Below are 72089 nucleotides of genomic sequence, written 5' to 3'. Positions count from 1 at the left end.
CTACTGTTAACTAAAAACTCATAAAAAACATGGAACAAAGGTTGAGTACCATATCCATCCAATGCCATTTGGAGGCATTGCTTAAAAGGTCCACCCGAGGATTATTTAAAGGCATATACTTTGTTCAGCCACTGTTTACCATTAAATAAAGACCAAGATGTAAAGAAGTGGCTGGTGTTCTCAGATGGTAAAGAATCCACATGCAATGTGGGAGACCTGGGTTCAATTCCTGCGTTGGGAAGATCCCCTGGAAGAGAACATGGCAACCCACTCCAGTATTCTTGCCTGGAGAATCCCATGAACAGAGGAGCCTGGGGGCTACGGTCTGTGGGGTCTCAAAGAGTTGCACATGACTGACCACTGACACAATTTAACACGTATGTTGACATCCAGATTTTTGTCTAGCAGGAAAGATAGCCCAGTGTTACAGTTTACTGTCTTACAGAACATTATCTAGTTTTGTCTCTAACCCAGAAATCATATCCTAACTTTCCTGCATTGAATTTCTGAGGATACCCAGCACCTCGGATGCTCTTGGAAGCAGTCACTCCATTACACTGAATTCTTCAGTATATGGATTAATGAGATGAATAATATCTTTGGCATGTGTTCATTTTAAATTTGTAAAACAGCTGTTTTTAACTTTTTGAAAAGTGTCCCTTATCACTAATCTCTTTTTGAAAACTGCAGGCTCATGGGGAACAGAAGAGGGAGAGCTGCAATGTCACTCACGCGTGACGCTGAGGGAAAGCACATTCACAGCCTTGAAAGTTCGCAACTTGAAGGTTTGTGTGTAGGGGACTTGCTGTAATTGTTACCTTGGTATCTCATAAAATATTACAGAGTGCTTTAGAAAAGAAGAAAAAAGTTGAATGAGGAGACATTCAACATCAAAAACATATTAACACTTTTACTACTTTCCTAGGTCAGCTTAGACAAGATCTGGGAAACGCTCTAAATAAAGTCTTTGCAAAGTGAAAAGGAACCAGCATAGATAGAAAGAAGGTGCCAGACACAGCGATGGAGTCAGCCTTCTGTGGGAAACTCACTTTTAGAGAAGCACTTGTAAATTTATGTAGCGCCCGAAACACTGTCATTTCAGAAAGAAACCCACTGGGAAGCTCCCGGGGTGGGAGTGTGAGGCTTCTTGCACTCACTCAGCGGTGGACCAAGGCCCTCCTGTGTATTTGTTTAAGGTCTTCTCCCTCAGCAGGTAGATATTGGAACAACTATACTTGGGCACAAAACAATGGGAAAATTCAATTCTGAGCTTCAGTTACAGTTTCATGGAAAATTCTTTTTATTATTAGCTAGTTGTTTCAGCTGGGAACACCATTTAAAGACACTACCCACATAAAATTGAAATTCTACATTTTTAAAGCCGATCTAGAAGGAAAAGAAGATGTCCTCACTATTAGCCCATTAACCAAGTTTCTCTTTCTGGAGAGCTCCTGGGAGGCCAGGCTGATGGGTAGATGAAGAGCAATATTAAACAGGCTTCACGAACCAGAAAGTTTGCCTGACTCTCATCTCCAGGGCCACTCCACCTTCCTGATAAGGCCATTCTAAGAAACCTTCAGTAGCCACACACTGGCCCCTAAAGAAACTCCCAGCTTCTCATGCTGTCACTCAAGACTCTCACCCTCTGATCCCAAACTACCTCTTCTAAGGTGTGGGAGGTCTATAGGCTATGCTACAATATTGCTTATATTTCTTCACATCCATATCTTGGTCCTATTCTTTTCTCATTTAAAAAGACCCTGATGCTGGGAAAGATTGAAGGCAGGAGGAGAAGGGGATGACAGAGGATGAGATGGTTGGATGGCATCACCGACTCAGTGGACATGAGTTTGAGTAAGCTCTGAGAGATGGTGAAGGACAGAGGTGCCTGGCGTGCTGCAGTCCATGGAGTCCCAAAAAGGTCAGACAGGACTCAGCAAGTGAACAATTCTTTTCTCTGCTTACCACATCCTTTCCCAATCATCTCTGCTTAGTCTTCTAGGTTTTATTCAAATACTGTGTAATCCCTGAAACATTTCCCAGTCACCACAATTCAAAGTTATTTGTTTTTCTAAATTCCTGTATCTTTTTGTTTTGTATTCAGTTGACCAAAAACTTTGTTCAGATTTTTCCGTAAGATCTTATGGAAAAACTTGAACAAACTTTTTGGCCAACCAAATATTATTTTGTTTTGTTAATCATATAATAGGCACATGTATTTCCTCCCTTATACAATGAAGAGAACAGCAATCCATATCTTATACTACTCTCTCTCTCTCTCCCATAACATAATAGACCCTCAACAATTTCTTGTTGAGTGAGTGAACTGAAAAGAAATGATAATAATGCTTTATGCTGGTTTTAAAAATTCAACTTTTTAGAATTCAATCACTTGACAATTTTTGTGTTGGGTTGATCATTTGACCATTTTTCTGTTTTCTCCTCATCCGTGCTTACAGGCGTTCACGCTAAGTTGCTTCAGTCATGTCCAACTCTTTGCCACCCTTTGGACTATATAGACCACCAGGCTCCACTGTCCATCGGATTCTCCAGGCAAGAATACTGGAGTGGGTTTCCATGCCCTCCTCCAGGGGACCTTCCTGACCCAGGGATCGAACCTGCATCTCTTATGTCTCCGGCATTGGCAGGTGGGTTCTTTACCACTAGCACCACCTGGGAAGCCCATTCTCTCCATAATCAGGCAATGAAAACGTCTTTCATGACCTGAAGGTTGACAAGCCTATAAAATTCTAGTTTATTTAAATCAACCTCTTGGTTTGACCTTAGCATAACTTTCTGACAATATGGTACAGAATATGTAGGACACTAAGTTTCCCTTCCAAGAAAATTGTTTAACAGTTTTAATCATTATTATTACATGTGAAACAGATCGCCAGTCCAGGTTGGATGCATGAGACAGGGTGCTCGGGGCTGGTGCACTGGGATGACCCTGAGGGATGGGATGGGGAGGGAGGGGGCAGAGGGGATCAGGATGGTGAACACATGTACACCCGTGGCTGATTCATGTCAATGTATGGCAAAACCACTAAAATATTGTAAAGTAATTAGCCTCCAATTAAAATAAATAAATCCTTTAAAAAAGCTAATTGCAGTTGCCAGAAGAACCCTCAGGAAAATCTGAGGTTGGGGTTCGGGATTAAACAGTTCTTAGAGTTTATCAAGTGCTTTCACATACATTGTTGAGAGCCCCTGGTGCAAGATGGGTTCGGGAATTTTGTGCAGGATGTTTGTTGGAAACGTAGGGCATTTCCAGGAGGAGAGCCTGGCAGGGGAGAAGTTGGGTTGCAGTGCAGTTATGACCAAGCCCTGATCCCAGGAGGATCCCTGGGGCTGGCATCACCCTGTTCACGCCAGAAGGGACCCAGATCTTTGTATCCCTGGACTGATAGGTGATATGCTGCCCTGGGAAGCAGGCACCTCGGGCAAGGTGGCACTCTTCAGTAGAGGCAATTCTCAAAGAGGGGTGAGGCGATCTCTCAGTGGACAACCTCTGCATTGGGAGGAATAAATCCTTCATTCCCTAAGGAGAGATTTTGGGCAATGAAGTCCAGTATCCACAACTAGCTCTAAATACCAATGCATCTCATGTTCTTTCCATTAAGTACTAAAGTTTGGTGTGGTTTGCTAAGCACACCTTTATTCTAGATGGCAAGGAAGTGTTTATACTCCCACATTTCTCTCGTACATTATTCCTGTCTGAATTCTTGATACGAGTCCAAAACATGTGTCATAGTGCTTTCCCCTAACTCCAACGATTTTTGATTCTTGAAGCAAATGAAATGTGTGTTTGTATCTCTTCCTTTATGCCCATGGTCTTACTGCAACAAGAAAGATAAATGAAAAGACATATTTGGAAAGTAATGAGATCTATAATTATTTTTTTATTCTCTAATACTTCCATAAAATTAACCACTGGTTTTTCTGTCAAGTTTGTCCCTTAGAACATGCATATATTTAGTGTTTTTATTCCTAAATATTTACAGCTGCATTGTTTACATACATTTGTGTACAAATTTGTGTTATGAAGATGATCTTACTGTGCATACTCTGCAGCCAGGAGATGCTGCCTCTTCGTGAACTCACTACTTGGAAGACTTCTGGAGAGGCAGCGCATGAGAGGCCAAGAGCATAGGTTTGGGATTAAACAGGACTTCCAAGATGAATGGAATGCAGAATTTAAAAGCATGGATCCTAGAGTCAGACTGCCTAGGTTCAGCTCTACCAACTATGTGCTGTGTGATCTTGCATATTTCTCTTAATCTGTTTATGTCTTGGTTTCCTTAAATACAAAGGGGAAATTAATCATGGAATTCTTGTGAAAAATAAAAAGCACACAATGCCTTTAGAGCAAGGTCTCACCGCACTTAAACTGTAATCAATTGTTGCTTGTTGTTGCAACTGTTATTAAAATCTTCACATTCCCAGCTTTAAAAAAAAAAAAGAAGGTGAGATATTTCCAGAATCACACTGTAGAGCCTTCATTTTATTCTACTTAGGGATGCATCTAAGGCAATATTATATTCATAAAATATTCTGAAAAGCCCACAAATACTTGGCAAAACTGAACAAACAGGATAACTGAGGGTCTGCATGGGCTTATTTGCCCCTTGGGACTAACTCACTAGTTTTGCTCTCTTTGCTTTAGAGTGCTTTCACATACATTGATTAGACATTTTATCAATGATTCTGCAAAGCAGCCTAAGATGATGACTGTCTCTAAATTTAAATATACAAAGTATAATCCAGAGAAGTTAAGTGGTCTTTTCAACATCACACAGTTAAGCAATGAGAAGCGTGACTCCTTAGCTTCCCTGTTCTCAGCACACAGACAGGTCTGACATCACAGCTGCAGATGTCAACTGTGACATTGCCACCCACTGCAAGACCCTCACAGGTCATCTGTGGCTGGAAACAACACGTGAGGCTTGCAAATGATGGAACTTGCAACCCTTCCTTTTATATTTAAGGAAGGGTTTTCTGCATAAATATTTATCTCTTGCTCATATTTGTGTTCAGAAATGCTTTCTCTAGTAGAAATGGCTCCAGTGGGAAGAAAAATGTTTAGGGCTTTGATAAGCCTAAGGGGGTGTGTCTGGCATGTGAATGTTATTTATCTGGTGAGTCTTGGTGGCAAGCTGCACTGCATCACCCTGCCTCTAAGATCTAGGACCATGCTTCCCCCTTTACATTTGCCTCTACAGACAACACTTGAATTTTGACATCACCTCTAGAACTCTTTTTAAAGACAGAGTTAACCACACATCAATTCCCTAAAATGACTAACTAGCTGCTTACAGGCTAATCAAACCCAGACTCTTTTCTCCTTTCCTCCATCTACCATACCTAGTCACTTTTCTTCTTTTGTGCCTAATTCTGTGTCAGGACAGCATTTCATCAATAAGGCCTTTGTAAAGCATAGAGGACTAAAGTCAGAACAACAACGTGAATATTGATGTTGGGGGAGTTTGTAATTTCCTCGGTTCTGTCTAATTGCAACCAAAATTTGAAGCGGTGGAACAGCATTATAGCCCTTGAATGGAGTTTTATTTAGAAAGAAAGGGAAAATACATCCTCGAGGCATGAGAGCAGGCCAACCCAAAAAGACAGAAAAGAAGAGAGGCCCCCCACCCAATTTTGGCCCCTCTTTTTCTATGTTTTTTTCTCCTCCCCTGGGCCTGCCCTATGTAAACTGGGCCAGCCAGGAGGGCTGTTTGTTTCACCTGAGGTCCTCACTCCGGTCCTCAGACCTTCCTTTGTTCTATTTTCACAGGCTTTTCCCTTCCTTGTCTTTTAGCCACCGCCATTCTGGACTGCTTTTTCCTATTCTGACTACCTAACATTTACTTATTAGCGATTGCAGAATTGGGCCTACATACAGAGACCTGCATTTCAACATGCTAGATGACCAGGTATTAGGAAAGACTGGTAGAGCATCCGCCCCCAATGGCACTGCACCATCACTAAAAATACGTTGATATTTTGGTCCTATTCTGCACACAACAGGACTTTTAAGGAACAATAAGATGGAAAAGGAAAACCAACGTCAAGCCAACAAACTTCTATTTGTCACAAAAAGCCATGAAACATACAGTATACGTTAGGGTAATGGGAAGATCTCAAATCTTTCTAAAGATTCTTCTTTTAGCAGGGGATACCCACTTCTTGCTTACATAAGACTGAAAATAAGTCATATAGGACCACAGTGTTGCTAGAACAGAAAGAAGCTGATTTTTCAACAAGCTGATTCCAGAATATAATCAAATGAATCAGAGGAGTCACCTAGAAAGGTAAACAATGGATGAACAATAGTTTCACTCATACTTAGTGAAACTTATTTCAAAAACTACACATAAAAAATGAATCTCTCCAATGGGTAAATAAGTAAAGAAAATATGGTATATATAAGCCATGCATATATACAATGGAATACTATCCAGCCAAAAAAGCAAGGAAACCTGTCATTTGTGACAATATGGATGGGCCTTGAGGACGTTACCCTAGGAAAATAAGCCAGACAGACAAAGATAAATACTGGCTGCTCTCACCCATTTGTGGAATCTAAAAAAAAAGGAAAGAAAAAACACTTGAAGCAGGAGATAGATGGGCCCCAGGCTAGGCATTTACAACTGGTTTCCCATTTACATTTCTCAGGGCAAGAAAAAGGTGGGCTTCACGCTGGACACTTACAACTAGCCTCCTGTTTGCATTTCCTAAAACAGGAGATAGGTGGCTTCAGGTTAGATATATGCAGCCAACCCACTATTTGCTCTCCGAAACGGAAGTCACAGCTGAAACAGGGCAACCAGTCAGGCTTTGTCTGCTGTGGACCCCTGAAGATGACAGTCATGGCAGGGACAGAGAAGACTGAGCCCTGTCTGACTAGAGGACCAGGAGGTCACTCACTTCCCGTCCTTGGGACAGAGGAGACATTGCACACACAGGCTCCCTGGTGGTGAAAAACGAGGGGCACCACCCTAGAGCAGGTGATGCCCCCCATAGACCTCCGGGCTGGAATCCATCTTGGGGAAAAAAAATGGGCCTGCATGTCAGGGAGGGTCCTAGCGTAGGTCAGGTCTGGAAAAAGAAACCAGGTAATTGCCTGAGGGTAAACAAAGACCCAGACGAAGTGCCCCATATAAATGACGGAACCGCCTCTTTCCCGCACCCCTCCTCTCCAGGAGGGACGCCCACACCCTTTCCCTCTGTGTGTGCATCGCCGCCCTACTTCTGCCCTAAGTAAGCAAGCCGTTTCTCTGTATGCTCCCCCACTTGTGGTTCTGCTGTGTCTCTAATAAAAACCTCACATCTGCATTTACAGCTTTTAACTCTGCGAGAGATACATTTCTCACTGAGGGCAAAGGTCCAGGGAAAAATAGCTTCTAGCCTCTAGCCCCGTCTGGTCTGGTGACTAGGATTCCTGCTTCTCATCCAGGCGCCCCAGGTTCAATTCCAGGGCAGGGATTTAAGGTCTTGCTTCATGCCACTGCGCACTGCTGCCTCTCTGGGGAACAAACTGAACTCATACAGAGAACAGACCGGTGGTTGCCAGAGGCGGGTGAAACGGGAGAAGGGAGTCTAAAGGTACAAATTTTCAGTTGTAAAATAGGGAGGCAGACAGAAAGATGGGGCTGTGGGCAGGGCAGAGTAAGGAGACGGTGGGATGCGTGGTCCCAGTGGGAGGAGAGAGTGAGAAGAGGGAGCTTAGCGCTGATACTTGCAGTACCCCGGGGAAATCAGAAAGCTGGCGGAAACGCGCCGCCGGGCCCGGGAGCTCAGCCCAGGGCTCATGATGACCTGGGGGGTGGGGTGCGGAGCGGGAGGGAGGCTCAGCAGGGAGGGATAGACACACCCTTCCCACTGAGTCATGGTCGCATCGCAGAGACCAACAATTATCCTCCAATTTAACATTTTAAAATAATTTTTTGAAGATCTCATTACAAGGAAACAATTGTAGCTATGTATGGTGATGGATGCTAAATACACTTACTGTGGTGATTATTTCTCAGTATATACACCTATAGAAGTGTTACTCTGTACCCCTGAAACTAATAAATGGTTTGACATATATGTCACTTGTATCCCACTAAAAAAGAATGAGTCTTGCCTGATCCGTCTTCTCTACTGCAGGGATACCTGCCCAGGACATTTTATAACTCCTGTCTGTGACTCTCTTCAAAGCAAGTCATAGTAACTGCCAATTACCGAGCTCTTGGAATATTGCATGAACCATACAAATCATTTAAGACGTTTCATCTGACATGATCCTTCACAACAGCAGCATGAGGTGGTCCAGATGGGAAAAATCCCAGAGATTACGAAACCTAAAATGCCGAGTGGTCCCAAGTCAGGGGCTGGCAGGTAAGGAAGCGGGTATTTGACCTTCCTCCTTCCGAGTCACTTCACTGTGCAGTCACACAGGTCCGTCACAGCCGGTCAGATCCATGACTTTGCACTGTGACGGTGAGAGACGGAATAGTCCTCCCTCCTGCCACATCAGAGGATGCCACGCAGCCAGCAATCGCAGCCCTTCAACACGAGCCGATCAGCCCCGAGGAAACGCAGGGCTGAAAAGAAAACCTGTAATCCAGCAGCTGGCAGGGGCTCCCCGGTGCCTCAGCGGGTAGAGAATCCGCCTGCGATGCAGGAGACCCTGGTCCCACCCCTGGGTCGGGAAGATCCCCTGGAGAAGGAACAGCCACCCACTCCAGTGTTCTTTGGCCTCCCTGAGGGCGCGGATGGTACAGAGTCCGCCCGCGATGCGGAAGACCTGGGTGTGATCCCCGGGTCAGGAAGACCCCCTGGAGGAGGGAACAGCCACCCACTCCAGCATTCCCGCCTGAGAATCCCACGGACAGAGGGGCCTGGGGGCTCAGTCCACAGGGTCACCAAGGGTCTGACAGGACTGAGGTGCTAGGCACAGCAGCTTGTCAGCCTGCGGCCACGCCCTGAGGAAACTCAGGGTGTGGAGATGCAGGATCCTGGCTCCGGTTAGCTGAGGTGCACAACCAAGGAATGGTCTCAGTGAGTCCAGACTCGGAATCTTCCCTTACAGAGAAAAAGGCTGAATTCCTTAACTTGGGAAACCTGGCTTATTCAACATCAGCAGTCTTGTGGTGCTCCCAACTACCCGTCCTTCTTGCAAGACTTCTATATACCCTACCTCTTCGGAGCAGTTTCTCTAGCTATCTGAAATGCTATCTCCAGGATTTAGTCTTCCTTTTGCCCCAAACAGAACTGCAGTTGTACAGGCTTGCGGACACAGCGGGGGAAGGAGAGGGTAGAATGAATTGAGAGAGTAGCATTGAAACATAACTCGCACGTGTAAAATAGCTAGCTAGTGGGAAGCTGCTGTTAGCACAGGCTGCTCAACCCGGTGCTCTGTGAAAACCTAGAGGGGTGGAAGGGGCAGGGGTGGGAGGGAGGTTCAAGAGAGAGAAGACACACGTATGCTTACGACTGATGTACGCTGCCGTGTGGCGGAAAGCAACACAATATTACAAAGCAATTATGCTTCAATTAAAACATAAATAAATAAACCTGAGCTTGCAACTCCCATGTTGTGCACGTTTCAAAATCAGCAACAGTTTTTACAAGCTTGTGTAGACAGCCAATGATTTCCCAGGTTCCATTCCAAGGCTATCAGAATAAAAGAGAGAAGTCACCAGAAAATAAGACATAGGTCCTCAAGGGGCTTCGAGGTTGCTCTTGATTAGCACCAGACTCTTAGCATAAGATAAATCCACCTGCAAAGGATGAAGCTTTGCCACACTGGAGATGGTTTTTGAAACGAGGGGACAGGGAGGTTGCAGACGGGAGGCGTACTCAGACGACAGAGCCTCGGGGATCAGCCCCAGACGAGGCGGAGCTGCAAGAGCAGTGCCGCGATTACAGGGGTTACGCTCAGAGCAAACGCGGAGGAGGATGACGGCACCTGAAGCTCTGCTGTCTGCACAGGTCCTATCGCTTGGTGATCGCTATTTTTAGTGTCTGACAGAGATTTTGGAGGCACTTCTGAACTCATGAACATACCCTTTCTTTGTACTTATTTGTTTATTTTTGGCTGCCCTGCGTCTTTGTTGCTGCGAGTAGCGGCTCCCCCCTAGTTGCGGCCCCTCCCCTGCGGGCCGAGCGCGGGCTCTGGGGCGGGGCTCAGTCGCTGCGGCTCCTCGGCTTACTTGCTCCTCAGCAGGTGGGATCTTCCCGGACCAGATGGAACCTGTGTCCCCTGCCTTGGCAGGCAGCTTCTTAACCCCTGGACCACCAGGGTACCCACCATTGGAAGTATCCTTTATTAACCTAATTCACAAACTGTTCACAAAACCAGATTTCCTTACGATTTTATTTACCTTGAGTACTAACTGCAAGCTGGACCCACTTACTCAAGTTATATTTACCCTTAGCTGATTTTTAATTATGGAATTTTTATTTCAAATGCTTATTAAAATACTAAATGTGTGTGTGTATATATATATATGCTCCAAAAGGAAGTAATTGCATACTATCAATATGATAGAAGTTGTAAAATTACATAAACTATTGTTAGACTTCCCTTCCAAACACATTATAACACAGATAAACAGTATTTTTAAATTTATTTGGCTGCACCAAATCGTAGTCGTGGCATATGGGATCTAGCTCCCCAGCCAAGGATTGAACCCAGAGCTGCTGCATTGAAGGCATGGAGTCCCAGCCAGTAGACCACCAGGAGATAAACAGAATTTAATATAATAAAATTGGTTCATTTTATAAACAAATTTATTGATCTAGCAATTATTTTCAAATTTGCAGCACTTACCTTTGATATTAGAATCCAGCTAGGTATAAAGAACATACCAAAAAATAACCAAAAGCTGACGTGAGTATAATTTAAGTTTATGGCTACATCTTCTCATATCCTTAAGAAACAGCAATCATCACTTTTCAGTGAAGAGAAGCTTTTGATTTTTACAAAATCAACATCGCTTTCTAGAACTGTCACAAGTGATCACAAAATTCTGCCTCTTCTGGAATTAGAAAAATTCTAAGAACTTAGGATTTTGGTATAGATTCTTGATGACTTACAAAAAAGTTGAGAGGTAAGACAAATAAATTTATAAAAGTGATAAGCAAAAAGGTGAGGCAGGTAAACATAACTCCAATAATAAGTGACAGGCACATTTCATTCTTCGATGCTTGTGGGTTTGTCTGAGATTTTAAGATTAATCGGTTCTACTGTCACAGACAAGAGAATGGTTTTCCAATTTCACTTTTAATTTTCCCTACAAAGTCCACCTTTTCAATAAGGGTAAGTGTAGTCTCTACTGCTGAGAAATCAGTTATATTAATGTATCCCCTAATGGCACTTAAAAGTGTTGTTGTTCAGCCGCTAAGTCGTGTCTGACTCTGCAACCCCATGCACTGCAGCACACCGGGCTTCCCTGCCCCGCACTTTCTCACAGAGCTTGTTCAAACTCATGTCTGCTGAGTCGGTGATGCCATCCAACCATCTCATCCTCTGCCACCTCCTTCTCCTTTGCCTTCAATCTAACCCAGCATCGGGGTCTTTTCCAGTGAGTCAGCTCTTCGCATTAGGTGGCCAAAGTATTGGAACTTTAGCTTCAGCATCAGTCCTTCCAATGAATATTCAGGACTGATTTCCTTTAGGATTGACTGGTTTGATCTCCTTGCTGCCCAAGGGACTCTCAAGAGTTTCCTCCTACACCACAATTCAAAAGCATCAATTCTTTGGTATTCAGCCTTCTTTACGGTCCAACTTTCATATCCATCATGACTATTGGAAAACCATAGCTTTGACTATATGGACCTTTGTCAGCAAAGTGATAGCTCTGCTTTTTAATATGCTGTCTAAGTTTGTCATGGCTTTCCTTCCAAGGATCAAGCATCTTTTAATTTTATGGCTGCAGTCACCATCTGCAGTGATTTTGGAGCCCAGGAAAATAAAATCTGCTTTCCTAGGGCAGCTATTTCATCCCATTTTATGGATGATACAGAAATAAGATTATGACTTGTCCAAGTTTATGCAGTCTCAAAGTGCATCAAGAACTGAAAATTAAATAACTGGAACAGAGTTGGAATGGCTAAAGAATTATTCAAAGTAGAGACATTTAAATCTCTAGGTCCAAAGAAATTATATTCTTGGGCAAATAAATAACCATTCAAAATTTTCAGATAATCAATAGCTGTCATTTTAAGCATCTCTTAAAATTGAGACATTACCAGGAAACTAGAATATTCAAAAATATTTCACACCAATAACTGAGAATGAACTTTTCCATTAATTATAAATTTTTCTTTATTTTCTATTCCTTGAAAATGATGGATTGTGAAAAACTTTAGTCAATGAGGCATTTTTTTCAAAAAGCCTGGGAACTTGGTAAAAAATAAACTTCTTTGTAAGAGGTTAGTTCAGTTCAGTCTAATTTACTTGTTATCAAAATAGGAATAAGGAAATGCAAATGGAAATATACCTTTACTTTGTTAGTTTTTCTTATTGTTATTTTATCCTAAATGAAGAAACACATGTGGAAATTATCATTCAAATTAAACCACTATGTGATATTCTAAATACTGGAGGATTTCTTGATGAGGGAGAAAATATAAAATGATGGTCTCAATGCATCGTTACATAGTTTTCATTTTTTAATTACTAGTATCATTTTTCTAAAGAACTATGCATCTGATTACTCATGTGAGTCATAGATTCATGTATTTGGAACAAGGGAAGAGTGCTCTTTAGGTAGAATGGGTCTGAACACAGGAAAAGTAAATTCAGTTTGTCTACCTTCTATTAGAAACACCACACTCCAGTGGTGAATACTACAAAAGGTTCTTAATTAATCTCAGATCCATCAGTCTTGACAATTACCATATCTTGATTCAAACCAAATGCTTTGATCTTAGAATCGTGAATATCAGAAATAGGTTTTTATTGGTAAAATTTGAGACTTGTTAAATGCCATAATGTTGTTCTCATTGGTGAAATAACTAAATGTTAAAGACTTGGGAATTGGACAAAGTTGAGAGATACTCTGTGCCTTTCCATGAGAGGAAACAAGACTGTACAAAGGCTCTAGCCTGCTGACACCCACGTCTTGCTCCCCAAGAGATTCTGTTTCAACCAGAGATTCTGTTTCAACCTTTGATGAAGAGCGTTTCTCATCATGTAGCTCCCACTATAAGGATACAGTGCTCTTCTCTGGAATGTCGTCATGTCTACTCTAAGCAAAATTTTATGCCAGGTGATGGCTGTTGTATATTCATGCAGAGCAGCAGAGACTTCCTTAGGTTTACACAATAGCTGTAGGAACATATTACATCTAGTTCCCAATTAGAGTTCATTTAATCACTGAGAATGCAGAAGCCAGCACCCCAGAATGGCATTAAAGACAAGAATTCCCTTACAGTCGAGCTCCTTCAATCTTCCATGGGTAGAAAAGCTTAAAATTACTTCCAAACCCCATTTTCCAGGGAAGAGAGACCTGTGCTAAGCTTCCATTGTGCCTGAGACGGTAGATGGCAGCCTGTCGGTGGTTCATTCATTTGGTCAACAAATGTGTATTAAACATCTGGTGGCCCAGCTGGTAAAGAATCTGCCTGCAAGGCAGGAGACCCCAGTTCGATTCCTGGGTTGGGGAGATTCCCTGGAAGAGGGCATGGCAACCCACTCCAATATTCTTGCCTGGAGAATCCCATGGACAGAGGAGCCTAGCAGGCTATAGTCGCATGTAGGGGTTAACATGAGGTTTCAAAGAATCAGAAACACAATGGGTTAGACAGACATGGTGTGTTAGGGGCTCAGGCGGTCACCTAAGCTGGGATCAGGATGGGGCAGTGACAGCCCACACCTCCATAAAGACCACTCACTGAGAAAAAAATGGAAAATACCAGAAGGAAAATGCGACCCTCTTTTATGCACGAGGAATCAATTATCAAAGAAACCAAAGATAAGAAAGGAGCGGACTCCTGGTTCCCAGGGGCCTCAGTTCTAGCTGCAGTAACACCTGGCAATGGGGGCCCTGCTCTCAGCATCACGGGGACCGCGACGCGACTCGTGAGCACTCACCTGAGCCCGGCCACCACTGCTGCGTCCGCCAACAGACGGCACTGGGTTTACTGCGGTCACTTGGGAATTTGGATTCCTTCTTCAAAATATTCGTGACATTATACTGTTTTCTCTACTTTGGCATATATTTGAAAGTTTTCCATAGCAAAGTATTTTTAAACCCCTGGCATACAAGGGGTGTTGAAGCTTCACTTGAGCTTTTCCAGCGGTGAGATCCTACCGCTTCCCAAAGTTTATATTCAGCTGAAACGTAACTTCTTATCATGTCTACCAGTTGATCAAAGTTCTCTCCTGTGAATGACATAAAAGTAATTCTTTGCACAGAAGTAATTCTCTCAACAAGAGAATCCTCCAAACAGCAAGAAGTTTATCAGGTATACAATTTACTATCCAAGGTGGGGACAAACTTTGAATGTAAAAAATGGTCCTAAAACAACAAATGTATTATAATTGTTAAAATTTATATTAATTAACTGACTACTAGTTAATATAGTGGGAGACCTATTAAAAGATTCTAATCCAAAAGCATTTTCAGGAACTTCCCTGGCGGTTCAGTGGTTAAGACTCTGTGCTCCCAGTGCAGGGGACATAAGTTCATTCCCTGGATGGGAAACTAGGATCCCACACGCCCCACGGTGCAGCCAAAAAAGCAAACAGAAAAAAAAAAAAATCATTAAAAAAAAATAAATTGCTTTCCAAAATGTAAAAATAACGTATCTGGGACAGATGCTGAATCAGATGGGATACTAAGAAAACATGCATGAGCCGTCAATGACCCGGGTGAACCCAGCCATATCGTCACCCTAGTTAACACGTCATCACCGTTTCCCTTGCTCAGGATGAACATCCCCGAGTCTCTGAACTCTGGGCTGCTTCAGCATCCAGTTTCCTTCATTTGACAATATCCACTTAAAATATGGTACCAAAAATAATGCAATAATCCTGATGAGTTCTGACCAGGGCCCATTACAATGAGCCATCATTGCCATTGATCCAAACAGTATATCATCCCGACACTCCCTTCAGATTGCTTTAGCCTGCCCAGCAGCTGCAACTGTGCTGTTGGCTCCTATTCAGCTTGTAATCAACTGAAGTTTTCTGCACATAAAGCCCCACTAAACTCAGTCTTCCTCTGTGTAGACATTCACAAAGGATCTTAATTTTCAGCCCTCGATTTAGGAATTATATCCTGTTAGTTCCAGGTCATCATGATAGATTATTAGCAAAACTTTTGATGAACAGCTTGTCATCTAATACAGTGACTGTTCTTCCAATGTTTTGTGACATCCAAAGTTTATTGAGCAATTTCTATATGTCTTTCATCCCAATTGCAATATAAATGTTTAACAGAACAGGGCCCAACCTCATCTGGTTGACCCAATTAGCCAACATTTTTTTCAGCCAGGTAAGAATTTACCTCACTATTCTGACACTGGGTCTATAATTTTTTCTATTTAATCCAAAAGCATATCATGAGAGGTATCAAACATGCCAGACACTTCCCTCTGAACGTAAGCTGATAGAATCTTCAGAGTAACTTTTTACATTTTTCATGAGGGAAGAGGGTTCATGATGACAGTGTAGGAAGGTCCTGAACTCAGCTCCGCTCATGAACATGTCAAATGCACAGCTGTGTGTAGGACAGTTCACCACACCCCAGCTGTAACATTGCATCAGGAGGCGGGATCACAGAGGTGTGACTCCTCCATGAGGAGCAGGGAATTCAAGCCCCACACGAGGCACACCAGCCCCTTGGTGCTGCACAGGAGACAGAAGCCTCCAAAAGACTCCACTTTAAAAACCGCCTGGGAATGCACACAGCGAGACTGCAGAACGGCAGAGAACAGCAAACCCACGCTCAAGAAACACAGTCACAGACTCACTTGACCCAAAAGGCTATCAGAAGATTTTCCAGCAGAAACATCATGGGCCAGAAGGGAGTAGCAGATGTACTCAGGGTTCTGAAAAGTAAAAAATTCCAAATAAGAATTTTCTATCCAGCAAGGTTATTATTCAGAAACGAAGGAGAGATTTTAAGAATTTCCTAGATAAACAAAAGCTACCAGAGTTCATCACCACTAAACTGGCCCTACAAGAAATACTTCAGGAAAAGTTTTAAACTGAAAAGAAGTGGCAATAAAAAATAATAAGAAAACATGCAAAAGTGAAAGTCTCTCTAGAAAAGGTAGATACAAAATAAAGGTAGTGTATTAATCACTTATAAGGTGAGCATGAAGGTTAAAAGACAAAAGGGGTCAAAGAAACTAAAATTATAATTATTTAAGAGATGCATGAAATAAAAAATTTTAAATGTAAAAGAGGATATAACATTTATAATGTTATAACATTTATAAATGTATATGCATCCAACATGGGCTTCCCGGGTAGTTCAGTGGTTAAGAATCTGCCTGCCAATGCAGGAGACATGGGTTTGATCCCTGGGCTGGGAAGATCCCCTGGAGTAGGAAATTGCAACCCACTCCAGTATTCTTGCCTGGAAAACTTCATGGACAGTGGAGCTTCATAGGCTACAGTCCATGGGGTTGCAAAGAATCAGATACGACTGAGCATGCACGCACACATACACCTAACATCAGTTCAGTTCAGTTCAGTCACTCAGTCGTGTCCGACTCTTTGCAACCCCATGAATCGCAGCACGCCAGGCCTCCTTGTCCATCACAAACTCCCAGAGTTTACTCAAACTCATGCCCACCAAGTCGGTGATGCCATCCAGCCATCTCATCCTCTGTCATCCCCTTCTCCTCTTGCCCCCAATCCCTCTCAGCATCAAGGTCTTTTCCAATGAGTCAACTCTTCGCATCAGGTGGCCAAAGTATTGGAGTTTCAGCTTCAGCATCAGTCTTTCCAATGAACACCCAGGACTGATCTCCTTTAGGATGGACTGGTTGGATCTCCTTGCAGTCCAAGGGACCCTCAAGAGTCTTCTCCGACACCACAGTTCAAAAGCATCAATTCTTTGGCGCTCAGCTTTCACACAGTCCAACTCTCACATCCATACATGACTACTGGAAAAACCATAACCTTGACCAGACGGACCTTTGTTGGCAAAGTAATGTCTCTGCTTTTTAATATGCTATCTAGGTTGGTCATAACTTTCCTTCCAAGGAGTAAGCGTCTTTTAATATCATGGCTGCAGTCACCATCTGCAGTGATTTTGGAGCCCACACCTAACATAGAAGTATCTAAATATTTAAAGGAAATACTAAAAGACTTGAAGGGAGAAATTAAAAGCAAAACAATAATAGCAGAGGACATTTAACACCAAACTTGCATCAATGGATATATCATTTAGACAGAAAATCAGTGAGCAAACCATGGGCCTTAAAAGACATATCAGTCCAGATGAATTTAATAGATGTGTTTTATATATATATATATATATATATATATATATATATATATATATATATATAAAGCATTCAATACAAAAGCAGTAGAATATACTTTCCTCTCAAGTGCAATAAATAAATCACGTTAGGTTACAAAATAAGTATCAGTAAATTCAGGAGGATTGAAATCATACAAGCATTTTTTGTGACAGCAGTATATGAAACCAGATGTTAGTTACAAAAAGAAAACTGAAAAAAACATCAAAGCATGGAAATTAAACAACATGCTACTGAATAATCAGTTCAATGGTTCATCAGGTAAATCAAAGGAAAAGTAAAATACCTAGAGACAAATGATAGCAAAAATATGATAGTCTGTAGGACAGAGCAAAAGCAATTCTAAGAGGCAAGTTCATAGCAATACAGACTTACGTCAAGAAGCAAGAAAAATATCACATGAACAATTTAACTTTACCCCTAAAGGAACTAGAAGAAAATAACAAAAAATTTCAAAATGAGTAGAAGAAAGAAAATAATAAAGGTCAGAGCAGAAATAAACAAAACAGAACCATAACAAATAGTAAAAACCAATGAAACTAAGAGCTAGTTCTTTGAAAAGATGAGCAACATCAGTAGACCTGATTTATTGATGAGCCGGCACACACACATGCACAAAACTTCAGCTAGACTAACCAAGAACAAAAAGAGAGGAGTTCAAATAAACGAGAGCAAAAGTGAAAGAAGAGAATTTACAACTGATACCAAAGAAATACAAAGGATCGTAAGAGCCTACTACAATTACAGGCCAACAAATTGGACAACCTGGAAGAAAGGAATAAATTCTTTAGAAAACATAATCTAAGCACAAATCCTGAAGAAATAGAAAATCTGAGTAGACCAATTACTAGTGCTTATGAGAGGGCGTGGGCAAAACGAAAGGAGGGGGTCGATGGTGTGGTGATAGATGGTAACTAGGTGTGTGGTAGTGATCACTTTGTAGTCTATAAAGATGTCAAATTACAACACTGCACAGCAGAAAAATACGTAATTTAATAAAACATTAAATAAACCGTTTGCCTAACAGTCTACTCATAAGTGTTTGTCTGGTGAGACAACCTGAAACTTTTTTAACCATGAAAGATATGAGTTGTACAGAGCTTACCACACAATCCAGGTCACTGAACAACTGTTAAATGTCGCCTGGTTAGGGCAGAACCCAGAAAGAAAGGTAGAAGCCATGTGGAGTGCATTTGGCAACTAATTGCTTCGATTCAGTGCAGATGTTCCATCCTTCTACGCTCTTCGTCCAGCATCTGAAGCTCACTGGCAGGCCCCTCTGAGTTGTTCTCTATCCAAGGGTCACACCTAAGCTAGGTTGAAAAGTGGTGGCAAAGAATCACCATGATACAATGCTTGAGTGTGCGCTCAGTCGCTCAGTCGTGTCCGGCTCTCTGCGACCGCACGGAATGCAGCCTGCCAGGCTCCTCTGCCCGTGGGATTTTCCAGGCAAGAAGACTGGAGTGGGTTGCTATTTCCTCCAGGGGATCTTCCCAACCCAAGGATCGAACTCATGTCTCCTGCATTGGTAGGCGGATTCTTTGCTACAGAGCTACCTAGGAACAATAGGATCGGTCAATTTGAGCCAAGAATGATCATACGAAGAACCAAGACCAAGAGAAATCTCTGAGGAAGAGTTGCAGAGTACGTGACTTCACCTGCAAAAACAGAAGAGAGAGAACACTGGAGATCTCGATTATATATTAACAACAACAACAACAGCAAATTACTAAGTCAAACTCAAAATGTCTGGAATGTGAAGTATCCTAGAGACACAACAGTCATCTCCATAAAAAACATCCAAGCCAAATTATAACTGGTTTTAATGTAATCTAGAGAAAATGGGCATCTGGTCTGAAATCAAGCTCCAATTTCCTCACTTCCTTGTTATGTGATTTACTGTCTTGTCCTGTATACTTCCCAAGCCACAGTTTTATTACCTCTAACTGGAGCCCTTTTTTCAAGTTGTGCCATGTTATAAGAAAGATGGCTGTCAAACTCACAGATTTGTTGCGGAGATCAAATGTGAAGACCTAAATAAAAGCTTCATACAAATATATTTTCGTACAATAATTAACCATAGTATTTTTAGTGGACTTGGGCATTTTTGGTGAATTTGAATACGCGTGTCCTTTCTTTAATTTTCACTGGTGTATAGTTTTACGACGTTGTGTTAGTTCCCGCCGTAGAGCAAGTCGAATCAGCCGTCCACACGCCCATGTCCCCTCCCCTTGAACTTCTCTCCACTCAGGTCACCGCAGAGCGTTTGAGTCCCCTGTGCTCTGGGTACGTCCTCATCAGCTGTCTGTCTCATACGCAGCATCAATGGTGAACGTGCATCAGTCTCCACCTCCCATTGCCTCCCACCCCCTCTTCCCCGCCGGGGCCCATATATATGTTCTCTATGTCTGCGTCTCTATTTCTGCTTTGCAAATAAGATCATCTATACCATTTTTCTAGATTCCACATATATGCATTAATATACAATATTTGTTTTTTCTTTCTGACTCACTTGACTCTGTATGACAATCTCTAGTTCCATCCATTTCTTTACAAATGACCCAATTTCATTTATTTTTATGGCTGAGTAATATTTCCAGTGTATATATGCATATACACTGGATATATTACTCATATATATATACATATATATACCACCTCTTCTTTATCCATTATTCTGCTGATAGACATTTAGGTTGCTTCCATGTCCTGGCTATTATAAATAGCACTGTTTTGAATATTGGAGTGCATGCATCTTTCTGAGTCATGGTTTTCCCTGGGTATAAATGTGCTTCTTAAAGTTTAAATTATGTAGATAGATGATAGTGAAAGTGAAGTCGCTCAGTCGTGTCTGACTCTTTGCAGCCTACCAGGCTCCACTGTACATGGAGTTTTCCAGGCGAGAATACTGGAGAATACCATTTCCTTCTCCGGGGGATCTTCCCAACCCAGGGATCAAACCCAGGTCTCCCGCATTGCAGGCGGATTCTTTACTGTCTGAGCCATCAGGGAAGCCCTTCCACCCCTGACATATATTGGAAAGATACTGAAATGAGAAACGGCAAACTCCAATTCTTGAAACTGCTAGTCATGTCACACAAGGCAAGCAAGATAAGGGTATTTCCTCATCTGCAAAGTGAGGCACTGAACTTCCCAGTTCCAATATCTTCTACCTCTATGACTAATGTCTAAGCCAGCTTAAGTTAAATGCTAGAAAAATAAGATCATGACTGTTGCAGATAAAAGTGGATGAGAAAAAAGTATCTCCTTTGTGATTTATGACATTTTCTTATTTTCAAATCAGATAATTACCAGTATAATAACTAATAGGGCTTAACCAAAACAGAATGGACTGGCACAAAAACACAGACACATAGATCAATAAAGCCGAATAGACAGCCCAGAAATAAACTTACCAACATACAGTCAATTAATCTAAGACAAAGACTATCCAATGGAGAAAAGATAGTCTCTTCAATAAGTGGTGCTGGGAAAACTGGACAGCTACATGTGAAAGAATGAAACTAGAACATGTCCTCACACCATATTCAAAAATAAGCTCAAAATGGTTTAGAGACAAATATGAGATCTGAAACCATAAATCTCCTAGAATGGAACATAGGCAGATTACTTTTGACATAAATCATAAAAATATTATCTGACTCTGTCTCCTAAGGCACAAGAAATAAATAGCCACATGGGACCTCCTTAAACTTAAATTTTTGCACAGCACAGGAAACCACTAAGAAAACAAAAAGACAACCTAAAACACAGGAGAAAATATTTGCAAAGGATATAGTAACAGCTACAGATTACTATCCAAAATATATAAACAGCTCATTTAACTCAACATCAAAAAAGCAAACAACACCCTCCCCCCCACCAAAAGAATGGGCAGAAGACCTGAATAGACATTTCTTCAAAGAAAATACATAGATCCATGGAACTCTCCAGGCCAGAATACTGGAGTGGGTAGCCTTTCCCTTCTCCGGTGTATCTTCCCAACCCAGAGAATGAACCCAGGTCTCCCACATTGCAGGCGGATTCTTTACCAGCTGATCCCACCAGGGAAGCACAGATGGTTAACAGGTACTTGAAAAGATGTTCCTCATCTCTGATTATCAGATAAATGCAAATCAAAACAGCAATGAGTTATCACCTCCCACCTATCAGAATGGCTATCATGGAAGAGTCTACAAATAACAAATATTGGAGAGAAGGGGATAAAATAGAACCCTTGAACACTGTTGGTGGGAATGTAAATTTGTGAAGAAACTATGAAGTAGCAGGCAGGCTTCTAAAAACTGAAAACACAGCTACCAAGCGAACCAGAAAACCCACTCACAGGTGTGTATCTGAAAAAACAAAGCCACTAATTGAAAAGACACATGCACAGTTTGTCGCAGCATTATTTTCAACAGCCAATACACGCAAGAAAGCTAAATGTCGTCCAACAACAGATGAATGGATAAATAAGATGTGATACTATACAGAGTGGAATATTGTGTTGTATTAGCCACTCAGTCGTGTCTGACTCTTTGCAACCTATGGACTGTAGCCCACCAGGCTCCTCTGTCCATGGGATTCTCCAGGCAAGAATACTGGAGTGGGTTGCCATTTCCTTCTCCAGGGGATCTTCCCAACCCAGGGATTGAACTCAGGTCTCCTGCATGGCAGGCAGATTCTTTACTGTCTGAGCCACTAGGGAAGCAATGGAATATAACTCGCCATGAAAAAAGATGAGATTTTGTAATTTGCAACAACATAGTTAGTCCTGGAGGTTATCACACTTAGTGAAAGAAGTCAGATAGGGAAGGACAAACGCTCCATATCATGATTTACATGTAGAATCTAAAAAACAAAGCAAGTGAATGTTTACAACAAAACAGGAACAAACTTGCAGATATGCAACTAATATCAGATTGAAAATGTACTATGCTTCAGGAGAAAAGAATAACTAATAGAATTTACATTAGCTAGGGTAGGCCACGGAGAAGGCAATGGCAACCCACTCCAGTACTCTTGCCTGGAGAATCCCAGGGACGGGGGAGCCTGGTGGGCTGCCGTCTACGGGGTCGCACAGAGTCGGACGCGACTGAAGCGACTTAGCAGCAGCAGCAGCAGCGGCAGCAGGGTAGGCCAAGCGTTTATAACAAAGAAACCTCAAAATACAACAGCCGAAACACATAAAAGTCTAATTCTCTCTCAAAGAACAGCCCAAGTATCACATTTCTCTTTGACATGGGCTTTCAGGGACACAGGCTGACGGAAGCTCCACATCTATTCGAATCAGTCTCGTCGTTGCCTTTCCAGCCCACTGGAAGGGAAGAGTATGTGTAGACATCACATCCACCAACCTAAAGCAACTGACTCCAAATTGCTTACGTATGAGCAAGAGAGAGAAGCCCTTTGAGTCCCTCCTTATAAATCTCCTGAACTCCACAGAGACCTGGCAATCGGAGATCTACTCAATTGGATCCAAGGAGGCAGGCTTCCTGCTTTTGATTTATGACAGCGATTTGTAGGAAGCAGTTTTCTTTGAGCCATAAATGGAAGCCACAGCTCTGGAGAGATGTTTTCCCTGGCCATGGAGGCAGAGCAGTGAGCAATCTGACTGGCTAAGATGGAGCGACACTCCACAGAAGCGCGTTCATCTGTTACACTTGGCACGTTGCTAACGCACAGGGATGCTGTTTGTATCTCTTCTTTAGCTCCTAAGTTTAAAAAGAAAAAAGAAAAAGAAGAAGACATGGGGTAAAACAGAGCCTCCACCACCTCGTTCCAGCAGATCTCTCGTCACGGAGCTCTTCTACTTGTAAAACACAGCAGATGGAATGCTAAATCTAAACTAGAAAGTCTCTTGCATTCCTCGCTGTCAAAACAAACCATGTGCCTCCTGCTTCTCAACTAAAATCCACCAAAAGCAATGAGACTATTTCAGAGTGAGACAGAGCACATTCATCCAAGCTGATCTCAGGGAGATTTTTTTTTAAGCACTGGTGTTGGAAGATGAATGAGTGAACTCAAGTAAGAAATAAGTGCTCTGAATTAATGAGAATTTATTGGCATTTTAATTGCAATTGTTGTATGACAAATATCAAAACCACTAAATGCCAATATTCCTCAGTTGTGATCTGTGCTAAACATTAATATGTATTAAGATTGTAACAGTCTTTATTAATTGTTTAGCATGATGTTGGCCAATATTAATATAATACATATCACAAATAGAAGCCACATATGAAGTTAAAATTTTCTAACAGTCACATTTAAAAAGAGGAAAAGAAATAAGTGGTTAATCTTAATAATATATTTTATTCATCCCAGTGTATCCAAAATACTACTGTTTTAATATGTAGCCAACTCTCTTTTTCATATTAAGTCTTTGAAATCTGCTGTATATTTTACATTTACAGTACATCTTTCCACTAATTTGGACAAGCTATGGTGCAAATGTCATTAGCTACATGTTAGTAGCTATCATAATGGTCAGTACAGGTTTAAAATCTCTTAGAGGTTTTTTTTTTTTTTTTTCCAGAACTTGGGGCTTATGTAAAAGCTAGAGAGATAAGGAAGTGTGCTAAGTATTACAAAGTAAATAACTGCCTGTCTCTTGAACTCTAACCCTTCCCCCAGGCCTACCGTGATTAAAAATGCATGTGTCTATTCAGAAGTTATATAATATTTCAAGTAGTATCCATGGCCAAGCATACCACAGACAGTAAACCCTTAGCCCACACTTTCAGCCCAAATCTTGATTGTTACTAACAGGTTCTAAATGGACCAGCTATTTCCTCAATCCTGTCGCATGTTGGTTATAAAAGTGTGTGTGTGTGTGTGTGTGTGTGTGCGCACGCGTGCGTGCGTGCACATCTGTGTGCTCAGTCAGTAATGTCAGTCTCTCTGCAACCCCACGGACTGCAGCCTGCCAGGCACCTCAGTCCATGGGATTCTCTAGGCAAGAATACTGCAACAGTTTGCCATTTCCTACTCCAGGGGATCTTCCTGACCCAGGAATCCCAGGAAGGAAAATAAGACTGGATGGTAGCCAGATGTGACTGAGTTTTGAGAAATCCCAAAATGTGAGCAGTTGATGACCTGGCCCAAAAGGCAACCGTATTTTGAAAAAGAGAAATTCAGGGAGGCAACTTCTAGACACAGAAGAGACTGCAGGATGCCCTCCAGGGCCCAGGGGCCTCATGGAAATGTAAGTGTCGGGTCACACAAAACAGGGTAGGGTCACAGGAATGCCCCATCGGAAGGTCTTCACAATGAAATTCATCTGCCACTGTGTAAATTCTTGGGTCTTACGGGGCCAGAGGGTTGAGCCTCCTCTTCATGATCCCTTATAGCCCATTACCGGCAGGAAGAAAATTTCCCATGGTATACGAAAACAGGGAAGATCAGCCAGGATTTAAGAGGAAACATAAAACTGCAGAAGAACCAATTTCTGTTTTAGCCCTCCATAGTTGAACAAGCTGAGAAGTAACTCAGCCCTCCTTAAGATTCCTCCTAGGTAAATAGCAGTTAATGTATTTGACAAGGGCTAGATTGTGTTACTGACTAAATAAACTCAAAGATGATTTATTAAGAGAGCTACTTCCCACAGCAATCTCACCTAAGTTGAACAGTGCCAATAAATGCAAGCTGAAAACGAGCACTTTGCACAGAAGATGTACAAATGGTCCAGTCCCACGTGAGTCATGAGCAGCCTCTTCAGCAGCACGTAATTCTGGTAATAAAAGCAAAACGTTCACTTTAGGTAAGTATTCAAAAATGTCATCCAAAGAGTACAATGGGTCTTCAGCCAAGAAACATATTTATTCAGCCTATTATTTCCTTGAAAACAGTATCACTGAGATGCCGAGAATCACAGGAAGCGTCTTGAGTGCTTGTAAAGATATATGCCCCTGAAGCCAGACAGCATTCAATTATTCTTCCTGCAAAACCAACTTGGAAACAGGGTGCGTGTGCAGGCTCAGTCGCTCAGATGTTCGACTCTCTGCAAACCCCAGGCTCCTCTATCCATGGGATTCTCCAGGCAAGAACACTGGAATAAGTAGCCATTCCCTTCTCCAGGGGAGCTTCCCAACCCGGGAATCAAACCCAAAACTTCTGTGTCTCCTGCACTGACAGGTGGATTCTTTACCACTGAGCCACCCAGGAAGCCTTAGGAAACAAGGTAAGGAAAGCCAAATTCATCGCCGAGTCTTTACTAGAGAAAAAGAAACAAAAACCTTCTCCAAACATTTACAAGTGAAAACAAGAGAGACCCACCCAATTCCCTGAAAATCATCTGATTTGATGGCCCTGAAATCTATACAGTTTCTAACACTATTTAACCTCTCTGTCTCTCAATTTTCCCATCTAAAATAAGAATAGTAGTACCGACATCACAGGTTTCTTGTTACGATCACAACAATCAGGGTAAAGCGCTTAGAAGGCAGCCCAGCACACAGAAGGCGTTCAGTAAATATCAGCTATTACTTTCACAACTAAAGACAGAACAACAGAGACGGGACAGAGCAGCACAGTCAGGGGTTATGCAAATATATAGGTTTTATATATATATATGTTCTTCTTTAGGTTCTTTCCACTACAGGTTATTACAAGATATTGAGTACGGTTCCCTGTGCTATAGAGCTGATCCTTGCTGTGACCTGTTTTATACGTAGCAGTCGGCAATGTTAATCCCAGTCTCCTAATTTATCCCTCCTTCCATTTTCTCCTTTGGTAACCACAAGCTTGTCTTTCACATTTGTGAGTCTATTTCTGCTTTAAGAATAAGTTCATATATATATATCACTTTTTTAGATTCCACATATAAGTCATATTGTCTGATATCTGTCTCTCTGTCTGACTTAACTTCACTCAGAATGATAATCTCTAGTTGCATCTGTGTTGCTGCAGATGTCATTATTTCATTCTTTTTAACGGCTGAATAATATTCCATTGTATACTTGTTCCACATCTTCTTTATCCATTCATCTGTTGATGGACATTTAGGTTATTTCCATGTCCTGGCTATTGTGATAGACGGCACAAGTTTTGACTGCTCTAAGTAGTCCCTCAATCCAGCAGTTAACTCCTCTATCTTATAAAACACTTTGTTTTTACAGAGCTGACCTCAGGAAACAAAATAAGACTGTGCCTTTGCCAGGTATGTCTGGATATAGAGAAACCCCAAACAGGTATTCAACTAATGAAGAGGCCAAAAGGAAGCACGGTCTTTTAAAAAAAGAAAACAGATAAAGTTTCAACTTTTACCAACTGAATAATAATAGATTGATGTAGGTAGACTGCAGTTCAACAAACACCACCAAAAAACAAAACAAAAACCTTCCCACCCTTGAGGCACACTGATGTCACAGAGAGAGAGTCAGTGGTTTCATTAGTTGAAGAGAAAGAAGGAAGCGCCCCAGCCTCATCTCGAACAGTCCACTCAAGCCAGCAGTGTAAGGCGGAGCCTGACCTCCGGAGCAGAGATGCCGAGCCCGCACCGGACCTTGGTTTCCCCAGTCCCTGCAGTGCGGTGTGTTTATGTGGCCGGGTCCTGACTAGTGAAACGTGGAACAGATCTGAGATAAGCCAGTTGGAGCCCAGCTTAAACACAGGCACATAACCGTCCACACCATCGCTGTCTGAGGATGCTTGGAACCCTGAGATGACAGAGACCAACCTTGCAAGTCCGTGCATGAGAACTGAAAGGAGAAACTTCTGTTATCGAAAGCCACTAAGACTTGGAGATTGTTGTAGCAGCTAGTGCTATGTTTTTTCACTTGCTGACATCAGTGGTGATTTAAACCTACTTGAATTCCTATCTGCAACTTCTTTTGCTGATATGACCAACACTGCTTTTATCTCCTTCACATGCTTGCAGCCCTGAGAAAGAAATGACAGATGTGAACTCGCGTCCCACTTGACTGAAGCTTATTTAATTTGCTTTCTAATGGTATTCAGACTGGTACAATCCCATTGCAAGGGGCTCCTTGCCTGGGAGAGTGTTAAGATCTTGACGGAATCCTCTGTCCTTCTCCCCACCTCCCATTTGGACCACGAAAATGAGTTTCTGATTGGGATCCCCTTCTCCACACGGTAGTGAGAATCAGTCCCTGCTTCAGACCTTCAGGTGACTCCCCACTGGCATATCATAATCCGGGTCCTGGAGCATGGCCTTCAAGACTCTCCACGATCAGGCTGTAAAAGCATCTCTCTCTACCCTCCCAGTGGGTTTCTGTACCCCAGCCACTCTGCTCTTCATCCAGCCTCTTGAACATAACACACTTGTCCCTGTCTCAAGAAACTAATACTTTTCTTCTTCTATTTTCGTCCTTCAAATGTCACCTCCTAGAGAATTCTTTGGATCCGCCCCCCCCACCCCCAGCTAAATTAGTGGCCCCTTAGAGATCTAAGGCTCTTCCTCTCTCCACCGTGGTTTCAGCTTCCCAACAGGCTAAATCCCTCAACACGAGGTAGCTGTCTGTTCGTTAATTCAGGAATCCATTCAGCTCCTTCCTCCATGAGGTCAGCTGTACGGAAGGACCAGCTGCTGTCAGCATGGAGTCACAGGGTCTGAGCAAGAGCTTTCACATCTCTGGAAGCCTGGAGGAGTACAAAGGTGCACAGTGCACAGATTCAAGTTCATTTCTGAGTGTGTGTGTGTGTGTGTGTGTGTGAATATATATATATGTATAGGTTTATCAGGGTTCCCCATAGCTCAGCTGGTAAAGAATCCGCCTGCAATGGAGGAGATCCTGGTTTGATCCCTGGGTTGGGAAGATCTGCTGGAGAAGGGAAAGGCTACCCACTCCAGTCTTCTTGGGCTTCCCTTGTGGTTCAGCTGGTAAAGAATCATCCTGCAATGCGGGAGACCTGGGTTCGATCCCTGGGTTGAAAAGATCCCCTGGAGAAGGGAAAGGCTACCCACTTCAGTATTCTGGCCTGGAGAATTCCATGGACTGGATAGTCCGTGGGGTCGCAAAGAGTCGGACACAACTGAGTGACTTTCACGTTCATGAGCATCTCAGGTGGTGCTAGTGGTAAAGAACCCGCCTGCCAGTGCAGGAGGCATAAGAGACGAGGTTGGATCCCTGGGTGGGGAAGATCCCATGGAGGAGGGCATGGCAACCCACTCCAGTATTCTTGCCTGGAGCATCCCATGGACGGAGGAGCCTGGTGGGCTACAGTTCACAGGGTCACACAGAGTCGGACACAACTGAAGCGACTTAGCACACATGCACATATATTCATCTGTTTAAAATACTGTATCAAAATCAGTATGCACACTTATTGTCATATCATATTGATATGTCATATCAAATTGAAATGTTCTAGAGACCACATTAATTGTAAAGCAACAAAAAATTGAATTTTATACCAATCCTGGGATAAAAATTCTATCATTTCTGTGTTCAAGTAGACTTCCGGTAATGATGTCAATGATGACAGAGGTGGTAACCCAGCGGTGGTCTATTTTTTTCACTCCAGCCTATACGTGTCCACAGTAGACACAATTATGAAACTGACTAGATAGTTACTAATTACGTGTGAGCTGGGATTGTCTTGTGTTCATCCAAAAGAAAACAGAGAAACAAATTGAATGCAGTCATTGTTATTCATAACCTCCAACTTCATATATTCTTTTTTTTAATGTGTAAGTTGATTTTTATTTTTTTATTTTTTGGCTGTGCCTCACGGTACGCAGGATCTTAGTTTCCTGACCAGTGATTGAACCCCTGCCCCCTGTGATGGAAGCGGAGGTTCTTAAACATTGAGCCACTAGGGAATTCCCAATTTTATATATTCTTTAGAACAGTATGGTGATTTTCCATTTATTAATTTTTATTGTACTTATGAATTTAGAAGATAAAATTATTCCAACAAAATAGGGCCTCCTCATACCCAACATCTAATTTCGCCTTTGTTTTGACAGAGCTCGGCGTTTTCAGCCTTCTACCTCCGATGTGAGCTGGGGGCTGGGGCTGGGGGCTGTTAACCTTCGGAGTCATAGCAGTTCCCCGATCTTAGTAATGTAAAGCATCTCACAGTTTATCGTCTCAGACTCCCTGCAGGTCAGAAGTCTGGACACAGAGTAACTGAGTTCCCTGCTCAAATCTCCCAGGCTGAATCAAGGTATCGGCTAGGATTGACCTGCTTCTTCCAACCCCACTCAAGCCACTGTAAAATTCAGTTCCTTATTATTTGTATCAGTTTTCTATTGCTGAGTAATGAATTATACATGTTAGTGGCCAAAACAAGCCCATCTATTAGCTCTCAGAAATGCAGGCGTGGTGTGCTGGGTTCTTTGCTCAGGGATTCCAGGTGTAAAATCTGAGTCAGCCGTGCTACATGCCTTTCGAGAGGTTCTGGGGAAACAGCTGCTCCACACCCGCCCGGACGGATGGAAAGAGGAAGGTCTCTGTGGGCGCGGGCATCCGCTGGCTCTGCCCTCAGCTCCCACGGGCCACCCCGATCCTCGCCGTGTGGCCCCATCTGTCTTCAAAGCTGTGGCTTAGAGTCTTCCTTGCCCCGAATCTCTCACACTTCCAATCTCTGACCCGGGGAGAGCTTCCTGCTTGTGTTTTCTTCCAGAAGTTTTATGGGTTCAGGTCTCAAGTTTAAAGTCTTTAATCCATTTTGAATGTATCTTTGTGCATGATGTAAGAAAGCAGTCCGGTCTGATTCTCTTGCACGTAGCTGCCCTGTGTTCTCATAACGAGATAGAAGCAGAGTCACAGACGCAGAGAAAAGGCGGTTGCCGGGGGCGGGTGGGGGAGCAGAGAAACAGCTGAGAGAGGGATAGAGCCGCACACCTCCAGTTGCAAAATGAATGAGTCAGGGTGTGAGGTGAACGGTGTGGGGGAATATAATCAATAATTACGTAATATCTTCCTGTGGTGACAGATGGTAACTAGATTATCATGGTGAACATTTTGTAATGTATAGAAATATTGAATCACTATGTCGTGTAGCAGGAACTAACAGCGTGTTGTGGTTGAATTATACTTTAGAATCAAACAAACTCACTCACAGGAAAAGAGATAAAATTTGTGGTGATCCAAGGGGGTAGAATTGGGTAAAGGCAGTTGAAATGTGCAAACATCCAGTTATAAAACACATAAGTAATAGAAATGTAATGTACAGCATGATAAATATAATAACACCATTATATGTTATCCACAAAAGTTGTTATGAGAGTAAATCCTGAGGTCTCATCATAAGGAAAAAAATCTTCTCTGTTTCCTTAATTTTGTTAGATACATGCAGAATTTGTTAAATCTCATATAAATTACGATATGATGGGTGTTCACTAAACTTACTGTGGCCATCATTTTATGATGTATGCAAATCAAATCATTATGCCCTACACCTTAAACTTATAAAGTTGCATGTCAATCATATCTCAGTAAAACTGGAAGCAAATATAAATTTTTAAAATTAAAAATTAATAAATAACCGAGTTGAAAAAGCTAGCCAAAGTCCCTCCTCTCACCTGAAATTTGTTAGTTTATTATATCGTTGCTATGTTTCAGGCACAGTGCTGGAAACACAAATATACCTGTCATTGAAGACCTCACAAATCCTTGTTACACAGAAAGTTAAACAAGCATTATAAATGAGAATAAATAGCATGTTATATTATTATATTAAGAGAGTATATATTACTATATGAGACTGTATTTGAGATCTGAATAAGGTAGTAGCAATGCACAGATGAGTGAAGGATTTGTATCTATGAAAGATGCAAAAACTTTCACGAGGGAGGTGAAATTTGATCTAGGACTTGACGTTTAGATCGAAGTTCCTTAGGGAGGACTTGCCTGGAAGTCCAGTGGTTAAGGCTTCTCCTTCCAACACAGAGGGTGCAGGGCTGATCCCTGGTCAGGATGTTCAGATCCCACATGCCTCACGGCCAAAAACCAGAGAAAAAAGACTTTAAGCGTGGTCCATACCAAAAAAAATATTTAAAAGACGAAAAAGAAGAAGTAGTACCTTGGGAAGAAGAGGAAAGACATACTAGAAAATGAGTAGCCTCTCTGTGTTTTGCTGATGCGGAATCAGGAGGTAATGTTATTTGGGTAACATCTAGGAGAAAGCATGTCAGCTCCCCCCCGGCACTAAGTCTGCCCTCGCCTGACATCTGAGGGTTGGTGGGAGGGGCTGATCATACAGCTCCCCGACCCCCGACCCCCCACCCCACCCCGGCACAGCTGAAGCAAGATTAATGGGGCTCGCAGACCCTTTTGAATGCTTGAGGATTCTGTTATCAGATATACAAAGACTATCATTTGTGAGAGTATTTATTATGAAAGAGAAGTTTGAGTTTCAAACCAAAATCAGTGCTTTTCCCCAGAAGGACAGTACATGGACCCAGAGACCTGTGACCCTCACGGCCGTCCTGTGGGAAGACTGCCTTGCTGTCTTTACCGCAGCCAAACAGTCCTTTTCTCTCTGTTTTTACTCTTGTGCTGGGCTTAGTCACTCAGTCATGTCCAACTCTTTGAGACCCCATGGACTGTAGCCTGCCAGGCTCCTCTGTCCATGGGATTCTCCAGGCAAGAATCCTGGAATGGGTTGCCACGTCCTCCTCCAGGGCATCTTCCCAACCCAGGGAGTGAACCCAGGTCTCCCACACTGCAGGCAGATTCTTTACCATCTGAGCCACCAGGACTTATCCCATAATAAATCTGACATGCTAAACCAGAGCGGACAGTTTTTCAAACAGTTGCTATTCTTCCCACTGGCTTTCTGAAATCAACACTTGAGAAGATCTCCATTGGGAATTCCAAACAATAAAACCAATATGAATTGCCTTTTAGAAGGAACTCTAAAAAGGAAACACTGATTCTTGAACATTCTTGCTCCTCCTTAGTTGAAGAATAAATACTTCATATGTTGTTTCTTGGGTTCCAAATGGACATTCACGAAACACACCTGAAAGAAGGTCTAGAGGATGCTATCAGAGCTACGTTCACTTTTTTCCAGTAAAGATAAGGCTTGAAGAACATCATCTCACATTTGTAGTGCCCCAAACTGGACAAAGTCCTTTTGCATTCATTGTCCAGTTTAATTCTGTAGGTAATCTTGGGAAGAAAATAATAACACTTTTACATGCAAGCAAATTGAGTTTCTGAAGTCAGTATGTTACTCAAGCTACAACAGCTTAGTAAATCAGTCAGAATGTGAGTGCCTGCTTCAGGCTGTTCCTCTTCTATAACCTGGCAATAGTTAGAATCCTCTGGATCATCCATGATCTTGACCACAGTGTGTGTGGATGAATGGCATGGATTTTGGAGGTTTTAATCCCTTCTGTATTAGCTGGGTGTCCTAAGGGAAATGTATCTGTTCTCTGACTTCGTTTCCTTGTCTATTATATGAATTTGCTAGGGCTGCCATAACCAAGTATCACAGACTGTGTGGCTTAAACAACAGAAATATTTTCCTCACAATTCTATAGGCTAGGAGTCCAAGATTAAGGCACAGCAGAGTTGGAATCTTCTAAAGGGCTTTCTTCTTGGCTTATAGATGGCATTCCTTGGAGGTATCTCCCTGTGGTCTTCTCCCTGTGTGTGTCTGTGTCCCAATCTTTTCCTTTAAGAACATCAGTCATTGGATCAGAGTCCATCCTAGTGATCTCATTTAACCTTAGTTACCTCTTCCAAAACCCCCATCTCCAGATATTGTCACATTCGAGGAACTGGGGGATAGGATTTTAACTTATAAACTGGTGGGGATACAATCCAGCCCATAACATCTATGAGAAGATTAAAACAGTTAATGTATAAAAATCTTACAAAGCATGATAAAGTGTATTAGTTTTCTCTTATTGCCATAACCCGCCAGGCTCCTCTGTCCATGGAATTCTCCAGGTAAGAACACTGGAATGAGTAGCCATTCCCTTCTCCAGAGGATCTTCCCAACCCAGAGATCGAAGCTGAGTCTCCTGCATTGCAAGCGGCTTCTTAACTGCCTGAGCCACCAGGAAGCCCAGTTGCTGTAACAAACGACCCCAAATGTAGTATTTAACACAAGTTTAGTATTTTACAGCTCTGCAGGTGTCTTGTCCCACATGGATCTTGCTGGGCTGAAATTAAGATTTCAGAAGGTGCGTTCCTTTCCTGAGACTCAAGGGGAAGCTCTCTGCTCCTTGTTTACCCAGGTTCCCTGCGGTTTGAGGACCAAGGTCCCCATTTTCCATGGGGCCACTTGAAGGCCATTCTCAGCTTCTGAGGGTCGTCACATCCCTTGCGTTGTGGCCCCTTCCTTCATTTTCAAACGGAGGACTGAGTGCTTGTTGTATCACCCTCTCTTAACACAGCTGATAAAGGCTCTCTTCTGCTTTTCATTTTTATTGGCGTATAGTTGCTTTACAGTGTGGTGTTAGCCTCCGCTGTGCGGTCAAGTGCACCAGCTGTACACATTTTCCCTCTTCTGATTTCCTCCTCATTTAGGTCACCGCAAAGCACTGAGTTCCCTGAGGTGTGCAGGACGTTCTCCCTAGTTTTCTGTTTTAGGCTTAGTCGCTCAGTCGTGTCCGACTCTCTGCGACCCCATGGACTGTAGCCCACCAGGCTCCTCTGTCCATGGGATTCTCCAGGAGAGAACACTGGGGTGGGCTGCCACTTCCTTCTTCAGGTTCTATTTTATGCATAGCAGTGTATACATGGGGCTTCCCTGCTGGCTCAGTGGTAAAGAATTCACCTGCGATGCAGAAGACGCAGGAGACGCGGGTTCAATCCCTGGGTGGGGAAGTTCCCCTGGAGGAGGAAAATGGCAGCCCACTCCAGCGTTCTTGCCTGGAGAATCCCATGGACAGAGGAGCCTGGTGGGCTACAGGCCACAGGGTCGCAAAAAGTCGGACACGACTGAACGACTGAGCAACTGAGCATGCACAATGTGTATATGTCTACCTGAAACCTCCCAGCTCATCCCTTCCTTTCCCCTCTTGGGGTCCATGCATTTGTTCTCTATGTCTGTGTCTCTATTTCTGCTTTGTGAGTATGTCCATCTGTACCATTTTTCTAGATCCCACATATATGTGTTAATAAGTAAGTCAGAAAGAGAAAGGCTTTCCTCTTAAAGATGTGTATAATTAGATTGGTCCCACCTGAATAATCCACCAAAAAAAAAAAAAGTCTCCTCATCTAAAAGTCCTTAACCTGAATCCCACCTCAAAGTCTTTTCATCATATAAGCTAACATACTCACAGGTCCCCAGGATTAGGATGTGGACCTTTGGGGGACGTTATTCTGCCGATCACATAAGTGCTTGATGAAAGACAGCTGCTGTCTCTTTAATAATTAAAGAGACTCTTGGGTGAGCCAACAAGCCTATTTAAAATTGGATGGGTTGTTCTGGATAAACGGTTCCAGCCAGGGGACATCTGACAAACGTCTAGAGACATTTTTAGTTGCTGTAACTGGTGGGAAGGGGATCACATGGGTCCCTAGTAGGTCAAGGGCAGGGTACTATTCAACATCTAACAAAGTCCAGGACAGCCCCCACAGCAAAGAACTAACCAGCCCCAAATATCAATCGTGCCAAGACTGAGAAACCCTGATTTACCTGAACACTTTGGGAAAGGTGAATTGATCTACATGGAAATGAAATTTTTATTTTTACCAAATGAACTTTCATCAACACTGTATCAAGTGATATCTTTTGTTGCATGATAGAAAAAGAAGTTTTTTCTTTTGTTGGGAAAAAAGTGTGAGATAGTGTTCCATGATACCCTTATTGCATTTGAGACATGATTAAAGTAGATGGCTATATACCTGTTTTAAATTCAACCTTATCTAAGAAAATGAGAGTTAATGTCTTCTAAAGGCTAATATGGGTATACATATGTGTGTGTTTGTATACATGCATAATAGATAAATATATATACATTATCATTTTGAATAAATATATACATATATTATTTTATTCACTGCTTTATCGAAAGCCTAGCAAGGGCCAGGCAGATACTGTTCCAGGGACTCAGTATGCATCCATGAACAATACAAAGATTCCAGCTCTTGTAAATCTATATTCTAAGGAGGAAGATAGTCAACGTACATAAATAAATAAATAAGGAATTATGTGATAGGAAACGGTCTAAGAGTCACCCAATCAGGACTACAGAGAGGGCCAGGGGAGGCAGCCGCAGCGGAGGGATCACAGAAGGTGGTCAAGGCGGGCTGCCTAGAGTAGGTTACCTTGCCTAGTTATGAAGACCAGATGCTTCCTGGTCTTCATAACTTTATTAACTTTATTGCCGAAGTATTTGCAAATTGTGTGTGAGAGACATAGACACTGACATCGCTTTGCAGTTCCATTCAATGAGAAAAATCAAGTGGAAAAGAGCTGAGCTCATTAATATCCGCCCATCATAAACAAAAGCTCAGAGCTTGGCACTGCAGTCCTTGAGTAACAAAATCACTATTCTTTTCTTAAAGACGCTTTCCCTTCTCACTCTGCTCCAGGGTCAGGAACAAATAGGAATATGTGGGTTTGACTCTGCTGTGTAATAACCGCTTCCACCCTCACCCTGCATTCCAAAAACAGATTCAAGGACAGTTCAGGTGAGTTATAGCTGAGGATTTGTTTGTTGGAACAGTCTAATGTCCATTGTGCCAACTGCATTATATTTGTCATTTAAATTGAATGAGGAGAAAAGAGAAAAACAGACAGTAAAGGAAACAGTCCAAAATCCTACTAAACAATTCCTTACTGGAACTGTTCTGCCTTTGACCAAAGTCAGATTCATTAATGACTTGCAGAAAAATAGCTATGTCCTCAATGGCAACATGTCCTGAATTCCCAGAGTTCAGTTCTGCCTTAATTTTTTTTTTTTTTGCTTGTTTTATTCATCTTTTGAGTTCTGGGCTTAAACATTTAGTCTTTAAATATTTTGAAGAGTATCACCATTTATTCTTCTGATAGGAGAGAAGAATCTGGTTTAGAATACAATTGGGTTCCTGGGTTTGCACTGGGTCTGATTAAGACCATGCTATGGAATTCAAGTGAACAAGTTAAAACTTGCTGGATTTGCTGCTTAACAAATCAAGGAGTCAAATCAGTATTTTCCGAATACAGCCCTGAGGGGAGAGCCGTCTAAGGAAAAGGAATGGTATTCTCTGTCTTCTAAGAAGTCCAGACGACAGGTTAGGAGCAGACATTTAAAGATTAACTTTCTCCAAACTTCCTTGTGCGGCTAATAGTTCCGGTTACACACTGCCCGGCGTTGCCTACTTTCTAGCCTCACCCAAATTCACGAGAGTAGGAGCCGCCCGTTGGCTGGGGAGCGTCCCACTGCACATCCTTCACTTCACAGCACAGCGTGCTCTCGTCAGCAGAGCGAGCGAGCCAAAGTCACTCAGCGGGCTCCGACTCTTTGCGACCCCGCGGACTCTACAGTCCATGGAAGTCTCCAGGCCAGAGAATGCAAATCACTGATTTTCTTCATTCTTGCTGGATGCTCAGGGACACCATGGGGAGCAACCATGGTCAGCCTTCCCGTGTCCTTCCCCACGGCCTGGCACCCCGCCCTCCAGGTTCCCTAGGGGAATCCACCTGCCTCTGTCACAGGCTGTGTGTTCCGAGTGTGCTGAGCCGTCTGCTCCCAGGCAGCCCCGTGAGAGCATCCGTCGCTCCAGCCTCTGTGATGAGGACGGTCCAAGCCCCGGCAGCGTCAGCCAGGGCCCACCGGCCGGAGGGAAGCGGGGAGAATGCTCTCCCCTCTGAGGTTCAGTTCAGTCCAGTGCAGTCGCTCAGTCATGTCCGACTCTTTGCAACCCCACAGACTGCAGCACGCCAGGCCTCCCTGTCCATCACCAACTCCCGGAGTTCACCCAAACTCATGTCCATCGAGTCGGTGATGCCATCCAACCATCTCATCCTCTGCCGTCCCCTTCTCCTCCCACCTTCAATCTTTCCCAGCATCGGGGTCTTTTCAAATGAGTCAGCTCTTCACATCAGGTGGCCAAAGTACTGGAGTTTCAGCTTCAGCATCAGTTTTTCCAATGAACACTCAGGACAGATTTCCTTTAGGATTGACTGGCTGGATATCCTTGCAGTCCAGGCGACTCTCAAGAGTCTTCTCCAACACCACAGTTCAATCGCATCCTTTCTTCGGCGCTCAGCTTTCTTTATGGTTCAACTCTCTATGATTGCTAAGGTGCAAAATGGAAGCCTGGAGTGGCCATGCGCATCTCTGCCTCCTCCTGGGAAACACCCGACTGGAGACAAAGAGTGGAAGAGAGCTTTGAGACGGAGGAAAATTCAAGAGGCCCTGCTGGAGCCCTTGACTCATCCCACAGATCTGCCTTCCGTCTCTAGGCAAGACCCAACATGGCAGAGCAGCCAGAACTCGTCTGTGCTCCCCCACCAAAAAAAGAAGGCCCTCCTGCGGCTGGGGGCATGCCTGAGAGGGGCGTTCATTCTCCTGCTTTCCTACGACCGGCTGTGTGGTTCCTGAGAGCCTCGAGTTGTGAGGGCCCTTTGGTTTGAGCAAGAAATAGTCACCCTTTGGCCAGTACTGCCTGCAACATAATCATCCCCCAAGGTCTTTCCTTCTCAAAGCCCTTCTCCACATCCTCTGGCTCAGAGTAGGGATGAGGTGTGTAGGCAGGTTACCTGGACAACGCCCTGTCGATGTGCTAGTAACATCGTCTGGGAACCCCAAGGAAACGGGCGCCCTGCCCCATAACCTGCTGGGATGGTGAACCACTCCCAAACGGATACACAGTGCGTCTGCCACAGAGTCCTCTCGGGTCAGGGGATGTCTGCCTCAAGTGTCAGCAGCTGGACCTGTGGACCTATGACGGGTCTGCAATACCTACTAAGGATCGTCTTAGGTTCAACTAAACGTTCAGACTCACAAGACTGCCAAGGGCCACACTATCACACACCCATCTGTTAGGTTAGAGAGCAGAGCCCAGAGCTCACCGAAAGGACAGCTTCAGGTGGACTATTTCTGCGGTGGTCCTCGCGGCAGTCTAATGGCTCAGATGCCGGGAGATGAGACCTACGTCAGGCAGGCTCAGGATCCACAGGATTTATAGCCTCCTGGGTCCCTGCAGGACGCATGCCCAGATCCAAGAGTCACAGCCCTTAGGGAAGCCCAAAACATAGCTTCCCAAGCAAGTATTTAGAGCCTTCCCAAGCCAGATGCAATGTGCCAGTCAAAGGTCATTTTCAGCACAAGCCATCCTGCCTGGAAACACCGCTGACAGGCCTGTCATCGTCAAGTTACCAGAGGCACTGAGGCAGACGGTTAGCCCAAGGTCCAATTCTCATTCAAAAAAGGGAAAGAAAAAAATAAGTGAAAGTTTTGTTATCCGTTTATCCACAAAGGTGAGAAATAACCTCAGAAAACGTGGTGGGATTCTTAAAGAGAACTAGGGTACTCCATGACTCAAATGGATACACTGGCAAAGGAGCCGGGTGGAAAACAAAAGCCATCATCACCAGCTCCCTCCTCAGACAACAGGATAATTTCAGCAATGGGACCGGGATCCTCCAGGTGGGGACCCAACACGCGGACTGTTCCCCTGCTGAAGTACCTGAAGGCTCTGTGCTTCTCACGACTGTATGTGCTTGGCCAAAGAAAAGATGATCCAGTCGGTATCTTTATACCAGTTTACCAGCCCTTCTTGTAAAGGCTGAACGTGGGCCTAGAGAAAGTGTTTTTTCCTGAAAAATCATGAGAATAAGTATCAGAAGTTCTCCACTTCTGACATCTGTGCCAACTGCCACACATACAGAGCAATAACCAGGAATCCCTTACGTCTTCTGTGTGTGTGTGTGTGTGTGTGTGTGTGTGTGTGTGCATGTGCGCACATATAAACAGTGAGAAGAAACCCATCTCAATTTCCCCAGTCTAGCAAGAAACCAAGAACTAGGTATATTTAGCTTCCTTGGAAATTTTGTGGCACTGAGAGCTGTTATGTAGTAATCAAATTGGGGCAACCTGGCAGAAAATCTGAGCTCTCTTGCATATCACGTGGGTTGTCATATGAAGTGCTGTCAATGTAACAACCACTTTTAGCATAAGCACCATAACCGACAGAAGCACACGTCCATCGGGGCTCCCCGGGGGCCCACTGGTTAAGACGCCACGTCTCCATGGCAGGGGCCTGAGTTCCATCCCTGGGAGGGCAACTAAGCCCCTGCATGCTGCATGGCCAAAAAAAAAGTACAAGTCGGTCATTATCAAAAGCCATAAACATTAGCTACATTGCCACAAATACCTCCAAGTTCCATCATCACTGAGTCCCCAACACCTAGAACCACAAGACCACTGCCATCTAAAACCATAGTTAATATTACCCAGAGCAACAATTGAACTGAACTGAAAAGTACAGAATCACGGTCACTCAGAAACCTGTGTCCAATAGCACACCAGCTAGCTACTGTCACAATAATGCTGTGTAACAAACCAACTCAAAACTAAGTGGTTTTCCAATCTTCAAAGAAAAAAGAACAAAGCTGGGGATACCACATCTCCGGATTTTAACTTACAGTCCAACACCACAGTAATAAAAACAGGATGGTACTGACATAGAAAATGGACACATAGACCAGTGGACGAGAACAGAAAGCCCAGAAATTAAATCCAGGCACATACAACCTGAGAAAGTAACCCCTGAGAGTGATACACAAGATAGATGCCAGCGTTAACTTGTCTTGTTATTCTGCAGGTTTTAAAATATGTACGCATGGTCTTTGAAATGGTGATTCTAACAGGTAATATGTCAACCTTCTTCTCGTGAAAGGATCAAATACATTTCTTTGGGGAATCTTCCCTGAGTGCATTTCCAGAAAGCAAGTGTTTCTTTTCTCGGAAAAATGAAAGTACTACTTAGAAAAGGTTTCTTGAGAAGATGGAGAGCACGAACAACATTGAATAATTACTGGTCATTACTGGCGGAATCAGAAGCTATTTACAAAACCCAAATACAAGGTAAAAGTGAAATATATTATACCTAGTAAAATAATACGCTTGGCAAAAACTCAAGCTTAGTGAGTTCTAGGATATGGTTTTAGCAGAGCCAGGAATTTTCTGGGAGCACTCACATGAGCACAGATGTGTCTTAAAGGAGCCTGCTTGCTCCATCTCTAAGGCCGGCTCCTTGAAGACAGAAGGCACCAGCACCTTCTCGAAGTATCCTCCTGGATCTGAGAGATGGGGTCACCAAGAGCCATTTCCATCACCACCTCTGAACTGCGGTGCTGCCGACACCGTCAGAGGGCAGTCCCACTGACCAGCTGAAGATGCTGTCTTCAGAAACAAGCTCCAGTCTTCAGAGGTCAAACAATACTGATGCGGGAAGATGTTCGCATGCTTTGCCCAGTGTTAATTGCGTTTGTCCAGCAATGCTCTTAGTTATTTATCCTGGGGGGCTTTGGGTTTCATTTCATTGTGCAGCATTTGCTGACTCTTCTCAGGGGCAGGAGGAGCAGCACCTGTATAGTTGGGGAACCAGCGGGTGGGCCTTGCAACCATGAGTAGAGGTAGCTGAGACAAGAGACTAATTGTTTTTAAACTGTTTCTGTTAGAGCAGGCAGGTGGCTGGGCATGAGCAGAGGAAAGGGGGCGGGAGCCAGGTGGCAGGAAATGACGCATCCTGTAAACAGCAAGGGTCCTCGGAAGACAAAGGCAGGCAGGGACCTCCAGGCTGGCAGGAAACCACACCTCTGGGTGGCAAGGGTCTGAGCCGCAGACAAAGACAGGTGGGGAAAGGCGGCAATCTGGAGGTAACCTTCAGCTCGCATGCTCTCCTTTCGATAAGATCAGCCTTACAGATAAGAAGCATTCATCAAGCACCAAGGCCCTGACACTTCCCATCTAAGCTAAATGGGGACAAAATCCCTTCTCCCCTCAGGAATGGGGAGCTGGGATGAAAGTCAGGAAAGTTGATCCCAAACGCCTCCTTCCCCAGGGGACATTCCGCCCTTCACTTGATTGCCACTTAGAGTAGGCTTAACAAAGAAAGCCAGGCAACAGCTCTATCACCTGCGTGTCTGCTCTCCCTCTGGGAGTCTGGGTCCGAGTTGCTCAGTCATTTCCGACTCTTTGTGACCCCATGGACTCTAGCCCCCAGGTTTCTCTTGGATTTCCCAGGCAAGAATACGGGAGTGGGTTGCTGTTTCCTTCTCCAGAGGATATTCCTGACCCAGGGATTGAACTCCGGTCTCCCGAGTTGCAGGCAGATTCTTCACCATCTGAGCCACCAGAGAGTATCCTTGCTTGAGTAAACTCTCTTCACTTAGGGCTTCCCAGCTGAGGCAGTGGAGCGGGTTAGAACTCTGGGTCAGGGAGATTCCCTGGAGAAGGAAATGGCAACCCACTCCAGTATTCTTGCCTGGGAAATCCCCTGGACAGAGGAGCCTGGTGGGCTACAGTCCGTGGGGTCGCAAAAGAGTCAGACATGATTTAGCCACTGAGCAAGCCCACATTGCTTTCTTAACCTCTCTGCTTCAGCTCTGAATTTTTCCTTGACCAAGAAAGAACCTCAAATTCACCAACAATATTTCACAGCTATTCTTTCAGGGTTGCCTTGGGCCAATCATGTTCTGGACATTCCAATAATCAAACCTCATTCATTCAACCAATGTTTATTGCACACATCCTGTGTGCCAAGAATTGTTCTAGGCCCTGTAGATGCCAAAGTGATAAAATAGACCATTGTTATTTAGTCACTCAGTCTTGTCTGACTCTTTGTGACCCAGTGGACAGCAGCCAGCCAGGCTCCTCTGTCCATGGGATCTCCCAGGCAAGAACACTGGAGTGGGTTGCCATTTCCTCCTCCAGGGGATCTTCCCCACCAGGGATTGAAACAAAATAGACCATGTTCCTGCCCTAATATAGACTTGAAAATGGAAACCAAGTGATAAATGGGAAACACATAAATGACCGGGGGAATGACTGCTTGTGTCAAACGCTAAGAAGGAAGGAACAGAAACTCCGTGGGAGGAGGAGGGCAGGCCGAAGTCCTCTTAGGTAGTGTCAGGGAACAAGGCTGCGCAGTGACCGTGAAGCCCAATTCGAAGGAAGAGAAGGAGGCAGGCGTGCCAAGATCAGGACTAACAGAGGAAACCCCAAGTCCCCAAAGTGCCAGAGGAGCCATTCCAGAATGTATTGGAAGGTCAACGTGGCGGGGAGAGGCATGAGACGGCTCCAGAAAGGGACCTGGGAACTGGATAAAGCAGAGACTGGAAGGTCAAGGTTGAGACCACGCAGTTAATTCCCAAAGTGCAGAGCCGCAGTTAGAAGGCTTTAAGCCGGGCCGTGGCATGGTCTCCTTTGCATTTTTTTAAGATCTAGCTGGCCTGTGTTATCACAGTTATTTATGTGTTCGGATACATACCAGCACATCAGCATAAACACCCCCAGAGTGATATTAACTTGGGCAAAAGGCCCACACATCACCTCACCTCCATTTAAGAATCAGTGTGGTCTGAATACATTGCCCCAAGCAGCAAGATTCACTTCCTGGTTTGTGTTCATTTTCTGTCTGATGCATGGGCTCCTCCTTGTGGCCGTCTGAATGCGACGCCCTTGGCAAGGCTGGCTTCACATGGGGACTAGCGACCAGCGACCTTTTATTTATTTATTCATTTTAGCTACCTTTGTTAATAAAAAGTGCAAAGCCAGACATGTAGCTTTGAAATGTTATTAGTGATTTGAAAAAATAAATTTCTAATCTGCTATGACCAATTAGTCCCTGTATATATATATATGCACGGCATGGTATGATGGTATCATATGCTGACTCTCTCACCGACTGAACCCCGGTGTTTGCCAAAACCTTCTTGCCAACATCTGGTAACAAATAACATCAAATCTGGTAAGAAACAAGGTGTTTGCCTCCCTTCAGAGGTAACTTCATCAGATACAGACTCTCTTTAACAAATCTGAAGCAGCAGAGCAAAAGGAATGAATCCTAATATTTCATTCTCAGAGTTAAAAATGAAGTGACACGCATTTATCTACTATGGAGGATATGGATAAAAATAATCACTTTCTCCCTTCATCACCACATTACAGCTGATGACTGACAACTTGAATTGGAAAGAATCCCAACCAGTTGGGCATTAGGGACTTTCTAAAGGTTGTAGCTCTTCCTTACTAAGAACTACAGCTTTGGAAAATTGCTCTCAAAAGGCACATCTATTAAAAAAAAAAATCTAATTTTCAACGCACTTGTAGAAAGCTTTCGTGCCATGAGCTACCCCATGTAGACAGGAACCAGAGGGAGCAGGGGACCCCATTCAGCCCTGGAAAGCTGGGGTGCCTCACCTGGGGATGGAGATGCCTCTCTACCACTTTCATTTTCTGAAGCTCTTTTCTTAACTTTACGCATTATTCCCCATCTATTTCCAGCGGGTTTAGAATTTCCGAGTTGAGACACAGCCTGGCACACAGTGATGAATGCCATGAGCTCCTTGGGGCCACCCAGCCAGCAGGTAATCAAGGCAGGGGCCCAGCGCTTACACAGGAATATTGTGAGGGGTCTTATTTGAAGCCTAAAACTGTCCTCAGAGCACAAATGGCAGGCAGTGACTATTCAAGGTACAAAATCACATTACACTTACATTAATCTCACACTCCTTACGCATGGCTGACACAGCCCTTTGGACCACCCTAGGTGTGATACCCGTAGAAAATTTTCCTTAATCACAAAGGCCTGCTTTCAAATAGCAATAAGGCAAAAAAATAAAACCACTACAGAATTCTGTTCCTGGTCATAACTCAGAAGGGTGGGAGTAACAGAAGGAAATTTACAAGTGCCTGCAGTTTCTTGCAAACAGTATTTATAATATTGGGAATGCTGATTACTACTTCATGATATAATATTGCTTTATGATCTATGAAATGTGGAACATTTCAGTCATTTTGCTGTTTCCGTCAAAAGACTAAGAGCTCACTAAAAACTGGGAATCGATTTTGCATAGCGTTAGTTTACAGAGCAAATTCATGAAATGCAAAAAGCATTTGCAACAAAAATAAAACCAGAGAACACAGAAAAACTTGGGTTAATATGAAGGTATGGTCACTGAAATGCATGATCACATAAATGTACTGAAATATGAAATTAAGACACAAATCACTGCAGATGACTTGACTAGATAATATATTTTAAATCCTCTGAATAAGGATGTAAAAAAATATAAAAATTCAAAAGGAAAATGAACTAGAGTCTCACATGTGGACTGCTATAAACATGACCCCAATGTAGTTTGGGAGATCAGTCAGGACCCTTTGGGTTTAAATATTAGGACCTCAACTCAAACTGTTACCAAACCAAGCTTGGGTCAGCTTGCCTATTTACATGAAGCCAGCCCTCTGACAGCGGGTTGCCGTGAAGCAAAGTGCAGTGTTTATGGCAAGGAAGAGTCCAGGCAGCTAGTGATGAAAAGGCCTGCTTGGTCAAGCACAAGCTGGAGAAGCCAGGACAAAACGTGGGAGGAACGTGGATTTTACTCAAGTAAGACCCAATGAGACAGGCAAACCCACAGGGACTTCAGAAGACAGGAGCTGAAGCGCCCCCCTCCACAATGCCACCCAGTTCTGAATGGCTGCAGACTGCAAACTAGATGAGCTATTTTGTTCTGTGGAAATAAGGAAACAAACTGTGCTTTTCAAGCCAACTCTTGAAGCCAAACTCGGGTCTTCTGTGAAGAACTTCAAACATGATGCTCTTCGAAATGTCAGTCATGAAAGCTCATTTGGAAATGTGAGCTTCCTGTGAAGACGTTAGGAAAGGATTTCACGTTTGGAGTTGGCTTCTCCACCACACATATGCCCCTCCCACCTTTAAAAATAAAATAAACCACATGAAGCGGATTTGCAAGAACTTGGTCATTCTGAAAAATCCAAGGGAATCTGAGCCGAAAAGGAGGAAAGGAAACACTCTTCGCAAAGAATAAACAGCTGCTCCACAACTTACGCAGAATGCAAGTCATCCAAGCAGTGGTCTATGGCGCCGTCATCTCATCTACTTAAACGGCTATACCAGCCTCAGGACGCCACGTCTCCTGCCAGCAGACCCTATGCCCACGACCTTCTCTTCTACTCCACGGAGTTCGGGGGGGTACGGTGCTTGAGAAAGACACTGCTTCTTAACCTAGAGGAAACTACGGATCTGCTCATGAACTGGGTTAGGTGGTGAGGGCTTCCCCTGATTAGTCTGTCCCATCAAAACCTCTGTGACTCCTGTGCTTCAGAAATTTATGTTGTCTTTTTTTTTTTTTAATCAGGGGATGGTCTGATTTTTTTGTTGCCAGGCAGCTTAAATTTTGCTTGCAATGTGTGTCACTGTTTATGCTTTTCTTTTTAAATTCGAGAGTTCAGCATTTCCCATGCTTGCTTTCGCTGCTGAAATCTCAACTATTGAGTCATGTTGAATAGCTTGAGTTCTCTGGGCACTGAGGTTGCGACCCCACAATTAGGCTAATTATTGGATCTTGGATGATACGTTGGTGAAGTCATTTTACTTTCCTTTTCACTCAGGTTTTTTTTTTAATTTTTAAAATATTATCCCATTTAAATTTTTTCAAAATTATTTTATATTTAAGTATAGTTGATTAACAATGCTATGTTGGTTTCAGGTATACGGCAAAATGATTCAGTTATACATACATATATATCTATCTTTCCAAATTCTTTTCCTTGTAGGCTATTATAGAATATTGGACAGAGTTTTGTGTGCTACACAGTAGGTCCTTGTTGGTAATCTGTTTTATGTATGACAGTGTGGACATGTTAATCCTAACAGTGGGAAGTCTCATGCTGGTCTATTGCACCTGCCCACAGAACCCAGGATGTCACGTCTCCTGCCAGCTGACCCTATGTAGCCCAGCTGGTAAAAAAAAAATCCACCTACATAATGCAGGAGACCCGTGTTCAATTTCTGGATCAGGAAGATCCCCTGGGAAAGGGATGGGCTACCCACTCCAGTATTCTTGGGCTTCCCTAGGGGCTCAGATGGTAAAGAATCCATCTGCAATGCTAGAGATCTGGGATCTATTCCTGGGTTGGGAAGATCCCCTGGAAGAGGGCACTCCAGTATTCTTGCCTGGAGAATCCCATAGACAGAGAAATCTTGCAGGCTACAGTCCACGGGGTCGCAAACAGCCACACACAATGGACAGACTAAGTATGCACATATTAAATATAAAAGGGGATTCATTTTTACCTATGTAACAGAATATTTTCATGCACCATCCTAGTCAAAACCTTCCGTTCAAAGGTAAACACCATCCTGAGCTCAATCACCCTACATTAGTTTTGCCTGTTTACGGTTTTCAAGTAAGTGGAATCATGTGGTTGATTTTGTACTCAGTTGCTTCCTTCCTTCATCATTATGACTGCAAGATACTGCCTCGTGTAGCAACATTGTTCTCTTGCTTATATTCCACTGAATAAATATGTAACAGTCTGTTGGAGATACTCTGCCGCTACAGATCCATTCTACTGTCGGTGGTGTCCTCAGTCTTATTTTCTCTGTATGTTACCCTCCCAGATGTCAACTCTATCCCCAAAGCAGATAGCCAGGTCCTTCTTTCTAGAAGCTATGAGCCATTCCAGGTTCCATGAAGTGTACACGAAGGAGGTAAATTCAAGCCTTTGAAGTTCTATCCTGGAGGAGATTTGAGGTCCTTTAGAGTCTTCTAAGTGAAACTAATAAAAAGTAAATAACAATAAACATGTCCTTGCTCATGTTGACCCCTGTCCATTTAGCTAATGGATTTTTTTTAGCACCTCTTGTATGCCAGATATTTTTCAGTTCCTACGAATGACACGTAAAATAGGATAGAGGAGAATACTGTTCTTCTGAAGCTAGCCTTCAAAGAGAAAGTTAGATGGTGATAAAAAGCTATGTAGAAAATTAAAATAGGACAGCACAATAAAATGGCCAGAAAAGTCCTCTCCAGGGAGACCAAAGAATAACAAGAAATAGCTGCTAGAGGACTCGGGGAACCACCAGGAGGAAGCACGTTCTAGGCAGGCAGGGCAACTGTTACAATAAATCGATGCTCCTGGGGATGAACTTGGCCTTCTTAAAGAATAGAAGGATGGCTCGTGAGGCTGGTGTGCAGTGGGCAACATAAAGAAGATCAAGTCAGAGACTTAACCGGGGGTTGGACTGTACGTGACTTTGAGGTCGAGAGTATATGTTTTCTTCCCAGTGTGATGGGAAGCCACTAGAGGGCTTTAAGCAGAAGAGTAACTGCTCTGGAAACTGAGTGGGAAACGGCTTAAAAGGGGTCAGGAGGAGAAGCAGAATACCAACAAAGAGGCCACTTCCTTCCGTGACAGATGATGCTATCTTGAGATAAGATGGCAGCAAAGGAGGCAAAGAAGTGGACTGATTCATGTGTTTTGGAGACGGTCAACAGAATGTGCTGTGGGAAAGATGCGAACCAGCTTCTGTCTCTCACTGCGTCTCCCTCAGACCCCCTCGGTATGCCAGGACGTGGATGGGGCGGACCATCCCGCCCCACAGGACTCGCTTCCACCGGCCCAGGCAGGCAGCGCTCTCACACTCACATTCTCCTTCCGTCCTTACAACAGGCTTAGAAGAGAAGAAAGCAGACTTGGTAAGTTCAATTTTACAAATGAAAAACTCAGGATGTGAAGATCATCGTGGACTCATCTGAGGCTACACGGTGAGTATGCTCCTAATCCAAGACATGGGCCCATCCTTTCGGCATCTGGCCCTGCCATATCATCTTCCCGAGATATTTTCTCTAGTGACTGTAATAAATCTTTGCTTTGAGCGCTTTTTCTTTGCCAGACAATGGTATAATACATGGCATAATTCATGGCATCTATTACGTCTTTTCAGGCTTCCCCAGTGGCTCAGCAGTAAAGAATCTGCCTGCAAAGTAGGAGCCACAGAAGACACGGGTTCAATCCCCGAGTCAGGAAGATTCCCTGGAGGCGGGGCATGGCAACCCACTCCAGTATTCTCGCCTGGAGAGTCCCACGAACAGAGGAGCCTGGCGGGCTGTGGTGCACGGGGTCGTAAAGAGTCGGACACGACTAAAGCAACAGCACGCACACACGCATCACGTCTTTTCATCCTGCGATGTAAGTAGTCTCATCGCCAGCCTGATTTTGCAGACCGGAAACTCAGAGAGCTGAACCTTCCAAGCTGTCACAGCGGCTCACTCCAAGTCCATTTCCCCAGTCACGCTAGCAGAATAAGCAGCATCTGGTGAAAACCTCATTTGCCAACTCCAGTACCAGGTATCTCCAGCTCAGTCCAGTCGTTCAGTCGTGTCCGACTCTTTGTGACCCCATGGACTGCAGCACGCCAGGCCCCCTGTCCATCACCAACTCCCAGAGCTTACTCAAACTCATGTCCATTGAGTCGGTGATGCCATCCAACCATCTCATCCTCTGTCGTCCCCTTCTCCTCCTGCCCTCAACCTTTCCCAGCATCAGGGTCTTTTCCAATGAGTCAGTTCTTCACATCAGGTGACCAAAATTTTGGAATTTCAGCTTCAGCGTCAGTCTTTCCAATGAATATTCAGGACTGATTTCCTTTAGGATGGACTGGTTGGATCTCCTTGCAGTCCAAGGGACTCTCGACAGTCATCTCCAACACCACAGTTCAAAAGCATCAATTCTTTGGTACTCAGCTTTCTTTATAATCCAACTCTCACATCCATACATGACTACTGGAAAAGCCATAGCTTTGACTAGATGGGCCTTTGTTGGCAAGGAAATGTCTCTGCTTTTTAATAGGCTGTCTAGGTTGCTCAAAAGTTTTCTTCCAAGGAGGCAGCGTCTTTTAATTTCATGTCTGCAATCACCATCTATAGTGATTCTGGAGCCCAAAAAAATAAAGTCAGCCACTGTTTGTCACTGCTTTCCCATCTATTTGTCATGAGGTGGTGGGACCAGATGCCATGATCTTTTCTGAATGTTGAGTTTTAAGCCAACTTTTTCACTCTCCTCTGTCACCTTCATCAAGAGGCTCTTTAGTTCCTCTTTGCTTTCTGCCATAAGGGTGGTGTCATCTGCATATCTGAGGTTATTGATATTTCTCCCAGCAATCTTGATTCCAGCTTGTGCTTCTTCCAGCCCAGCATTTCTCATGATATACTCTGCATATAAGTTAAATAAGCAGGGTGACACTATACAGCCTTGATGTACTCCTTTTCCTATTTGGAACCAGTCTGTTGTTCCATGTCCCGTTCTAACTGTTGCTTCCTGACCTGCACACAGGTTTCTCATGAGGCAAGTCAGGTGGTCTGGTATTCCCATCTCCTTCAGAATTTTCCACAGTTTGTTGTGATCCATACAGTCAAAGGGCTTCCCTCGTAGCTCAGTCGGTAAAGAATCTGCCTGCAGTGCAGGAGACCCAGGTTCCATCCCTGGGTTGGGAAGATCCCCTGGAGAAGGAAATGGCAAGTCACTCCAGTATCCTTGCCTGGAGAATCCCATGGACAGAGGAGCCTGGGGGGCTGCAGTCCCTGGGGTCACAAAGAGTCGGACACGACTGAGCAACTAACACACTAAACAGTCAGAGGCTTGGCCATCGTCAATAAAACAGAAGGAGATGTTTTTCTGGAACTCTCTTGCTCTTCTGATGATCCAACAGATGTTGGCAATTTGATCTCTGGCTCCTCTGCCTTTTCTAAATCCAACTTGAACATCTGGAAGTTCACGGTTCACATACTGTTGAAGCCTGGCTTGGAGAATTTTGAGCATTACTTTACTAGCGTGAGAGATGAGTGCAATTGTGCGGTAATTTGAGCATTCTTTGGGATTGCCTTTCTTTGGGATTGGAATGAAAACTGACCTTTTCCAGTCCTGTGGCCACTGCTGAGTTTTCCAAATTTGCTGGCATATTGAGTGCAGCGCTTTCACAGCATCATCTTGTAGGATTTGAAATAGCTCCACTGGAAATCCATCATCTCCACTAGCTTTGTTCATAGTGATGCTTTCTAAGGCCCACTTGACTTCACATTCCAGGATGTCTGGCTCTAGGTGAGTGATCACACCTTTGTGATTATCTGGGTCATCAAGATCTTTTTTTTGTACAATTCTTCTGTGTATTCTTGCCACCTCTTCTTAATATCTTCTGCTTCTACTAGGTCCATACCATTTCTGTCATTTATTGAGCCCATCTTTGCATGAAATGTTCCCTTGGTTTCTCTGATGTTCTTGAAGAGATCTCTAGTCTTTCCCATTCTATTGTTTTTCTCTATATCTTTGCACTGATCACTGAGGAAGGCTTTCTTATCTCTCCTTGCTATTCTTTGGAACTCTGCATTCAAATGGGTATATCTTTCCTTTTCTCCTTTGCCTTTCACTTCTCTTCTTTCCTCAGCTATTTGTAAGGCCTCCTCAGATAGCCATTTTTCCTTTTGCATTTCTTTTTCTTGGGGATGGTCTTGATCCCTGCCTCCTGTACAATGTCATGAACCTCCATCCATAGTTCTCTCAGTTCAGTTGCTCAGTCGTGTCCAACTCTTTGCAACCCCATGGACCATAGCCCGCCAGGCTCCTCTGTCCATGGGGATTCTCCAGTCAAGAATACTGTAGTGTGTTGCCATGCCCTCCTGACAAATAAGTATACACACATTCCAGATATTTTCTCCTCACCAATGACATTCACTAAGGAATCTATTTCTCAGCTTCTCTCATGAGCATCTGAAAAGCTCATGACGTGAGTTCATGATGTGTCCTTTCACCATTAGATCCTTAGCAACATCTATGAGTATCAGTGTAACTAAAGATGTGTCAAAACATCAGAGCTGTTGCAGGATTGATTTTATCATTTGCTCTGAAAAATATAAAGGATCCATTACAGAGCCAACCCTGCGTGATTATGAACATTTCTGGAAGACAAATAAGTGAACAATAGACAGGGTAACTCCAGATTAAAGCATTTATTTATTATTAAAGACATCTTCTCCAAGATGTCTCCTATTATTTAACCAAATAGTACACTACTTAAAAAAAATTTTTTTAATGCTTCCCAATTAAAATTTTCCTTTGTTTCATAAATCGGGTATGTGCTATTTAAAAGCATTCTGTTAAATTGTACACAATTTAGAGTCACCAGGACTACGTAACTGATGGTCTCAGGTTGTAGATGGAGAAGCTTAGTGCCAGCCAGGTTCCAGGGTTCCCCAGTGAGTTGGCGACAAAGCCAGGCCCGCGTCTCAACCTGGCCTCTGAGTCCAGCACAGCAGCAATGTTTTACTAACCTTCCTTGCTGTTACTAGTACCTTGATGAAAAAAATAAAAGGGTCTAGAAACTCAGTCTAACAATTGCATTCCTGGGCATACATCCAGAAGAAGTCATGATTCGAAAAGATATATGCACCCCAATGTTCATAGTAGCAGTATTCACAATAGCCAAGATTTGGAAATGACCTAAATGTCCACCAGCAGAAGAAAGGATAAAGAAGACGTGGTAAATGCGCACAACGGAATACTGCTGCTGCTGAGTCACCTGAGTCGTGTCCAACTCTGTGCGACCCCGTCCCTGGGATTCTCCAGGCAAGAACACTGGAGTGGGTTGCCATAATGGAATACTACTCACTCATAAAAAAGAATGAAATAATGCCACATGTGTGGACCTAGAGATCATCATATTAAGCGAAGTAAGTTAGCAGAGAAAGACAAATGTCATAAAAGATCCCTCATACGTGGAATCTAAAAAAAAAAAAATGATACAAGTGAACTTATTTGCAAAAAAGAAACAGATTCACAGATTTAAAAAACAAATTTATGGTTACCAAAGGGGAAAGGTGGATGGAAGGGATAAATTAGGAATTTTGGGTTAACATATACACACTAGAATATATAAAATGGGGCTTCCCTGATGGCTCAGTGGGTAAAGAATCTGCCTGCAATGCAGGAAATAAAGGAGTCACAAGTTCAATCCCTGGGGTGGGAAGATCCTCTACAGAAGGGCATGGCAACCCACTCCAGTATTCTTGCCTGGAGAATCCCATGGACAGAGGAGCCTGGCGGGCTACGGTCCATGGGATCACAAAGAATCAGACACAAGTGAGTAACTAAGCACATATATAAAATAGACAAGCAACAAGACTTACTGTATAGCACAGGGAACTCTACTCAATATTCTGAAATAACCTAAATGGAAAAAGAGTATATATGTATGTGTATGTATAGCTGAGTCACTTTGCTGTCCACGTGAAGCTAGCATTACATTGTACAGCATCTGTGCTCCAATATAAAAGAAAATCAAATTAACAAAGAAAAAAATGAGTCTATAGTTACTGACATAGCCCTGTATATAAACATATAGTGATCTATGTCAACAGGTTTTCACATACTTTAGAGTTGGGAGAACTCTTTCAGACCCAGTTCAGATGGGGCTGTGTCGACTCTCTCAGACATAATGAGACACTCTGCCATTGTGGTCCCCAAAAGTTGAGCTCATTTCCCAACTGTAGTAGTTCTCGCTTTGTATTCTAATTCATCTGGTTAACCTTGTACCTCCTCTGCAGGACTGTGAGCTCATCTCAGCAAGGATGGTGCTTTGATCCGCCTGTGAACCCCAGCACCTTGTATAAAACATTCATTCAGCAAAAGTTTTCATGACTGAACATATTGTGGAATGAACCAGCTATTGGACAAACCCTTGGCCAAGCCCTGAGCTCAAGTAGAGAGACCAATTATGGATGTCATACAAAAGCACGTTGGCAGGGGGGTGGGGTGGAGAATGGGTTGGGTGTTTGGGATTAGCAGAGGTAAACCATTATACACAGAACAGATAAACCCCAAGGTCCTACTCTACAGCACAGGGAACTATTTTCTATATACCACGGTATAGTAGAAAAGTATATAGAAGAAATGGAATAGCCCTCATAGTCAACAAAAGAGTCTGAAACGCAGTACTTGGGTGCAATCTCAAAAATGACAGAAGGATCTCGGTTCGTTTCCACAGCAAACCATTCAGCATCACAGTAATCCAAGTCTGTGATTTCTCTGCGGTACAGCAGAAATTAGCACGACATTGTAAATCACCTATACTTCAATTCAAATAAAACAAAGCAAGGCCTATCTGTGAATTCCGTTTCTCCAAACTTTTAAAATAAAAATAAAACTGTGTCCAAAACACAGTAAAATAACAGGTCACAAGCTACCTTATACGATCGCCAGATTATACCGGGTGTTCCCAAAATTTCTCACCTTCAAGGGATCCTTCAGTGACTTAGAAGTTGTCTTCACAGCATTCCTAACCTCAAAGAGATAATCAGCTACTTTATGTATTAAGTAATTAGGTCCATACAACTTGCTAAGTTTTTGGTTGTTGTTTTTTTTTTCCTTTGTCCTAACAATTTAGTAGCCATTTGAAAAAGTAACGTGCATAAGCTGAAAGAAAACCTGCCTTTTTTCCATCATTAAATAACCACCAGCACTCATTAATCAGGATGCGCGCATCCTAGTCCCTGCAGGACTCTGGAATCAGATTGCACCGCCACCCAAAACCCTCACCCACTCGGCGTTTAGGTGGTGACTGCTATTTAACACGGCAGCTGTCAAAATCCAGCAAATAAATATATGACAGCCTGGACGGGGATGTAGTCCAATCATACTGAAGAAACTGTGAAGTATCTTGGGCTGATAGTTTTTGTGGTTTTCAACAAATATCGAATATTACTATACTGAGGCAACGTCACACGTGCGCGTGCACACACACACACACGCCTCAAAAACTGAACATTTCTTGAGCCACCAATTGCACTCATCTCACACGCTAGTAAAGTAATGCTCAAAATTCTCCAAGCCAGGCTTCAGCAATACGTGAACCGTGAACTTCCAGATGTTCAAGCTGGATTTAGAAAGGGCAGCGATCAAGTTGCCAATATCTGCTGGATCATCAAAAAAGCAAGAGAGTTCCAGAAAAACATCTATTTCTGCTTTATTGACTATGCCAAAGCCTTTGACTGTGTGGATGACAATAAACTGTGGAAAATTCTGAAAGAGATGGGAATACCAGACCACCTGACCTGCCTCTTGAGAAACCTGTATGCAGGTCAGGAAGCAACAGTTAGAACTGGACATGGAACAACAGACTGGTTCCAAATAGGAAAAGGAGTACGTCAAGGCTGTATATTGTCACCCTGCTTATTTAACTTATATGCAGAGTACATCATGAGAAACACTGGGCTGGAAGAAGCACAAGCTGAAATCAAGATTTCCAGGAGAAATATCAATAACCTCAGATATGCAGATGACACCACCCTTATGGCAGAAAGCGAAGAAGAACTAAAAAGCCTCTTGACGAAAGTGAAAGAGGAGAGTGAAAAAGTTGGCTTAAAGTTCAACATTCAGAAAACTAAGATCATGGCATCTGGTCCCATCACTTCATGGGAAATAGATGGGGAAACAGTGGAAACAGTGTCAGACTTTATTTTGGGGGGCTCCAAAATCACTGCAGGTGGTGATTGGAGACATGAAATTAAAAGACCCTTACTCCTTGGAAGGAAAGTTATGACCAACCTAGACAGTGTATTAAAACCAGAGACATTACTTTGCCAACAAAGGTCCATCTGGTCAAGGCTATGGTTTTTCCAGTGGTCAGGTATGGGTGTGAGTGTTGGACTGTGAAGAAAGCTGAGCACCGAAAAATTGATGCTTTTGAACTGTGCTGTTGGAGAAGACTCTTGAGAGTCCCTTGAACTGCAAGGAGATTCAACCAGTCCATCCTAAAGGAGATCAGTCCTGGGTGTTCTTTGGAGGACTGATGCTGAAGCTGAAACTCCAATACTTTAGCCACCTGATGCGAAGAGTTGACTCAATGGAAAAGACCCTGATGCTGGGAGGGGTTGGGGGCAGGAGGGAAGGGGATGACAGAGGATGAGATGGCTGGATGGCATCACCGACTCGATGGACATGAGTTTGGGTAAACCCCGGGAGTTGGTGATGGACAGGGAGGCCTGGCGTGCTGCAATTCATGTGGTCGCAAAGAGTCGGACACGACTGACAGACTGAACTGAACTGAACTGAAGGTAACTTCACTCCATTTGGAAACTACAGGCTCATACCCTTTACAAAGGACAAATTGTCACCAAAGGCAAAGTAAGAATTCTAAAAGAAGGGAAAATTTTGCAAGACCTATAAACAATACAACAAAATTTCCCTTTTATTGAAGAGAAATCAGTTCTTCTCTGGCTTGTTAGGACAAAAGCATATCCTTGTTAAACTAATATCAAGATTCTTAAAATGCTACGATCTTTTGAAAGAAAATGATCTTCCTAATATTTCCCCAGTAACAATACAGCAGTTTCCCTGCAATAAAAGAGACTTAGTGTGTAATTATTGTTCTTCAATTTTCTTTCCCTCACCTTCTATTTCCTTGACATTCCATTTTAAATGAAATGTAAGGAACAATTTTGAACGTTTAACCTTCACCAAAAGAAAGGAACCTTGATTGATTCAAAGTTTTACTTTATGTACCTACAATCTCCCAGTAGTCCTATTTCTGAATCAGAATTTGAATAATCTTTACAACTTGTATTCCTCCCAAACTCGCATTTAATGACTCGGTAGGTTCAGAAAGAGGAGTAACAGCTGCAGCTCATCCCGCTGTGCCGCGCGGTAATGACAATGTTCTACCACATTAGCAACTGTGTCATTAATAAAAAGAAGCCCATAGGATTAAGCAAAGACAGCTGACTTTAGTCAAATGTAGGTCAGGCTTTGTTTGCTCAGAAGCTGGTAATAAATTCCCAGGTAAGTGCTCTCGTGTGTCACACATACATGTCAGGAGCATAATTTCAGACCCACTTAATGATTCACATTTTTAAGTTTCTCTAAGCCATTTTTGAATTATTGTTAAGCATTTAAGTCCACTGCCAAGCCTACAGGCTCCTTAAAATTATTAACTTATGTGACATTATGGCATGTTTTTCCTTTAGGCACCACTTAAGAACACCTTGGAGGATTCTGTGTTCACCTTCCAGATATCGAAGTTCTTACTAGAAGAGGCTCAAGGGTCACCCCTAATTTATAGCATAATTATGGGGGAAAGGGTGTTGATGGCTAAGCCAGCCATCTGTAATTGCCAAGTCTGCCTTGTCACAGAAAATACTATTGTAAGCCTAACGTGAATATTGCATTCTTAATCAAGTCTTTTGGTAGGCTTTATAGGAATAAGATGTCTAGAACCACACGAAGCTAAAGATATATTTTAAAAATTTAAACACTGTGATAAACAGTGTAGCCATCTCTTAAAAGATTACCATATGACCCAGCCATGGCTTCCAAGCTATTTGTCTAAGAAATAGAACCATATGGCCACAAAAAGATCTACACAAAAAGCAGCTCTAGTCATAACGGCCCCCGACTGGAAACCACCCAGACCAACAGGAGGCTGGCCAAACAATGGTGCATTCAGACACCAGAAAACACCTCAGCGGTAAAAAGGAAGGAAGCCTAGATCTGTGCAACCACTGCAGACACATTTCTAGAACCCTGTTAGGTCAGAAAACATCATACACAAAATAGCACATGTTGCATGATTCCATTTATGGCACATTCTAGGACAGTCGAAACCAGTCTACGGTGATAAATCAGAACAATGGAGGAGGGGGTCAGGGAGTGGTGTAGCATTGTCTGAAAAAAGCACATATTCTGGATGATGAGAAGTTTTCTATCTCATTCGGGCGATGTTACATGCATGTATACATTTGTAGAATTCATCAAAATATATGTTTAAGATCTGTCCATTAAGATCTTATAATGAGGGGAGGGCAGGCAGCTGGCTGTCAGAGGGTGACCATTAGCAGTCCCACTCAGCCGCTGGTTGGTGTTGCAGTGGGCCCTTCACCCCGCCTCCTCTGTATAAAAGGAGCCCAAATCAGACTGAGGGAATATGTTTTTTTGGTTTTGTGTTTTTTTGTTGTTTTTTTTTTTTTTTATAAATTAGTCTGCCATCTCTCAGTCTGCTAGCTTTCTGATTAAAGTCTCTGCTCCTTGCCCCAAAACCTCATCTCCCAATTTATTGGCCTGTTGGGCGCAAACAGAGCAAGCGTGGGCTCAAGGTCACTTTTCCCTTGTCCGGTCATCCACAGTTCTCTGCACTGAGACAGCTCACTGGTGCCCCCATCCCTGCCCCTGAGCCTCTGTTTATATTGCCTGTGTATCTGAATTTTATACCAGTTTGTCCCCACCTCACCATGACCAAATCCATCCCAGCTTTCAGAACCCACTTCAGCCATCACCTCCCTGTCAAGAAAGTTTCCCTCTGTCCTCACCCAGAGTGATCTTCCTGTGTTATAAACACTCACCACGCTGAACGCCCAGTTTCTTATCATAATCACCACTGTCTATCTTATGTTGTGAAATGGTTTTCACTCCAGCTCCAGCCAGAATCACTAGCTTCAAACCACTTATCTGCTCAGCTGTCAGAATTTAGCCAAGTTACATCATCTCTCTATGCTTCTGTTTCTTCATCTGCTAAAAAATAAAGTAGCATCTCTCTTATAAGATGGTTATAAGCCAAAAATGAGATAATATACATAAAATGCTTAGTCTGACACATTAAGTTTTCAGGAAAATTTATGCCAAAATCTGTTAGCCAAAAGAGAATACATTCTCTAAGTTATGGAACTATATTCCAAGAATTGAGAGCACTTGTAAATGGAAACTTTTTGAGGAACTATCAAGATATTCCAGAAGGTTGGAAGTGGATAACTTTTGCTGCAGTTTCCAAAATAGGCCATAAGTTAGGTTTTTAAAACTGCAGAATGGTGGTGGTAATTCTAGGTAGGGAGAATCTGTGAAGTAACAAAATAAAAATTCTTAAAAAGGAGAAGTCATCTAGGTACAGAAGAGAAATAAAAACACACACCCGCACCAAGATTCACACATGAATATTCTAAACAACTACTCGTCAGAGCTCAAAACTAGAAAAACGTCTACCAACAGGTATCTGCAACAGGACACCACTCGGCAATACAGAGGAACACAGTCCTGGGAGAGCAGCAATATGGACGCGTCTCAAAACCATTGTGTTGAGTGAAAAAAGCCAAACTCAAGAAAGTACACACTGCACAATTACATCTATAACACCCTCGAGGAAAAGCAAGTAACATATGACGACAGAAAGGAGACCAGAGTCTGCCTGAGGACCAAGGATGGAAGAGAAAAGTGATGGAGAAGGGACAAGAGGAGACCTTGGAAGGTGGTGGAAATGTCCTGTGGCTCCATCATGGGGGTGGTTTCAATGGTACGTCCAAACGCATCAACTTAAACATTTGCATACGATTATACATCTCTTGTATTATATATCTCATAAATTACACATCTCATAAATCTGTCAAAATGCATCAAAGAATACATTTAATATTTTTAATTCCTTGAAGTATCATTGATTTACAAAGTTGGTTAATTTCTTCTACATAGCAAAGTGATTCAGCCATATATATATATATTCTTTTTCACATTTTCGTCCATTACAGCTTATTGTAGGATATTGAGTATATTCTACACTATAGTTCTATATTCTGCTCTAGAGTAGGACCTTGTTATTTCTCCGTCCCATATGTAATAGTTTGCATCTGCTAATTCTAAACTCGCATTCCATCCCTCCCTCATACCCCTCCTCCTTGGTGAGCACAAGTCTGCTCTCTGCGTCTGTGAGTCTGTTTTTGTTCTGTAGATGTGTTGATTTCCATCACACTTTAGATTCCACGTATAAGTGATAACATACGCCAAATCATACATTTTAAGTGAGTGTAATTTGTTGTTGGTGAATTATAACCTCAATCAAACTAATTTTCAAAACGGACATCATGGAAACACAAAATGATATTTTTAAGTCAGTTAAGAGCTTAGAAAAGGAGTAGGTCTGACTGGGACACAATATATTTTCATTGAGAAAATGTTGTATTTGCCTGATAGTTTTTTCTTCCCCAACAGGGCTCCTGGGCTGCGAGATCTGGGATGTGCCGTAGATGCAACGTGCTTGGACTTCAGCAGGTACGCGGAGAACAATTTTCGCAGTACACTGTTGGATCAGAGAAAGTTTTGCAGCAGGGGCAAGAACAGTTTGAGAGCCAGTGGCGGTTCCTATGTGGCCCTGAAGGCCTCCGGGGGCAGATCGCAGGGTCTGCATTCAGTCTACTTAACATTGTCATCAGTTATTTGCCTGAAAACCTAAGGGCACAAACATCACCTTTGTGTTGACTGAACACTGCTATGTTAGGCAAGAGATGATGATCTAAATTATCTTACGTTGAACAATAGATCTAACAAGTCTAAACCTGACAAGGACAGCTTTCAATATTAAGTAGATAAATAGAGTCCGAAAGTCAACTTTCTGAGTATAGGATACCAGTGCCATGCCATACCAACAGGACATTAGCAAAGAAAGCCTTAAAGTCGTAGTCAATAATAAGTTCACGGTCAGTTAGCAATGCAGTGTAATTTTTCAGGAAGTGTGCATGACCTTGCTTTGTATCAAGAAAGATGTAAGCTTTTATAGAAAGGAGGTGAATATCTTGTTTTATATTCTGTAATAGGCTTAAATAAAAATATTATGTTATCTTCTTGGTAGGATACCTGCAGTGGGGGCAGGATTAACACTAGATCAGAGAAAGGGGGAAAAAGTATTTTTTTAAATCCATGTTTCCTTAAGGGCAGGGACAATGTCTTAGTCATCTCAGCATCACTAGGACCTATCTCAATTTCTGGCATGACCATAATTATTCTTGTTCAAGACCTAACAGAAGCAGAAGATATTAAGAAGAGGTGGCAAGAATACACAGAAGAACTGTACAAAAAAAGATCTTGACGACCCAGATAATCACAAAGGTGTGATCACTCACCTAGAGCCAGACATCCTGGAATGTGAAGTCAAGTGGGCCTTAGGAAGCATCACTATGAACAAAGCTAGTGGAAGTGATGGAATTCCAGTGGAGCTATTTCAAATCCTGAAAGATGATGCTGGGAAAGCGCTGCACTCAATATGCCAGCAAATTTGGAAAACTCAGCAGTGGCCACAGGACTGGAAAAGGTCAGTTTTCATTCCAATCCCAAAGAAAGGCAATCCCAAAGAATGCTCAAATTACCGCACAATTGCACTCATCTCTCACGCTAGTAATACTCAAAATTCTCCAAGCCAGGCTTCAGCAATACGTGAACCGTGAACTTCCAGATGTTCAAGCTGGATTTAGAAAAGGCAGAGGAGCCAGAGATCAAATTGCCAACATCTGTTGGATCATCAGAAGAGCAAGAGAGTTCCAGAAAAACATCTCCTTCTGTTTTATTGACGATGACCAAGCCTTTGACTGTTTAGTGTGAGTGTTACTTGCTTAGTCGTGTCCGATTCTTTGTGACCCCCAGGGACTGCAGCCCCCCAGGCTCCTCTGTCCATAGAATTCTCCAGGCAAGGATACTGGAGTGACTTGCCATTTCCTTCTCCAGGGGATCTTCCCAACCCAGGGATGGAACCTGGGTCTCCTGCACTGCAGGCAGATTCTTTACCAACTGAGCTACGAGGGAAGCCCTTTGACTGTATGGATCACAACAAACTGGAAAATTCTGAAGGAGATGGGAATACCAGACCACCTGACCTGCCTCATGAGAAACCTGTGTGCAGGTCAGGAAGCAACAGTTAGAACTGGACATGGAACAACAGACTGGTTCCAAATAGGAAAAGGAGTACATCAAGGCTGTATATTGTCACCCTGCTTATTTAACTTATATGCAGAGTACATCATGAGAAACGCTGGGCTGAAAGAAGCACAAGCTGGAATCAAGATTGCCAGGAGAAATATCAATAACCTCAGATATGCAGATGACACCACCCTTACAGCAGAAAGTGAAGAGGAACTGAAAAGCCTCTTGACGAAAGTGAAAGAGGAGAGTGAAAAAGTTGGCTTAAAGCTTAACATTCAGAAAACTAAGATCATGGCATCTGGTCTCATCACTTTCATGGGAAATAGATGGGGAAACAGTGGAAACAGTGTCAGACTTTATTTTTCGGGGCTCCAAAATCACTGCAGATGGTGACTGAAGCCATGAAATTAAAAGACCCTTACTCCTTGGAAGGAAAGTTATGACCAACCTAGACAGTGTATTAAAAAGCAGAGACATTACTTTGCCAACAAAGGTCCATCTAGTCAAGTCTATGTTTTTCCAGTGGTCATGTATGGGTGTGAGTGTTGGACTGTGAAGAAAGCTGAGCACCGAAAAATTGATGCTTTTGAACTGTGGTGTTGGAGAAGACTCTTGAGAGTCCCTTGGACTGCAAGGAGGTTCAACCAGTCCATCCTAAAGGTGATCAGTCCTGGCTGTTTATTGGAAGGACTGATGTTGAAGCTGAAACTCCAATAGTTTGACCACCTGATTCGAAGAGCTGACTCATTTGTAAAGACCCTGATGCTGGGAAGGATTGGGGGCAGGAGGAGAAGAGGATGACAGAGGATGAGATGGCTGAATGGCATCACCGACTTGATGGGCATGAGTTTGAGTAATCTCCGGGAGTTGGTGATGTACAGGGAGGCCTGGTGTGCTGCAATTCATGGGGTCGCAAAGAGGCGGACACGACTGAGCGACTGAACTGAACTGAAGGTAGTGGGAAAGCAACAAGGACTTTGAAGCTGAGAGAAGACTGGAGGAATGGGATGTGGGCTGACGCGGGAGAGCAAGGTTAAGAGGAGCCTTTGGGAACGTGGTATACTGCAAGCGACTGCAAGATGTTTGTCCAGTCCCTAAATCAAGAAGCGGAGCTTACAATGTGTCTCTTTTATCACACACAGGAATTTCTCTGTGGCATATACTTAGGAATAAAATTTAGGGTTTTAGAGCATTTTGAAATGATCTTTAAATGAGACCCTGCAAATTCTGCCTGTATAGTATTTCACAACCGTTCTTTCTAATTGCATTGTAATTAATATATGACACATTAGCTTGAGGTGTACTGCATAATGACTAAGTATTTTACAAGCTTATTTCTCTCTACTACAATGACGTCAGGGCCTCTTTTCTCCATATGCTGGCCAACATACAAAATTAACATTGTCATCAAAATATATGGCATCTGACAGCCCCGAAATGTTATCGTCTTTTAATTCAAGTTACTTATTATGAAGTTCAACATCTTTCATATACTTCATTCGCTATTGGGTTTCTTCTTAAGCATCACTTTCTATTGGTTCTTTTACTTTATTTCATTTATTCACATGTACTTTATATATTCTAGGTACTAATCCTTTTAAATATTTGTACATTTACAATACCTATTTATGGCACAGGAAAATTGGTTCCAATGGAAGTTTGTAAGTCATGGGAAATGTATTTAATAAAAAGTATTTGTATTATCCTTTTAAAAAAGATAGAGCTGTATTACTACCCTCCTGAATCTGGGATCACTCTACAACGACTTTGACCAAGAGAATGTGGAGCTTCCACTCCCTCCTATTTAGAACCCGGCCACCCTGTTAGAAGGAGTCTCAAGTGGCCACAAGGACAGACCCACACAGGGCAGCGTTGAGGGGCCAGCCAGCAGCCCCACGGTGCTTCCTGCAAGCCCACCTAAGTGAACCACTTGGATATAGATCCTTACTTCAGCAAGCTACCCTGGCCACATGGAGCAAAAATAAGCTTTCCCCCCACTGAGTTTGGCCAGACTGCAAGATCATTAGCAATAAAAGTTACTGTCATTGTGCAGAGCCGGGGCGGTTTGTTAGGTGGCAAGAGAAAATCGAAAGAGTGAGCATCTTCAAATCTATGAAGAGCTTCATAGACATGGCCCCGTGGGCTAGAATTAGGACCAATATGGAGGATTAGAACCAACATGCATAACTTGATGAGACTCACAGAGGAGTTGCCAAGATGAGATTAGGCAGAGAAATTCACAAGAGAGTGTTAGAGTTGGACTGGCCTCAAGAGATAAACCAAGAATCTCAATTACGATGCTCAGGGGACCTGGCTATTTAGACTAAGTCTCAGATGGCATCAATGCCCAAGGTTCCGCCTGCATAGCGGATGTGGGCATCACAGGGCTGGGCTGGGAGGTGGTGCAGTGGGCAGGATCCAGGTTGAATCTGTCCATCCAATGGCTGGGGATAGACGGATGGGAAAGGACTGGAAGGTGGCCTGGGCCCCAGTCAGGATGATCAGGCTGGGTATCAACCTCGAGGCAAAATCAGAGCGAAACAGAGGAACAAGGCTGGGCAGCAGAGTGGGAGCATTAAGGGTGCAGCATGGGGTAGGGACACGCCTTTCACCTGCCAGACGTCAGCCACGGTCTTGATCCCAACCTCGGATGGGAGTGCAGATCCTAACGCATGATTGGGCTAGATTAAGATTAGCTCAGAAACCAGGCAATGAGAAACTGGCTCAGGAACTGGGATGGACAAGTAGGTGAAGCACAGCTATTCAAACTCCTTGGCTGTATGGGTGTCAGACAAGAGGCTTCCGAGGGGCATTAGTGAAAAAGAGACAAGGGAAGAACCTTCTCTTTCAGAAGGATGTATGTCCATGATGCGGAGAGCTGACTCATTGGAAAAGACCCTGATGCTGGGAAAGAGTGAAGGCGGGAGGAGAAGGGGACAACAGAGGATGAGATGGCTGGATGGCATCACCAACTCGATGGACATGACTTTGAACAAGCTCCAGGAGCTGGTGATGGACAGGGAGGCCTGGCGTGCTGCAGTCCATGGGGTCACAAAGAGTCGGACACGACTGAGAGACTGAACTGAACTGATTCCCGTGATTGCAAAAACCAGCCAGGAGAGCTATAAAGATGCACTCATCTGATAAGGGTTACCTCAAACAACTTTCAAATTCTCATCCAACCTAAGATTTCCTGGCATTGAAAATACACAATAAGAGGGTAAACTGCTTGCACAGAGTTACACAGGTGCTCAACAAGGATGGGGTGGATGGATGGATGGTTGGACAAACGAATGGATAGATGGATGGACAGACAAATGGATGAATGGATGGATGGACAGATGGTTACATTCATGGATGGACAAATGAATGGATGAAGATGGACAGATGGATGGATGGATGGATGGATGGATGCAGTCTAACGTTTACAATACTCAGCACTACCTGTCCATGAACACCTTAGCACAATGTAACAAACTGGACTCCAAAGGAAAAAGTAAAATGTATTTTCATCTCTAAGAGCTTGCCAAACACTTATCTAGAATGCCCAAATATAGTCTGTATTTTCATGCTTAAGAAGACAATTTCCTAAGAGAATTAAATTTCATATGAGAATCTCGTTATTCATTCTGACTGGCTGAATCTGAGCAGGCATCACCACGACCCTGTATCATGCAGAACTCACTAAATCCAGCGCAGTTCTGCTCTGACTGTCTGGAACCCAACTCCCAGGGCAAGAGGAGAAACTTGAGTTACAGAGAAGCAGTGACCAGCCGGTGTCCAGAAGTCTTTCTTCTCAGCTACTTCCTCACTTACATTTGGCTTGACGAACCTTGCAGCTGTTTTTTATCTCCTATCACAGGGTCAACACGGGATATTTCTACAGACCTCTGACACAGAGCACAGACTGTCCCCTCAATAACAGGGTTCTTCCCCCTCCAGGCAAAAGTTTCATCTAAATAAATGTTCTAACATCTTCATATACAAAGAGCATCCTGCTCTCTAAGGCAGAGAGTGAAGATCTGAGCTCTAGGGTGGGGTTTATAAATTTCTTTAACACTGATCCAGAGGCAGAAAAACATTTTACATCACAGGGTAGGACACAGAATACATGGAAAACATTCACCTGTGTCCATGAATTCTAATATTTCTTATTTTATTTCATTTTTAAGCCACTGATCAGAACCCTCTCCTCTGATTTGATGACACAGATGCACAGAGACTGAAGTTCTAAAAAGCCCTGCTTAGGAAATAATTACTGTTAGTACTTACAGAGAGTGTGGACCAAGTGCCCAAAAACTGTTATCAAAGTGAGAAGCAAAGCCCAGACCCCCCAAACCTATAAATATTGTAACCATTTTGTTACATTATTTATTTTGTAAGAATGAAATTACTGAGTTAATACATGATGCATGAGATCAGCTAAATGCAGCAGTTAATGCACGCCAACGTAGAACTCTAGGGATTTGTAAATATGGAAGTCCAATCCAGGTGTCCTGGATTATCATTTGAATGTGGAATTGGAGACATCACAGTCTCGGTTTGTCTTGTTGGAAGAAATCCTGTTGATAGCAGAAACTACTCACTTTGCAATCATGTAAATTCAGTTCAGTTCAGTTCAGTCGCTCAGTTGAACTGGGACTCTTTGCGACCCCATGAACCGCAGCACACCAGGCCTCCCTGTCCATCACCAACTCCCGGAGTCCACCCAAACCCATGTCCATCGAGTCAGTGATGCCATTCCAACCATCTTATCTTCTGTCGTCCCCTTCTCCTCCTGCCCTCAATCTTTCCCACCATCAGGGACTTTTCCAATGAGTCAACTCCTCGCATCAGGTGGCCAAAGTATTGGAGTTTCAGCTTCAACATCAGTCCTTCCACTGAACACCCAGGACTGATCTCCTTTAGGATGGACTGGTTGGATCTCCTTGCAGTCCAAGGGACTCTCAGGAGTCTTCTCCAACACCACAGTTCAAAAGCATCAATTCTTCAGCACTCAGCTTTCTTTATAGTCCAACTCTCACATCCATACATGACTACTGGAAAAACCATAGCCTTGACTAGAGGGAACTTTGATGGCAAAGTAATGTGTCTGCTTTTTAATATGCTACCTAGATCATGTAAGTAGGAAGTCAAAAGCCCAGGACCTTTTCGTGGGTGCCACATCCAGGGCCTCTGAGCACGAACACACAGCCCGCTAGGCGGCTCAGGGACCAGGGCAGTGTTCATCTCACCCCGTGGCTCAGTGACGCTCCTCGCTTTTCCTCCTGCGATCCTCCATGCAGCCTGCGATTCAGGCATCTTTCCTACACGCGTTTTCCGAGAGCAGGCAGAACATACTCTGCAGCTAATATGGACTTCTCTGCTCTCTAGTGAGATTTTCCCTTGTAGAGGAATAGTTTGGGGTCTTGGGCTATATTTATCAGTCCTGTGGGTTGGATTATCTGATCCCTTTCACACTGAGTGAAATGTCACGGTTGTGCAAAGCCGAGAATGTGGCGGCCCTGCGGGGACAATGACACCCGGGACAGCCCGCCTGGGCAGCCCGCCAGCCCCCTAGGACACGCCCTCTCTCGCCTCCCTCTCTCCACCTGGAGCGAGTTACTCTGGGGCTGATAAATGACAAATCAAATAAAAAAGCATTGCTTTTGTGAAGAAAAGCATTGAGCTGGCCCTCCCCTAGTCAGCGGGAGGGATGAGCATCACTGAGACCCCTTCAAGTTTCTTCCCCCAGGAGGGCTGGGCGTGGGCCAGCCGTGCACGGACCGAAGTGGTCTTATTCTTTTATGATTTAATTAATTCATTATTTTGGGCTGCCCTGGGTCTTAAAGCTGCTTTGCGAGGGCGTTCATGTGCGGTGAGTGGGCGCGCCTCTTTGCCGCAGTGGGCGGGCTCCCCACCACGCCGCTCGTCTCATTGTGGACCTGGGGCTCAGGGACACCGGCTCAGACATTGAGGCCCATGGGCGTCGTTGCTCCGAGGCATGGGGGATCTTCCCGGACCAGGGATCGAACCGTGTGCCCTGCCTCGGTAAGCAGATTCTTATCCACTGAGCCCCCAAGGAAGCTCCTAAAGTGGATGTTTTTAAGGGAAGACAAAGCAAGCTGGGTCACAGGCTCTGAGGTCCATAGCCCGCCTTACAGCTTCCAGTTAGAGGCTGGGCCTGGCCTGGCATTGATCCCCGCCCTTCTTCGTTCACTCCACACGCCGCCTGAGGTTCGGGGGTCACCGAGCAGACAGGGCTGTACCCTCAGGAAGCTCGAAGACTGGCCAGAGGGTAAATAACTGTCGGTAGGGTAAGGGATACCGTCACATGCAACAGACCTTCATGCATCAAGCAGGATCAACTCAACCTGGGGGAGGCCAGTGAAAGACGATTTCGCGGGGAGACCCTTCAGGCGGGCTCTGGGGCGGACTGGAGACCACCAGGCCGGCAGCGGAGGACTGCAGGAGGGCGAGGCTGCCCGGGAGAGGGCGAGCCTGCCCAGGAGTGGGCACCGGCCTCCTCACCGCGGCTCCGGGAGTAGGGGGAGGCGGTTTTGTTATCACAGATTTGCTTCGTTTATTTGTTACCAGGTTAAGTGCACGATTTATCTGTATTAATTGTGAAATTCATCTTTTTTCTCCTTTTTCCCAAAATATAATTTATTTTTCTAATTCTTAATTGACGTATAGTTGCTTTACAATGCTGTTAACTTCTGCTCTACAGAAGAGTAATGCAGTTATGCATACACACACACATATATATGTGGATGGATATATATATGTACACTTCTTTTTTTATATCCTTTGATGTTATGGTTTATCACAGAATAGTGAATATAGTTCCCTGTGCTATACAGTAAGACCTTGTTGTTTATCCACTCCGCACGTCGTAGTTTGCACCTGCTAATTCCAATCTCCCAGTTAACCCTTCCCACCCTCCGTTCCCCCTTGGCAACCACCAGTGTGTTCTCTTTGTCCATGATCCTGTTCATAGATAGGTTCATCTGTGTCATAGTTTAGATTCCACATATAGGTGACATCACACGGTGTTTATCTTTCGCCGTCTGACTTGCATCATTTAGCATGATCATCTGCATCTATGCTGCAAATGGCATTATTTCATTCTCTGATCAAAGCTTTTTCTTTGGCTAAGATTTTCTCCAGACATGAAGCAGGCTGAGGACACGGGCAGTAGAGACCATAGAGTCCTGCTCTGGTTTATTTATCTCCCACCACGCCCGACTGGCAGCTAAGAGTGTGCTGCTGGGGTGAAAACAGCACAGACAACAGCTCTAGGCTTCCATGACTGAACGGGCAACGCGACTTTCCACTGTCACTCACAAAAGTGGCTCCTAAGTGCTCTATAAACTCAAAATGAAGAGGACAAGAAACGGATGAACTTTTGAAAACAGAGAAATCAGAAAGTAGCTGATTATACTGTGCATATACACTCTCGTATATGAGGCTATTTGAAAACCTACAAACACCACATTTTGTTCAAAGCTTTCTTGATGTTTTAATGTAAGAACGCTGCCTCCTTATTTTTCTAAACTTTCTAGATTGTATTGGGGTAGAGCTGATTAACAGCGCTTTGACAGTTTCAGATGAGCAGGGAAGGGACTCAGCCACACACACACACACACACACGTGCCCACCCTCCCCCAAGCTCCCCTCCCATCCAGGCTGCCACGTGACACTGAGTCCTTGTCGGTTATCCGTTTTAAATATCGCAATGTGTATATGTCTTTGTACATGCTGATCCCAAACTCCCTAAGTATTCCCTCCCCCCACCTTCCCCCCACCCCACTTCACTGCCCCCACCCCACAACCAATAGTTCCTTCTCTAAGTCTGTGAGCTTGTTTCTCTTTGTAAGATCATTTGTACCATTTATCCTTAGATCCACAGAGAAGGGACGTCATAAAATATCTCCCCTTCTCTGTCTGACCTACTTCACTCAGCGTGACACTCTCCAGGTCCATCCATGTTGCTGTGAATCTGCCTCCCTGTTTTTAATTTTTCAAGAGTGTAGAGAAAAATGGAGATTTGGGGTTTTGTTTAAGGGATGATTCTATTTTGATATGACAATGATTATTTTTAGGTGTACGGCTTATGTAGCAAGGAAAGGCTTACAAACACTTCCCTGACTCCAAGACGTTTGAAAACTGCTGAGTCACTGCAACCAGATTAAGGAGGGTGTGGTCAGACACGTAAAGTGGCGTGACATTGAGGAGTGAAGCCAACTTCTTTCTTTTCCAGAAAAGTTGACTAAGATGATTCATAAACTACAAAATATAACCAGAGGATCAAAAAAAGTCTGTATTCTCATGTTCAGTGTACTTAAATGTGATTTGAAAAGCAGCAAGCCTGTTTGTATCCTCTCTTAGCAATGAACTCACTCTTGCATTTAGAAATTCTCTCCACAATCCCATTTTTCTGCGTTCAGTGAGCTGATGACGCTGCCATCCCTGGGGTAAGTTCATGAAAATCAAGCTGAGTGAACTGCCCAGCAGCAGAGCTGGGCAGGAGACGGGGCTGAGGCTCAAAAGCTCCATTTTCACTGCAACACTGGATTAACTGATAATCAGGGTGTTTTGTTTTGTTTTTTCTGGAATTCTTTGGATGACTGTATTTGCCCATAGAGATAAATAGACATAGTCATTCAACAAACTTTTGCTAAGTGCCTCCTTGGGGATTTCATGCTAGTTCTTATTTTTGAGAATAGAGAGAAGTGATGTGTCATATCAACTAAGTGACTTAGATAAAAGTCATTTAACCTCTCGTAGCCCCAGTTTCCTTATCTCTGGGTCCCAGGGCTCTTACCCCTGCATGGTTTAGCACTTCTTTTACTCACATCCAGAATCTGACTTCTTTACCATCATTCAGAGGCTTCCACTGTATCACCTGGAACTCATAGTCGGTTCCCAGCCAAACCAGTAGATCTGACGTTTTCAGGAGTTCCTGAGCTTTCTTGTTCTGACAAAGCCCAGCCGTCCTGCAATGGCATTCTTTCTATGCAGCTCTCAAGTTGCTCACTGAGCTATGCATATGTAGGCTGTTTTTCTCCGACATCCTGCCTGTCCTTTTTTTCAGCTGGTTGCCTCCCCCACAAGATTTCTAACTCCTGTGGAGAAGGGCACCACCCTAAGACACCACCCTCTAATCCCCTGGCTGCACTGTCCACGGGCTGACATGTCACACCCCACTGTTCCTTGATCATTTGAGTACAAGGCTCTCTGCTACCTTATTTTTTTAATTATTAAAATACAGTTGTTTTATAATATTATATTAGTTATGGATGTACAACATAGTGATTCAAGATTTTTTTATAGATTATACTCCATTTAAAGTTATTACACAATGCTGGTTATTTCTTCCTGCGCTACACAATATATCCTTGTTGCTTATCTAGTATTCAATGCTCCCTTCCTACCCAGCTCTGTATGGATCTTCTTTGCCTGCCTACCTGCTAAGTTGCTTCAGTCATGTCTGACTCTTTGTGACCCTATGGACTGCAGCCTGCCAGGCTCCTCTGTCGAGGCTAAAATACTGGAGTGAGTTGTCAAGCCCTCCTCCAGGGAATCGTCCCAACCCAGGGATAGAAACCCCATCTCCTGCATTGCTGGTGGATTCTCTACTGCTGAGCCACTGGGGAAGCCTGGATCTTTCTTTACACTGCTGGTTCCTGAAGAGCCCCTCAGTCAGCCTCCAGGGTGTTTTTAGGGCGAGTTGCTCCACTCAGGGGTGTATTTTTGATGTGTTCATGGTGGGAGGTGAGCTCAGCATCCTCCTTACCCACCATCTCGATCTCCTCCTCTGCCACCTTCTTTAAGAAATAAACAACTTTAAATAAAAGACCTTGCTTTCTAGCACAAATTTTGTAGCAAAAGTAACACAGAAAGACAGCCGTTTATCTTTTTGATGACTGTATAAATTTGTATAACCTTTTGAAAAGGCAATTTGAACATATCAAGAGCCCTATATTAGCTATCTGTTTTTACATTGAAAATTACCCCCAAAACAATAGGGAGTTTTCACCCCACAGTTTCTGCAGGTTAGGACTTTGGGAGCAGTTTAGCTGGATGTTCCTAGTTCAAGTTCTTTGGTAAGGCTGTAGTCAACCCATGTGCCTAGGGCAACATCCATCTGAAGGTTTGTCTGAGGCTAAGGGATTTGCTTCCTAAATGACTCACTTGCCAGGTTGGAGGCTGGTCACCCCATGAACCTCTCCACAAGACTGCCTGAGCATCCTTATAACATGTCAACTGGCGTATTCAGAACACATGGCCCAAGAAAAAGAAAGGAAGAAGTCGCAGGCCTTTTATGACCCAGTCTCCAAAGTCACACACATCACTTCTGCCATGGCCTGTCTGTGAGATGCAGGTCACTAAGTTTATCTCATACTCAAGAGGAGGGGAAAGACACGCTGTAAAACCACAACAAGCCCTAAGGTGTCTTGGAGAAGTTGTCCAAAGCATATATACACACAGACCTCTATGATATTGTCCACTGCAGTGATATTTATGAAACAAAAGCATAAAAACCTTCAATATCCAACAGCTGGGAAAACGCTGAGTAAAGCTCAATATGCCCATTATGCAGCAATTTCAAATACTGTTTTCCAGAATATTCTATACCAAATGCAAAGGCTTCTATTGTAACATCAGAAAGGGCAAGCATTATATGAAAGAAGTACAGATGGAAAATATCCTAAAGATATAATTCAAAATGTTAAAATCAGATGCCCTTGGCCATTAGGGTTGAAGGTGATTATTCTCTCCCTGCTTTTGAGGATTTCCTGAAAATAATAATGAAGCAGCCAGCTCCTTTCCCTCTCTTTCCAGCGTGTGGTGTATTTACATGCAGTCTTTTAAAACTTGTACATATAATGGTTTATTAATCAGTTTCCTCACTTTTAACAGAAGAATTTATTCTTTCCATGTGTAACTCATCTAATTAGTGATTTTTAAATTCAGTTCAGTTCAGTCACTCAGTCGTGTCTGACTC

The 72089-nt window shown here is 43.4% G+C and overlaps 1 long non-coding RNA gene across 1 annotated transcript; it reads right to left on the bottom strand.

Moving 5' to 3' along the window:
• Positions 1 to 22913: 22913 nt before the first annotated feature.
• LOC133050454 (uncharacterized) lies at positions 22914 to 40760 on the bottom strand. Its single transcript, XR_009691616.1, has 3 exons — positions 40549 to 40760; positions 25109 to 25222; positions 22914 to 23204 (listed from the first exon to the last, which is right to left on the bottom strand). It is a non-coding gene; the product is annotated as an uncharacterized LOC133050454 (long non-coding RNA).
• Positions 40761 to 72089: the final 31329 nt, after the last annotated feature.

Source organism: Dama dama, chromosome 32, assembly GCF_033118175.1.
Source record: "Dama dama isolate Ldn47 chromosome 32, ASM3311817v1, whole genome shotgun sequence".
Taxonomy (NCBI): Eukaryota; Metazoa; Chordata; class Mammalia; order Artiodactyla; family Cervidae; genus Dama; species Dama dama.
This window is presented reverse-complemented; position numbering and strand designations above follow the sequence as displayed.